Source organism: Aspergillus versicolor (assembly GCF_001890125.1).
Source record: "Aspergillus versicolor CBS 583.65 unplaced genomic scaffold ASPVEscaffold_10, whole genome shotgun sequence".
Taxonomy (NCBI): Eukaryota; Fungi; Ascomycota; class Eurotiomycetes; order Eurotiales; family Aspergillaceae; genus Aspergillus; species Aspergillus versicolor.
In genome coordinates, this window is record NW_024467533.1 from 1 (window position 1) to 50,774 (window position 50,774).

General features: G+C 45.1%; 15 protein-coding genes across 15 annotated transcripts; 7 read left to right on the forward strand and 8 right to left on the reverse strand.

Annotated features, from left to right (window-relative positions):
- Positions 1 to 47: 47 nt before the first annotated feature.
- On the reverse strand, positions 48 to 1,492 carry ASPVEDRAFT_154024 (DUF3176 domain-containing protein; the record flags this gene model as incomplete). Its single annotated transcript, XM_040808388.1, has 2 exons — positions 1,080 to 1,492; positions 48 to 1,015 (listed from the first exon to the last, which is right to left on the reverse strand). Exons 1-2 carry the CDS (start codon positions 1,483 to 1,485, stop codon positions 48 to 50), a joined length of 1,374 nt encoding a protein of 457 aa, XP_040671658.1. The 5' UTR covers positions 1,486 to 1,492.
- A 961-nt stretch (positions 1,493 to 2,453) lies between these two features.
- Positions 2,454 to 2,816, reverse strand: ASPVEDRAFT_45344 (uncharacterized protein). The gene has a single exon (XM_040813264.1). It carries the CDS (start codon positions 2,741 to 2,743, stop codon positions 2,585 to 2,587), a length of 159 nt encoding a protein of 52 aa, XP_040671659.1. The 5' UTR covers positions 2,744 to 2,816; the 3' UTR covers positions 2,454 to 2,584.
- Positions 2,817 to 4,449: 1,633 nt separating this feature from the next.
- Positions 4,450 to 5,115, forward strand: ASPVEDRAFT_32241 (uncharacterized protein; the record flags this gene model as incomplete). Its single annotated transcript, XM_040810583.1, has 1 exon — positions 4,450 to 5,115. The coding sequence occupies one exon, from the start codon at positions 4,450 to 4,452 to the stop codon at positions 5,113 to 5,115; it is 666 nt and encodes a 221-aa protein (XP_040671660.1).
- An 807-nt stretch (positions 5,116 to 5,922) lies between these two features.
- Positions 5,923 to 6,693, forward strand: ASPVEDRAFT_32242 (GNAT family N-acetyltransferase; the record flags this gene model as incomplete). The annotated part of the gene is made up of 2 exons (XM_040810584.1): positions 5,923 to 6,089; positions 6,162 to 6,693. The coding sequence occupies 2 exons, from the start codon at positions 5,923 to 5,925 to the stop codon at positions 6,691 to 6,693; spliced, it is 699 nt and encodes a 232-aa protein (XP_040671661.1).
- Positions 6,694 to 7,288: 595 nt separating this feature from the next.
- ASPVEDRAFT_75128 (uncharacterized protein) lies at positions 7,289 to 8,064 on the forward strand. The gene is made up of 3 exons (XM_040816287.1): positions 7,289 to 7,493; positions 7,558 to 7,674; positions 7,854 to 8,064. The coding sequence occupies exons 1-3, from the start codon at positions 7,305 to 7,307 to the stop codon at positions 7,947 to 7,949; spliced, it is 402 nt and encodes a 133-aa protein (XP_040671662.1). The 5' UTR covers positions 7,289 to 7,304; the 3' UTR covers positions 7,950 to 8,064.
- A 1,977-nt stretch (positions 8,065 to 10,041) lies between these two features.
- Positions 10,042 to 11,351, forward strand: ASPVEDRAFT_87227 (class I SAM-dependent methyltransferase; the record flags this gene model as incomplete). The annotated part of the gene is made up of 6 exons (XM_040818014.1): positions 10,042 to 10,097; positions 10,167 to 10,274; positions 10,344 to 10,591; positions 10,664 to 10,787; positions 10,898 to 11,142; positions 11,209 to 11,351. 6 exons carry the CDS (start codon positions 10,042 to 10,044, stop codon positions 11,349 to 11,351), a joined length of 924 nt encoding a protein of 307 aa, XP_040671663.1.
- Positions 11,352 to 12,410: 1,059 nt separating this feature from the next.
- Positions 12,411 to 12,959, reverse strand: ASPVEDRAFT_308049 (uncharacterized protein). The gene is made up of 2 exons (XM_040810389.1): positions 12,949 to 12,959; positions 12,411 to 12,875 (listed from the first exon to the last, which is right to left on the reverse strand). Exon 2 carries the CDS (start codon positions 12,775 to 12,777, stop codon positions 12,508 to 12,510), a length of 270 nt encoding a protein of 89 aa, XP_040671664.1. The 5' UTR covers positions 12,778 to 12,875; positions 12,949 to 12,959; the 3' UTR covers positions 12,411 to 12,507.
- A 1,188-nt stretch (positions 12,960 to 14,147) lies between these two features.
- On the reverse strand, positions 14,148 to 14,921 carry ASPVEDRAFT_139772 (uncharacterized protein; the record flags this gene model as incomplete). The annotated part of the gene is made up of 3 exons (XM_040807602.1): positions 14,148 to 14,396; positions 14,448 to 14,698; positions 14,744 to 14,921. Coding segments are annotated over 3 exons (678 nt in total), but the record flags the coding sequence as incomplete, so codon positions are not given.
- A 2,064-nt stretch (positions 14,922 to 16,985) lies between these two features.
- ASPVEDRAFT_87229 (uncharacterized protein) lies at positions 16,986 to 18,703 on the forward strand (the record flags this gene model as incomplete). Its single annotated transcript, XM_040818016.1, has 9 exons — positions 16,986 to 17,034; positions 17,100 to 17,168; positions 17,244 to 17,350; positions 17,409 to 17,582; positions 17,636 to 17,884; positions 18,088 to 18,129; positions 18,183 to 18,370; positions 18,434 to 18,549; positions 18,597 to 18,703. The coding sequence occupies 9 exons, from the start codon at positions 16,986 to 16,988 to the stop codon at positions 18,701 to 18,703; spliced, it is 1,101 nt and encodes a 366-aa protein (XP_040671666.1).
- A 1,238-nt stretch (positions 18,704 to 19,941) lies between these two features.
- Positions 19,942 to 20,833, reverse strand: ASPVEDRAFT_45353 (uncharacterized protein). The gene is made up of 2 exons (XM_040813265.1): positions 20,485 to 20,833; positions 19,942 to 20,436 (listed from the first exon to the last, which is right to left on the reverse strand). Exons 1-2 carry the CDS (start codon positions 20,654 to 20,656, stop codon positions 20,309 to 20,311), a joined length of 300 nt encoding a protein of 99 aa, XP_040671667.1. The 5' UTR covers positions 20,657 to 20,833; the 3' UTR covers positions 19,942 to 20,308.
- A 1,216-nt stretch (positions 20,834 to 22,049) lies between these two features.
- On the reverse strand, positions 22,050 to 31,512 carry ASPVEDRAFT_87231 (type I polyketide synthase; the record flags this gene model as incomplete). The annotated part of the gene is made up of 9 exons (XM_040818017.1): positions 22,050 to 22,916; positions 22,972 to 24,546; positions 24,604 to 24,924; positions 24,969 to 26,135; positions 26,196 to 30,136; positions 30,219 to 31,010; positions 31,061 to 31,133; positions 31,196 to 31,282; positions 31,339 to 31,512. The coding sequence occupies 9 exons, from the start codon at positions 31,510 to 31,512 to the stop codon at positions 22,050 to 22,052; spliced, it is 8,997 nt and encodes a 2,998-aa protein (XP_040671668.1).
- Positions 31,513 to 32,138: 626 nt separating this feature from the next.
- On the reverse strand, positions 32,139 to 33,790 carry ASPVEDRAFT_140023 (uncharacterized protein; the record flags this gene model as incomplete). The annotated part of the gene is made up of 3 exons (XM_040807620.1): positions 32,139 to 32,928; positions 32,992 to 33,513; positions 33,558 to 33,790. The coding sequence occupies 3 exons, from the start codon at positions 33,788 to 33,790 to the stop codon at positions 32,139 to 32,141; spliced, it is 1,545 nt and encodes a 514-aa protein (XP_040671669.1).
- Positions 33,791 to 34,091: 301 nt separating this feature from the next.
- On the forward strand, positions 34,092 to 34,466 carry ASPVEDRAFT_32250 (uncharacterized protein; the record flags this gene model as incomplete). Its single annotated transcript, XM_040810585.1, has 1 exon — positions 34,092 to 34,466. The coding sequence occupies one exon, from the start codon at positions 34,092 to 34,094 to the stop codon at positions 34,464 to 34,466; it is 375 nt and encodes a 124-aa protein (XP_040671670.1).
- Positions 34,467 to 39,300: 4,834 nt separating this feature from the next.
- Positions 39,301 to 40,504, reverse strand: ASPVEDRAFT_139166 (4-hydroxyphenylpyruvate dioxygenase family protein; the record flags this gene model as incomplete). Its single annotated transcript, XM_040807554.1, has 2 exons — positions 39,301 to 39,685; positions 39,732 to 40,504. The coding sequence occupies 2 exons, from the start codon at positions 40,502 to 40,504 to the stop codon at positions 39,301 to 39,303; spliced, it is 1,158 nt and encodes a 385-aa protein (XP_040671671.1).
- A 1,466-nt stretch (positions 40,505 to 41,970) lies between these two features.
- On the forward strand, positions 41,971 to 43,114 carry ASPVEDRAFT_139045 (uncharacterized protein; the record flags this gene model as incomplete). Its single annotated transcript, XM_040807544.1, has 3 exons — positions 41,971 to 42,615; positions 42,662 to 42,949; positions 42,995 to 43,114. 3 exons carry the CDS (start codon positions 41,971 to 41,973, stop codon positions 43,112 to 43,114), a joined length of 1,053 nt encoding a protein of 350 aa, XP_040671672.1.
- Positions 43,115 to 50,774: the final 7,660 nt, after the last annotated feature.

Consider the following 50,774-nt stretch of genomic DNA (forward strand, 5'->3'; position numbering starts at 1 on the left):
AACCCTAACCCTAACCCTAACCCTAACCCTAACCCTAACCCTAACCCCTAAGTAACCCTAACCCTAACAAAATCCGAAGTATTCATGACAATCGATTCATTGCCGATTGTACTTGTATAGATCCTCACGTCAGATGGAGTTCCACTAGGCGCCCAGCACAAAGTAGTGATTCCGGTTAGGGGATTATTTAGCGACAACTCCTGACCAAAGTCACTCGATCCCCTTTGAAAGGTAGTATAACCGTTGTGGACCGAGATATCAAAATCCTGAATGCAGTATGATATGGCGCATTCAGTCACGTGCTCTATGTAAATTCCTGGTACCATATTAGACTGATTTGCGATCTTGTCATCATCGAGACCAAGAGAGGCTTCAGCCAACACCATTTGAGGCCTATTAATGTTTAGATAAGTCTTATTATCGTACTTATCGTCCTCATTGTAAACTTCCCAAATCATAGCTGTTTGAAGATCTGTATTCGAAATAGTTCCGTCTGCAACATTGAGGGTGACAGTAGTTGCGGATGAATGCCCTTGTGGAAGCACGACCTCACATTTACCCGAGTAACTACCGCTCGCGTTACCCGTACTATTCCATTCTGGAGTAGGGCAGTTGAGGGTTGCAACAGACGTCAGATCAGCACATTTATTGCACATTGCGAGAGACTTGTAGATTGGCCAGGTACAGTTGCCCGAAGGGCATTGAGGTTGGATGCCAAAATCAGAGGACCAGACCCCAAGATAGGATGCACCATTCCAGTCGGTTTTGGATACGTTGGCTGAATCGAAGTACTTGATTTGAGGTGCAAAGGCAAGATTTTCAGAACCCGTTGTGCTTGTCGTTTGAGGCTGATCTGCGATCGATTCGGTCGGGTAACTCAAGATCTGCTGAATAAATGGGTCGAATGCTAACATGAGGACCAGAATGATGGCACCGAGAGAGACTACCGATCGGCCTTTGTGATGCCCCAAGAGGGTGATGGAACCTAATGGCCCCCGACTGGAATCCTCAAACACTACTCATATTATTAGAAAATGTCTCTCATCTTACGTTATTCATAAAGAGGGTTATCTGCGTACCTTGCATTGCAACAAGTTCCTTACGGTCTTGGAACCAAACCCATTTTAGTTGGCTGATTGCCTCACCTACCGCAAATACCAAGGATGACTTGGACGCGGTCGCCAACATGGAAACTATTGTATTGAGGGATAGGTCGTAGGAGATATTCGGTCGCTTTTTTCCGTTAAACGCGATGAGAACTGCGACGATAGCGATGAAGCACGCGGTAGAGAATATCATCGATACAATCTCTAGAACCCAAGAATCCAACATGAATGATTTCCACGAGCTCCAAGCGCATCGCTTCCGGGACGGCTTCGCTCGCGAGCTCTCTGACGAACACTCACCCTCTAAGAGCACCTGGTTATTTACATCCTGGCCCTCTTCGTTGTTGGTTGCTGAAGATAAACCTTCTCCGACTGACATTGCTATGTCGAGGATTTGGATGCGGGTTATGTAGAAAAAGCTATAGGTGCAACCATGGGTTATTCCAGTGAGATAAAGGCGCTTCAGTACTCGAGAGTCTACTGCAAACAGCCTGGTAAGCCGAGCCATCCTATCGGGCGAACACGAAATCCCCCTTTGCATAGACTGAGCCTCACGGAATACTTGGCTCCGCACGAATGACTTGGCAACGCCGGACACCCATTTCTAATCAACGCTAACCAAATGAGGTTAGTTGTGCGAGGGTGTCTGAACCATAATCTTGACATGAACTTTGATTGGTTGGCAACTTCCTTCGAACCCCATACAATGTATGTATCTGATAGAAAAAGATTTTCGGTGTCTAGCACTGGAGTAGAGGGTTCTAAGAGGATTTAAGGGTCCAGGGGTTCATAAAGGTCTCACACCACCTTTGGTGTTGCATACGAATCCGGTGCCATCGATAGATACCGAAGTCATTCCCCTTATCCTATCAAATAATGGTCCAGAGAAATCGGATAATAGAGCTGTTTGTCCTTATACTACATCTTCATACCTTGCAGACGGCAGCAGCATGCTATACATCCGATGGAACAAAGGTTACGAATCCCAAATACCAACCCTGAATTTCAGCTGAGAATGAGTTCTCCATGTGCTGCAGACTGAACGACACGGACCCGGACCAGTGTCTTCAGAACGGACTATGCTACTGGACAAGTCGAAATGAATATTGGAGGGACTATTGCACTGATAAAACCTGGGATAGTCCAAATTGTCTGTCCCACACAACGTGCGATTCTGCAGTAAGTAATCAACATTCCAAATATTACTCGCCGCCTGTCACTAGCAGTGCGGTTAAGAAGTTGTGGGCCCGGAAAAAATACGATATACTTATTATTGCTCAACTACAGAACGGAGGGTCTTCAAATGGAACCGCGCGGCTTTCCAAATGCAACGACGGGACATATTGCTGTGGCTTGACAGACAGCTGTTGCACAGCGGTTGGGGAATTTTCACTTGCAGAGACGATAGTCACCATAGGAAACGAGTCCAGCGTGGCTACCGTCACTGCAGCAACCACAGGGGGCTCAGCAGGGGACAATCACGAAATTGTTGCAGTCGGAGTAGGTGTAGGCGTTTCTCTGGGGGTTCTCTCTGTCGTATTGCTAGGCGCAGGTTTCTTGTGGGGGAGGAGGAAATCAAGGGCAAAATACGAGGGCTTGCCAGTGCAAAAGCCTGTGACAGCTCCTGAGTGACACATTTATGTTCGTTGCTCCCGAACCTCATGGCTCAAATCCTATTTACGAGGCCAACAATTCCCAGATAGAAATCCCTTCTGAGCTGCCAGTGCCAGGGGGCAAGTAACGCCCCACCCTCTACTGGTAGTATCTCAGACTGAAGAGGGACTCAAATGAGCTTGGGTATGGTACAAGGACTGGCAATAATATATGTACGATGTTTGGAGAAGATTGAATGTATGTTCAGGAAATGAATTATTTACATAGTACATAATTGTTGTTGCCGTGGAAAGTGACCAGTGGCAGGGAGCAAGAAATATCAATAAAATAGCTTCAGAGAAGGAAAAATGGATGTGATTCGAAGTGAAAAGAGGAAGTGGGGTCTACGGACGAAGTAAACCAGGTCAGAGGTGCCTGGAATGCAGCCATATTGATGGAGGCCGTAAAGATCTACCAGGAGTGCAAAGTGCACGCGAGACAGGGTGAGCCACTCATCCTGCACCCGCCTGCCTCGCCCGACTGGCTCAGCCTCCCACTCAGCTGTGGACTATAATCTCCGCTAGCTCGCCATTTTGTATGGACATTGGCTACATAGTCAATCATTCCAAATACCGGCCCGCTTGGCAGAACAAAGCCGGAAGCCTTGCACAAAATGTTGCTGCCTGGAAAGTCTATCAATTTGACCAATAAGCGGTACTTGATTGAGCATTTCGGCATCCTCTTGTGTCTGGTTTTACCGGACCAAGCTCTTTGGTCCTAGACATAGCATCCCAGGGTGCCGAATAAGCGGCCATTAAAGGCTTCCTTTGGCCTTATACGGCTGGTATCGATCACCTGGTTGACATGTTTCGGTACTGACCAAATACGTCCCGTATGCTGAGCCCCATTTCTATACCGTATAGCTCTCGGGTGGGAGTTTGAGGTTGATATCTATCTGGCTAATTGTAATAAATGAGAGAATCATTGTCTAACGTAAATCAACCGCTGGGAATTATTTCTTCGGATACTAATCACTCTGTGAGAACACCGCTAGAATAAAGACCTATGGTATTTGCGATAGTAGATAACCATACAGGATAAGGTCCATAGTCTGTGCTCGGTACGGCCATAGCCTGGACTACTAACACAAAAGATGTAGAAATGCCGGGCCATAATATATAATTAAGTAAGAATAGGTTATTAATGCTTGATGAAGTTTGACAAGCGGGGTGATACTAGGGGGCCAACGTCCAAGAGCTATGGCGAGACGCAGGTATATGCGACAAAATAGCGGATATAAAAGTCTATATATCTTTATTTAGCACCCTGAAGCCTGTTATTTACGATTAGTATTTTGACTATAAGGAACTTAAACATTGTGCTTGGACACTTCCAGTCAACATACACAGGGATAGGAGATATTCAGAGACAAACTTATATTTTAAATATATTAGCTAAATTACTAATATTTTAGGTATTAGGAAGGTGTCCTGTATACTTTCAGCTCGTAATAATAGTATAATATTAACTTAGATATAAATATCTTATCTTCTATAGGCTTGAGGAAGCATAAATTTACTAAATGTTACAGTCATACTTTGATTTTCTTGCATCTCCCGGGTTGTTATATATATCCTGATTAATTTATTACTAGATTATACAGCTCTCTTTCTCTATACTTTATATTTCTATCTTATCTTATCTAAAGCTGCGAGTGGATTTCCCGCACCGTCTGGCCCATGGGATCGGGATGGCCGCCCTGCTGCAGTTGCTGGCGGTGGTGGTGGATGCACCAGGCGGCGGGCGACGCGATGTTGAACACCATCTGCATCAGCCGGTCCGCCCCAGCCCAACCCAGCGGCGCCTTGTCACCCTAGCAACCTCCAAATATCAAGAGCTTATAGCTCAAATCCGGCAGAATTTCAATGCTCGTGGCCCAGCCACGGGCCGAATCAAGGTCCCACGGGACACCCATGCCGATATGGATCCATTGGTAGCACATATTCCTTTGTACCGCCCAGAGCCGCGAAGTACCTTTAGACGCTTAGAAACCCTTCGACCCTCATGCTTGTTCATTGTAGGCGAGGCCACATTTTTGAACATCGATGAGATCCATGAAGGTGTCAGGATATGTGGATCGGGTATCGGTGGGAGTGGAGGAGTGTCTGAGGGGAGGGTTAAAGAGGTGATTCTAACTGGACTGGGGCACTTGATGCCGTTCCAGGAAGTCAAGACTGTGGCAGAGACATGTGTGACTTGGCTGCAGCAGGAAATGCATCGATTCCAGCGAATGGAAAGAAAGTGGGAAGATGGAAGAAAAGGGATTAGTCATTTGATAGTAGAAAAGAACTGGTACAAGGTCCTGAAACCCATATCTAGTGGACGTGGTAAAGGCCAGAGAAAGGAGAAGCTCTAGAATTGACCGGTTGTATACACGTTACGGGAAGTACTTGACATTATCACTTAGATGAGCACAGGAATTTTTACTTATTCTTCAGATCCACGACGCAAGCAGTTTGATTTTTTTCCCGCCCAGGCTATACATGAAAACAGATTTTCTCAGAGGAGCTTCTAATACCGAGGCCATCGTAAACTGGTAAATGAAAATTTGCCACGGGGGACGTGGGAACACAAGCTATTGGCAGATCTACCGAGTCAGAACTTATGGTCCCACAGACCCAGACGATGTACACGTGTGCTCGGTGAACGATAATTGAGTACTCCACTCTAATGCAACGAACGATATGTATGTGGAAAACTTACGATTTGACGTGTTAGTCATGTAATATTTGCGACTTTCTCTATCTATTTTCAACCCGATCGGAAAAGGCTATGTCTGTGAGTAGGCCAACGAGAGTCTCCTACATTAAGCACAAGTGGGCCAAATGCGCACAACTAACCTCTTTCAGACTAGTGATACCGGCATATCAACCATCGAAATTGCTCGGCCCCCGGCAGCCGAACACTTCTTAAGTCCGTGTCTTGATTAGGTCAATAGCAAGTTATCGTGACTGAGATTAAACTAAATCCGTGTCCAATAACCGTTGAAGAATCTATTAATGAATAAGACCCTAGGATAGTAAAATCTACACCAGTCCAGGTTTCACGTGCGAGCAATACGCTGTCGTATATAGAGGCGCACAGTTCTCACAGCCCAGAACAGATCATTTCAGCCTTCCACTATCATTTGTGAAAGACCTAGATCCGACAGTGCATTTGAAAAATGGTGTCCTCAGAGGACCTATCTTTTCCAGAACAAGTCAACAGGGTAGTGATACCCCATACCGCAAAAACAATCTTTACGAAACGTCTTATCCTACGCCCACTGTCAGTGCTGGATGCGGAAGCCCTCTTTCAGCATAGAAGCAGACAAGATGTTGCGGAATGGCTGTAAGTGTCATCAATAATTGTCTGCTTTGGACTGGGAAAGGAGATAGCTAAAAACCTGATTTGAAAACCTAGCTGGCCTCAAATTGCACATAGAGATGTTCAAGAAACAAGAGACTCCATTGCCCAGAAGACATTTCAGACGCCCGACGCAAACGGGACTATTGGACTGCAATTTTCGTTCGCCATTGTCATTGCAAATGATCCAAATCAACCTGTAATAGGAGCACTTGGAATCAATGCCCTTCATCCAGCCCCTTCTATAGGGTACTGTACTCACCCTGATACGTGGGGAAAAGGCTATGCGAGCGAAGCTGTCGCTGGGCTTGTTGAAGCGTGGTGGAGCCTTCCAAGGAAAGAATCCCTTCAATCGGAGCGACTATTCTCTGGTTGCAAGAAGTCCAACTTGAGAAGCTGCAAAGTTCTCTTTAACAATGGATTCAAGGTATTCAGAGAGGTAGCGATTGGAGAAGATACTGCTTTATTATTTGACTTGGAAAAGCCAGCTAAGGAGAGGGAACTTGCCAGTTTGGATAATGGTAGAGGTTTGGAGGAAACTCAAGATCCGTATACTTCAAATCTAAGTTCGATACAGTATAATCAATGAACTCCCTATATCTGCTTCTGGGTCAGTTATTGTCTAATTCGAGGATCAATGGCTGGTCTTCAATTTTAAGCCGTTGATAGATCAGACAGTATACCTACATAGGGATATGTATCTAAAGGAGCCATATGATGCTATTCCCGGTTTTATAATGTACTACCGCATCGCCACCCACTTAGCATGACACGTCCATCAGAATCATAATATTATAACTTGACATGTAGATTCTTAGCCACTATTTGTATTCCATAATTTGCCAAGTGCTCTTCAAGATCCACGTGATTTATACAATGAAACAGTAGGTAGGGTTGATTTCCTTCTGTGGCTGCATCGTAGCGGCCGTCGCTGTTTTTGTGGAATTTTCCACTAACGGGCCCTAGGGTTGCTTTTATAAACACTAGAAGAACGCCTTGAACGAATTAGCCCGTTCCCCTGCAGCAAATTTAATATCATGCTTTCAACGTTGTGCGATGAACGCTCCTTCCCAAATCAATGAGCCCTTCCCAGAGAAGACTAGAGAAGATTTGTATTTATTCCCACCTTTGGTATCTAGAGCTGCACCATCTGTAGTGAACTTCTTCAACTAAAGCTTCCGAGTTGATTGAACATTGCAGATGGCCACTTCCATGAGTCGATCAAAGAAAGAGCAGCTTCAAAAACGCCTCAGAAACATTTTACGTCGCCACAATGATTTCTGGCGCCTCTACTCGATCAAAAGCTGGTTGGTAATGGAACTGCCAAATGGCCAACAAATGACTTACTACTCTCATCCCAATGCTCCCCCTCCCACCGAAAAGGATATGGTAAGAACTTCGATCGACCAGTCGTTGCTAAATATTCTATGGTGCTAATACGTTACATGTACAGAAAAGTCGCCTCCAGCACAACGTCCATATGACCCCTGCCGACTATCCGGCAGAGGAATCAGATAAGCCGATGACAAATAAACAGCCGGAGACCCGTTTGGTCGCCCATGCAAATGGTGTATGGCATTCTCTGTCTCGCATTTTAAGAAGTTACCCCAATAAAAAGGTCGGCACAACGCGCAGTAAATAGCATTCCCATAGCTCATACTATTGGTGATTTGATATGAAAACTTTGTCATGCCCCTCAATATACCAAAGAAAGTCTAAAGTGATCTGCGTATTCTGCGTATTCTGTAGGTTTGGTTTTCTGACCTTTTTCCTGTCTACAGATCAAATAGCCATCTCACCAGCGGTGTTGCCGATAACAGCGACTGTGAATTCTTCCGTGAATAGAATAATCCTGCGAATAGTCTGCCCCTTGTGTTAACGAGCTTTCGAAGACAATAAAACGTTAATATCAGGGTGGTGGCAGGGTAAGTTACCTGATGGCTGTGGGATTGACATCTTGACCGTATCAGTATTATACATGTACTGGCTTAGGATATACATCAACTTACTTTCTGTTTGTCTTCTGTGAGAAACATTTTAGGCAAGGTGCCACCAAGCTGTCGATTTTTCTTAGCCGCGCAAACCCCCCGTAGCAAATACATTTTCTATCTTACCGCCATAACCATGAGCGTCAAGAATACGCCAATGAACCTGTGACGCATTATTGTCTTGCCTTCAGACAATACACACTACCTCTAAACCGAGAATGGATCATGATTCTTATATAATGGGCTTCAAGTCCTTTTACCGCGCTCTGGGGGCGCATTCAATTTTCTGATTAACAACTCGTAGGTGCATTTGGCCAATTCTATACCACAATGAGCTCCTCGAATGATCAGATTAGCACTCATAATGGTAAGACCGAGAACTACTGATGATACGATTGCATCCTAATGAGCTTTGCAGAATTGCTACACAGACTGAATTCCACTCCTGTGCTTTCACCAACGATAAGATGGGGCTTCAATGGCATTCGAGCAATGGTACGGGGTCAAATCAATTTAAATCGGCGCTCTGGCATGGAAATGATCTCCGAACGACCAGACACTAGTCCATAAAAGGCGATTTGTGCGAAAGGCTTGTTGCGCCTCCACCTTAGGAGCCACCTATTTAAAGATTTCTACTGGTAGAATCCTCCAGAATTATCTATCAGTCACCTGGACGTAATACGGACCGGTGTGCCATTCTGGTAAAGAATGGCGCCGAGTGCGGTTTCCGGACCTGGCCGACCAGCGGACCGCCAACTTATATTATTTACGATTCCTAGTTTGATGATGTTTCAAGTTCTAGTTTCCATGACATATTATGCCCTGTGATACAGTTAAATTCGCCACAAAGGCAGCAGGTTCACTCAAGTCTTCATCGGATTTACCTAACAGTCACGGGAAGAGATCATCTGACCCAGATGACTATTTGAGGGATTTGGATCGCTTGCATTCGAAAGAGATGCATTTCCCCCTAGAACACAACCAGCTCCAATGAACCAACTGATGGACAATGAATACGAGCAAGACCAAGGCCAAAGTATCCGATATTAAATTGCCAACTCCAAACAGCATAATTCTCTATGACATAGCTAGGTATAATATTGATTGCGAAGCAAGTCGGTGTAAAGCAGCCGCCCCGAGGCGTGGGTCCATTCAGTCGAGACCGAGCCCTGTATAGAGGCGCCGGGGTCTTGGATAGTGAGAATAAACCAAGATGGCAAGGGTAGTAGGCCGGGGAATCCTGATTTTTTGGGTTACAGTCGAAGCCGTCCCTCATCCGGTCAGTTGCAAAAAAAAAAAAAAAAAAAAAAAAAAAAAAAAAAAATTGTCAATGTCTGCCGACAACCCAATATAGGAATATGTCTTATGTCTTGTCGGCCTAGGATCGATGGTATTTTGTGTCAATCATAAGGCTGGCGGCTAGCATGGCGCGCCCAGTAGCTCGAGATTTACAAGACTTTTGCTCCTCCGAAGTTGTCTGAAGTTAAAGATGAGGGGTTATGTTATTTGGAGGCCAATCCATAGATTTATCCAATTGATTTCTTAGGAGAACCCAACACTTCTGACGCAACGCAATTAATACTAAACTGGGCCGATGGTTAAAACGGCCCCCAAGGTTGACGCGTCTTTTAAATGTACATGCACGTATTAAGCTCCAGCACCGAGAGGCTGAGTGTGGATTAGAGAGATTTTCTCCTCCGTTCCCATTCATTCAGAATTCACATTAATTGTACCCTCATCTGCTGTATGTAGTTAGAGCTCGGGTCTATACGTAAGTACTAGGGCTACGTATTTAATCCACTAGGCGCAGTTCTTTTACTTCTTAAAGCGTATCACTTCCCTTGGTATTTTTGTGTCAGAGTAGTTATTATGCCTGCTTATGCCTTCTTATAGACATATTCTTGCTAATATCTATTTCAATTGCTTCCTTCGAGCCCGCCTGTGCCACTATGGCTGGCCCTCCTACCACTTATCTACTAAGGCGCGATCGAGTCGAAGCCATCAGGTACGCAAATTGACGCTGAGCCCCTTCACATTAGCGAGATATACTAACTGGTATTCGCCGCATATAAAGACTTGGATCCCAGCATCTAGCGTGGCAACAGTATTTGAATCATCTTCTTCACCCTGATATACCCATCAAGGATAACACGACGATTGCGGACATTGGGGCAGGCACAGGGTAATCATGGCGAACTCAAATCTATTGGAAGGCCAGTGCCAAGGCTAATGTAGAATATTCTGTTCACAGAATCTGGGCCATCGAGGTAGCCAATCAGTTGCCCTCGTCGCAGGTAACAGCATTTGATGTCGCTGACACACACTTCCCGAGTCCAGAATACTGGCCTTCCAACGCAAAGTTCGATTTGCTTGATTCACTGCACGATGTTTCCTCAGAGCTAGAAGGAAAGTTTGATGTGGTTCATCTACGCATGTGGGCGTTTGTTGTCCGTAATGATGATCCTAATCCACTGATCCAGCATGCCGCAAAATTGCTAAGTAAGTCTTCTCTATACGTGAAAAGGAAAGAAAAAAGACCTCGTGTTGCTGATTCCATTTTCTACTTCTCAGAGCCTGGGGGCTATGTCCAATGGGAAGATGCTCGGTTCGAGAGCATTGTGGTCAAAGGCGAACCCGCAGTTCAGTTCCGGCAACTGATGAGACAGATGAGCAAAGCCGCAAGGCTCAATTTTCAGTATGATAAACCATTACCACGCATTTCCGCCAGCCCTCTTCAATGAAGGTATACTGCCATCACAAAATGACATATAACTGACTTGTTGGCTCTTTCTGGGCTGAATTTAGGTGGCTTGAGGAGCTCGATCAGCGCGTGAAGTGCGCGGGTGCTCAGCTGGAAGTAGTCGACTTCCAGAAGCAACCGTGGAAGTCAAATCATATTCCGCTGGTTATGGATACATTTTTAGTAGCTCTGGAGAATAGCGGTGCAAGTCTAGGCAACTTAAAGGGGGTTGATCCGTCTGTACCAAGCTCGGAGGAATGGATGGAGGCCCTAGAGGCCTTGCACAAAGACACCTGCAAGCCTAGTGGCAGTCAGCTTTGCTGGCTTCCAGTTACTTTGTTAGCCAGAAAAAGTGGCTAATTATTACAATTGTTAGTTATGGAAACAGGGCTATACTTTGCAACGCCCTTCCGTCTGTCACTCAGCGTTTTCATAGAAGACAACAATGTCCAAAATAATGCTGCTAAATTAAGCCTAATACTTGCCCCGTCAATTAGGGTCGCTGCTGGGCTGGAGTGACCTCAGCTCGGACGGCCCTCGCGCTAGGAAGTAATACACCAGGTGATGCGTTCCTTCCGGCAGTCATCACACCCTTTCTTCGGCTTTTTTTCGCCTTATTAAATTTTGGTACAGCGATCGGCAAATATGCGGTCATTTTTGATAACGACAGGGTTTAAATATACATGGCTTGAATCGGATAAATAAACCAGGATGTTTACTCAAGAGAGGACACTACTCATCATCATCTCTACAACTGCATAAAAGAGGGGTACCGACCAAGCTTCGCCTTAATCGCTAGTGTATTGTGGGGCCAGTATATATAGCTCATGTGGAATTTTAGAAAACATGCCCCCTCTGGCCAATATTTTGAACTTTCCACTTCCAAAGCTTAGCCGTTTTGGGCCTTAGCGGGAGAAATGTATAAATTGGACGAAGATATGGCAAACAAGCTAGACCAGGATATGAGTGTGAGTTTCGGACCCTGGAAAGAGGGGTCATGTCCCGCACTGACGTCGGTAAGGGAGGGGACTTACCGGCGATAGTACCAACATTCAACTCCACACACGTCCAGATCAATTAGGGAACAAAGTTCCAGGTAATATCTTCGGAGCTCAAATCAATGCGGAGCAAGCAGACCACTTGAATAATGGAGATGATCGTAACACTAGTTAGTGATCATGGTCAGCGCACTAAAACGTCCCCACCCGGGAGCCAAAACACGTACAGGCTACCTATTAGATGGTCTCCCAGAGATGTCTGTACCTCATCACGTTCGACAGTGCATCGAGTTGTTACGCCAGACACTGATATGTCAACCAGGTTTGACTGTAGAGCTGAAGAACGAGACTTTAGGTGGTGTAACGGGATTCGGTACTAAGCACCAGTGCAAAAGTTGGCATGATCTAACCGAATGGATGGCACATTGGGAAGTACATAGACTTGATCCAAGCTCAGTTAAAGCGAGCTCCCATGCATACTACCATAGCTAGCACCATGTGCTCAAGCACTAAATTTTTAACCATTCGGCGAAATATGCATCAGCGCACGTCCACACAAATCAACTCTACAATTAACTTTAGATTACATTTTTCAAAATTGACGATTCACCTTCTTTAATTTATATCCCTAATTCACTGTCGATGTACATGGCATTCATAAGATAATTGTATAAAGATTAGAACCCCTTATTCAACAGCGGATTCTTCAGTGCGTGAATTTCACCCATCCCCACATTCCGCGGCTTTAGTGGTTCTCGCAAGAGGTCGAAATCGACACAGCTTCTTACAGGGATCTTTGGATTGAACACAGGCTTGTCCTCGGTCTCTATCCAACGGAATATCATCAAATAGGTATCGGCATTGTATTGAATTGCCTGGCGCAGCATATCAAGGCAATGGCCTGGTATGTCCGGTATTAGCAAATCGATAATTACACAGTGGACCATTCGTTACACTTACTCGTATGTGATTGGAACTTGTTCCATTCATGCTCGGTGAGATTTGGATAGTAGTGGTCTTTGTGGGTCTATCGGAGGAGAGTATTCTGTGTAGATACTACATCAGCATCCCGGAATTACCTCAAAGCCCAGCTAAGCGAGGATGAAGTGGAGACGAACTGGGGCCAGATAGGAGGAGCAGGGGGCGATCAAGAACTTGTGGAGAGTAAGTGATGGGGACTCAAGATCTATTGCGTGTTCGTATTCGGGTTTGGCTGACGATATACGGGTGTAAACAGAATGAGGACGTGCCAAAGTCGGAGGTGGAAGGAAGAGCTCGGCGATATGGCCGTCAGAAGAGTTCTGGGTCTTACCGAACACGAGGATACCATGAGACTCGTGTCTTCATCGACCAGATACCGTTCGCGACCAGGGGGGACTCCTCGGGTCACACAACATGTGAAGGGCTTCTATCTTCGTAAAGTCAAGTGATTTGCGAAGGAGGTGAATAAAGATAGGATCATACAGCAGAAAGGTGGAGAGAGTGTGACAGACGGCGAAATCCTCGACTTCCCTGCGGAAGAATCTACATAAGTGGATTTTCCAATGATATCAGATATAGTATGAGATGCCAGTGACAATCATGACTTAGTACTCTTTTTAGCACCTGATCAGTAGCGGTATTCAGCTAGATACATGGCGGTAGCGCGATAAAGGGATCTCGTTCTTACCTCGCTTCTCGCCCTTTATCACGCACTACTTACCCTACCTACCTATATGCGCGAAGATCCAGAGTCAGAGGTTGTAGAGGAAGGGGAGGACTGGGGTTGTTAGTGAGGGGGCATTTGGGTGGTTGAAAATGGGAGGAGAGATATGGTGGATGTGGAGTGATGTGGCTTGATATACTCCGTAGTGGGAGAGAATCAGGATCCTTGCAGCTGCATGCATGCTCCGTACAGCATGTCAGTATCTTGGTGGCTTCCCCCCTGGCTGCATCATCTATATCCAAATATTATCATCGATTATGGCTAATATACACGCCGAAACCCCCATAGCCCACAATACTGAACAGCAAGAGGTATACACAAGCAACCAACAACACCTAAATGCAACCAACCCATCATATAAGCACCAACCTAAAACCCAAAACTATCCAGCAACGAATTCGGATCCGGTTCTTGGAAAACCGTCGGCGGCGGCTTCGGTTTCAGCGATACAGAACTTGCCGAGTCTTGGGAAACGACCGGGTGAATGGGCATATCCGCCACGACAAGACTGCTGCGACGCTGAAGCATTTTGCGATAATCGACGCCATTCTCCTGTAGCTCTTCCGAAATGTCGGTGACGGATTTCGGGGACGGGGCGCTGCCGAGAAATTCCTAGTGACGCACGAGATCGAGAGAGAGAAGATCGCAGCCCATGCGATCGTAGAGGCGCGCGTTCCGCAGGATAAAGGCCCACTCTGCTTGCGCGGGGACTTGTGAGGCACCTTTAAGGGTTTGGGGGGTCTTCTCGCGGAGTTGTTTGTACAGGACTATGAGGGCGGGGTCGTTGGAGAGGTATGATTTTGCTTGGAGGGTACTGCCGGGTGAGGACGGCGTTGAGGGGATCAGTGACTCGACTGGTGGCTGTTATTATGGTTGGTTGGTGTATAAGTTAATTTGATGGCTAGGACTCACGATGAGTGAGCGGACAGCCATGTCACCTCGCCCGAGCATCCAGAATGCCCAGGATGCCATCCATCTGTTGCTATCTGTTGCTACTTGGGGGAGGATCCGTTCTTTAAGGATCTCCTTTAACACCGGTCCATTGTCTCCTTCGTATGCTCGTGTAATGGCAATCGCGAGCTGGAGATCTCCAACCTGGTTTATCAAGATATGGGCACAATCGCGCAGCCGGTCTGCGAGAAGGAAGAATGTTGCAGCGTATTCTATTCGGGTCAGCAAACATACGTATAGGTGATCAGAAGTCTTACCGAATCTTCGCCTCCCAAGCAAGGCATACGCATTTTTAAGCGCCGTTATCTTCCATCGTGGCTCTCTTAAATCATTTGCAAGGAGTCGTGAAGTGGCGGCTTGCTCATGATGCCAATGAGCTATTCGCCAGAGGTCCTGCAGTATATTTTTCTTTTTCAATGCAAGATAGTATAGGGAGCAATCAATCGGATTCTTTTCCTCCGCTTTTGTATACTTATTTCAGGCGATAATTTCTAATTGCGCTTGCTATTGCCTATTAGCATAACAAATTTTAAAACAGGAGGACACTCACAATGGCAGCAGGATCCGGTAACCACATAAATATACCGCTTTCCCGAGCTGATTTCCAAAGCATATTGCCGCCAAACTGTTTCAATACGAGATCGGATAGAATATCTTAACTGCCGCTATGACAGGCCCAGATAATCTCTCGCCAGGAAACCGTATTCTTGTTCGCAACGCCCTGGGTCCTTCGCAGCATATGCTGCCGGAAAAACAGAAGATAGCGCGCAGCGTTATCGTCCATCGACCGCCTATGCTTTTCAATGGTTGCCACGCATTCAATAGTATCAGCGAGGCGGAATTGCTCCTGGCTAGACAGTTGGGGAAGGGTAATCCTAGCCAAGTTCTCGTTGAGAATCGCGGCGGTGTTTTTATCTATAACCGATGGCTCCTCTACTGAAAAATCGGCATACGATGACTGCATTTCTTTCGACGTCGCTTTTTGCGGTGTCTACGAGTGTCAGCTCAATAGAAATAATCAGCGGTCTTACTCATATCATGTTCGACACAAAAATCTTCCAGAGGCATCTCTAAGAAAGTATCAATACTGTCTCCCTCTGTGTAGAACTTGAGTTTTCGGTGTAGCGCCATCAGGACAGCATGGACCAAATTGGCTTTCCCGCTAAGAATGCATTATACCAAAAATTAAGGATGGTAAACCGGTAGCGTACCATTCAGGCGATTAACGACTTCGAAAAGATCGACCGAAGATTGCCCGGGAGACGATATACGAAGCACTGGGACAAGCGGGTTGTCGACCTCAATCACCTTATCATACACGAAGAGAAAGCGTGATAGTAAGTGATGACTAGGGGTAGAACCACTAGGGTTGTCTAGCTTAATATATTCAAACTGCCCTGGTGGAGTAGCTCGCCGCTGGATAAGGGCCTTCTCCGGCACTCGGCCTGAAGCTGACAGGAAACACTCTTCCTCCCCCCCACAGCCGAGTTAATGTAAATCTCCACTGTGCCATAAGCCGGAGGAGGTCGAAAATCTTAATAACACTTTGATGGTGGAAGGAAGGTGAGGTGGAATATTCTGAGGGTAGTCTCTCGTAGTAAGAACCCGACATCGAGGAAATGCAATAGCCTCTCCTGCCGCTGAAGAAAATTTGGCGAAGCTTATCGAGGACCTCAAGGCTGCTGCTCGCATCATCAGTCACTCACATTGGCATTCCAACAAGACCAGGGGATGCCCGAGTTGCCCGTATCGGTGATCAGTCACAGCCATGGCTGATGAAATCCTCGGGTATTGAAACCGGTTTCTTCGCCCTTGGAGGATTCCCCATCACACCAATTTAGAACAAGGACAGGCCAAGAGAGACGAAAGTCAGCCAACCCTGTTGCTCCCACAACAAGACCTCGGACGCTCGCTGTCTCCGACAAGGGAAAGGAGTGCGCCATTTTTGGGGGTGCTTGGCAAGAGCCTACCAGTGGGACGAAAGACGGAATGGCCAGGGGAGCCGTGTGTCTCTTGGCCGTCTCTTGGTCTCTTGGTATTTTGGTATTTTGGTCCTGTCTCTTGGCCTCCCCCTGCGTCTTGGCTGATCGATGCCAGGCGGTCCGCCTTACTGGGCGTGATAGGCTGAGGGCCCATTCGGCGGAGCTATGTATCTGCCTGCTCAGGCGCTTCCAAGCCATTCCTGAAAGCTGCGAACTGATCAGACGTCCGCTGATTTTGCTCAATGGCTGCGAAGCAAGTTATGGGAGGTTTACTCGCCTGGTATCTCGGCGCCATTACTTAGGGAGCTCCTACGACGCAACACAAGGCTGAGCCCCTATTCTGAGCATTGTCTCCGTCATACAACTCACTAAAAATAATCAATACAGCCCAGCTCGTTCTTTACTTTTTTCTTCATCTCTCTCACACTCAAAAAACCTCAACAACCAGTACGCCTGCGGCTTTCAGGTCTCTGTTTCGAAGCACACTCTCGGCTCCTAAAACCGCCCACAACTTACCATGCCCACACTGAACGTCAGTGAGCTGAATCTAGTGATCTCTGTTCTGGGTATTTACCCTTCCCCTGGGACTCTCCCGGTCTCTTGGAGCTCAACAATCTAATATGGCCAATAGTCGCCTTCATTATTCTCTTTGCGTTGATCTCGGTGAAGGTGAAAACGCAGTGGTATCTTGGTGAAGCGTGTACAAATTCCTCCATCCCAGTGGTTCTGAATGCTGCTCTGGACGCTGGCTGTTAAATCTTTATTTATTATCCAGTACCGGCTGTGGTCGTTGGCATCATTCTGGGCCCATATGCGGCGAAATTCCTCGAGGCTACCGAATTGGGCTCCGCAGTCCAGGGCCAACAGGATGCGATTACCTTAGTACGCGAACATTAGCAAAGTCTGCTCATCCTGACGGCCAGACTAACAATTGACACAGGGACTGTGTCGCGTGGTGATCGGTGTTCAGTTGGTGATCGTGGGGTTCCAGCTCCCAGCCAAGTATCAGCTTCATCGCTGGAAGGAGATACTGCTATATCTGATCCCTAACATAACTCTCATGTGGCTCTGTACCTCCGGCTGCGTTCTGTTAGCGATCCCCAAGCTTAACTTTGTAAGTCTCAGGCGGGGCTGTCAGGACTGAAAGCTAACATAGTCCACGCGCAGCTCTCTGCACTTGTAATAGGCTCCTGCGTCACTTCAACCAACCCAATCCTCTCCCAGGCTATTGCCAAAGGCCCTTTCGCCGACCGATACGTCGCCCGCGATATGCGCGAAATCATATCTTCTGAAGCCGGTGCCAACGATGGATTTGGATTTCCCTTCCTGATGTTAGCGACCTACCTGTTACGGTACACACAGGGGGGTCCGGATCAGGACCACTGGGCCCATGCTCATGTCGCGCGCTCAGGCGATGTAGGGCATATACACGGCGGGCCTGGAAAGGCGATAGAGATGTAGATTACCGAGACGTGGGCCTACTACATCATCCTAGGCATAGTATATGGCGCCACTATAGGCTATACTAGCATGTATCTGCTACGATACACCCTCCAAAAGTAAGACAGGCTCGTCCCCGATACCATTATTTAAAGATGCTAACAAGTTCCAGGAAATAGATAGACGGCGAATGCTACATGCTATTCCCGGCTGCGTTAAGAGTAAGTCCTTGTCATACATCTTATCTCGTGTTCATTGCTAATCCCATCATCAGTTGTTCCTCCTTGGAACCTGCGGTTGCATTGGAACTAACGATCTGCTCGCCTGTTTCTCCGCCGGCAGTGCCCTAAACTGGGATAGGGGCTATCTGGCGGAGGCTGAAGCCTGTCATGATGAAGTTAATTCATGTATTGATAGTCTCCTTAACTTTGGGGGATTCATGTATATTGGAGCTGTTATTCCGTGGGATGACTTCTACTAGCTAGACACTACAGGAATCACCTATCCCCGGCTCATCCTCCTCAGCATTATCATTCTTCTCTTCCAGCATATACCCAGCACGCTTGCTCTATACAAGTTTATGCCCAAGGTCTACAAGAACTGGAAGGAGGCCTTGTTCATGGGCTACTTTGGACCCATCAGTAGGTCAATGCTTGGTTTATCAGGACTGTTATTAATGCGTTGTCAGGAATTGGCGCTGTGTTCTACGCCGAGCATGCCGCTCACCTGTTCCCTGTTATCGGGGGGGGGCAGTTCCATCGAGGCCCGCTTGATGCGCGCCCTCAAACCAAGTAAGTCCAAGCCACCCAGTCTTAATACTCTTCTAACCTATACCTCAGTAATATACTGGCTCGTGATATTCTCTATCTTTATTCATGGCCTCTCCATCCCCCTCCTAAGCATTCTATACAAACTTTTCAATGTCCCGCCGGAGGTCGACCCCCTCGGACCAGCCGAAGTGCGCCCTCTATCTTATAACCAGACCCTGCCCCCCAACAGTTTTCTATATTCTAAACGCCGCTCAATCCTCCTTTACAACCGCTTCTCCCGGACACAATTCCCCTCCAATCTCGGGTGGAATCTGCCACACTTTCGCAGCAACAACAGCTCGCGCACAACGGATAGCAATCCACTGGTGGAAGAGTTCCAGCTCCAGCCCGTTAATGAAAGACACAGGCCGGAGACAAGTAATGCGGTCTGATTCGTTTCTTCCTACTCATGATGAATCTCGCTTCTTTGTTTTATATTGTTAGCGCGCTGCGTTCTTTTCTTTATCCGTTAGATTAGCTGTTTTCCTTACTCAAGATGGTCGAGCGGCCTGGCTTTCTCATGCCATTTCATTGTACCATTAATAGAGACCTAATAGAAAATAAGAGTATCCGGAAAATGGCCTCTAGCAGCAGTAATCTCCACTCTATATATTAAGCCATATAATCTTAGCAGTCGTCCAGTACGCCCCCATCTGCTGTCAATCTGTGCCAGCCAAAACGACAGGCTGGTGTCATGGGAAACCCTTGGATCATATTCTCTCTGGAGGGTTTGCCGCTCGGGATACCACGTTGGGAATCGGCTCCGCGGGGCGAGTTGTTGGGCGCTCTGGATGCAATGGGAACATGTATCTGCCTCTTGATGCTATTCCTGCGGCGTGCCGGCCCGACTCGTGCAAACACGTCTGAACAGCGGGTATTCAGTCAGTCTCCCCCATAGCTACGGCCTCTCCAACGAACAGATTTAGGAAGACGTGTCTGAAAGTCGGAGATATTACCGTCCGGCGGCTGCTCAATCATCTGGTCCATCATCGGTTTCTTAATACAACATAGCAGCGCTGTATTCCCCATGCTGATCTAGAGGTGCTGGGCGCGACAAGTCCGGTTCAGACAGATTATAGGCATGGGCATGTGGATGTATATAGAGCCTACAATCGCATCTGGCGAGGGTGACACCAAGCCTGAACCCTGCTTTTGGTTATCATCGTCGTCCGGCTTACTACTCAAAGCAGAAGAGATAGAGAGTCGTGCTTCGCTGCTATGTGCGGCCAAAGTAAAGATAGATCGCCTCATCATAGCACTGCCCTTTCTTGCAACTTCAATGAGACGGATCCCTGGATTATTTGGAAGCTATCGAGGTCCGATCGGACCGTAGCTACGGAAACGTTTCGCGTCAAGCGTAAAAGTAAGCATGCCAGGTTGGTAATCACTCGCCCAAGCCGGGAAAGGAAAGAGACTAATTACAAGGGCTATTACAGTACAGAAGATCAATATCTGAGTTTTGTGGTCCATGTTGTCCGAAGTGGTGTGATAATATGCATTATCTGCACAACACTCCCGTCATATCCCAATGCTGGCCTCCAAAAACCCCGACGCCAGCTCACTGGCCACTCAGTCAAGCATTATTATACTCCTAAGAGCCCATAACCCAGTCAGTATTGTCTGTTTGTTGCTGACTAGGTTGCTGTTTTGCCTCGATTTTGTTTGCCTGGCGGTGTCCCCAGCCCCAACGGTGGTGTTGCTTCGGATGGGCAACATTATCTGTATTACCGTGTTAGTACATACAGACAATAAAAAGTGGAATTATACCAGTTGCTGCACCGTGTGGATCAGGCTGAGCAGACTCGGGGCTTTGATCCAGCGGCTCTTGCTCGGGAAGCTTTGCTGCGTCGGGGGATTTGGGTGCGGCCGTCGAGTCGGTTGACTCTTGACGCTGGCGATGGTGGAACGCGTCAGAAGCTCTGCGGAGGATGTCCGACATGGTGGAATATAACTGCTTCCAATAGTAGTTTGGAGGTGTTTGGTGATGTTCTCAGACTAACTTCGATATTAACCTTTATATGTAGGTGACCTACTACAAGGCGACTGACATCATATGGCCCGATTGGTACAATGTTCTCGTGATCACCGTCTGATTCCCATGGTACGGGATAAATACGATAGTTGGGAATGGCCACTATGATTAGAAAATCATCGATAACTTTGGGAGCAGTAGGATGAGCGCATCATGTGCGGGGAACGTGGAAGAGTCCAAGACGAGTAGCTATTCTCGGTCACATCAGATGATATAAACCCATTTTAGATGGAACCTTAGAAGTACCTCATCCAAACTTTCCTGTCGAATATTTTAGTTATGTTTGCTTGTAATTAAAACTACACCCACTACGAGTACTCCAGTGAGTCCAGGTCTCGGTGGTCAACTGGCGAGGCAAGCTCGCAGGCAGCGCAATATTTAAATCATGAAAAGGGGTATTGATTTTAAATTTTGTTACTGTGTCCTTTAAGAGTGAGGAAAGCTGTGGTTCTAGGACTGAATGTTTTCGGGAAGCTGAATGTGGTTTTATCCGAGCTTGATGCCTGTATGACTTCGCAGGTTGAGCTGGTCAAGTATGCATACGACCCCCTATCGCTTAAAGATTGGCTGAGACACCAGCCCAGCAATGAATTTACCTTTGCCATTGCTATATCTAAGACGATGGGCATTTTGCTGTCGGACTTTGGGTGGAGGCTGAGAAACCTGGACGAGGACAGGGAGGAATATACTACACCGCTGTCACTGGTAAAGGTGGCTGCTGTGAGACGTCCGTTCCAGTTGTTCTAACAGGTTGTTAGGAGAGTGGATTGGGTTGTTTTTTAAGTTGCGCATGTAGAATTGAATTGTATTGAGCAGGCTTTCCCTTCTATGATGATTGTTTGGAAACTTGGGCACGGATACTAGAGTCTATAACCCTAATCTAAGCAGATGTCTATCTAGAGAGGGCCTGTGGAATAGGGTCGTCTGAAATATATATATCAAATATCACCCTACAACCACTACTGCTGTCAAGTGTGATAAATTCTGAATCCTCCCTAGAAGCACGGGCCCATTTCCGGCAGAGAATACATGACGGCTAATGGCAGGGTCGGTATCATCAGGCGGCGCTTCGTGCGTGCAACAAAGACACAACATCCTGCGAGGCCTGTTGGAGCAATCTGCAGAGCTCTGCATGCCGGGGGTTATGGCTGATGACGACAAATCGGGCGCTGATAATTGAATTAGTTTGCGGCTTATAATATCAGAACCCCAAGAGACGCAAGACTTACCTTGTCTCCTGCAATATAAAGGCAACACGCCATCCATCCTGCTTGATAGGATGCGTTCCAATCTCACAGACCTACGCGGGCAAGGTCGCCATGCTGATCATGCCACTGCGGCTATACTCAAACACTGAATCTGCGAAGAGGCTGGGGACCTCCTGACACTCACGGGCCACATCCTTCAGTGCCAGGAAATGCATATCAATTCCTTCTCCCTTTACAGCGGCAGCAACCTGGCTGACATGCTTCCTCACTGCGCCTTGGAACAACGACTGGCATTTCTCCGGATCGCGGGGGTGCTGCTCCATGGCTTGACAGAAGGCGACCACCTCGTCGGTTACAACCCGGCAGAAATCGAGGCTACCCTGAAAGTAAGTGCTCATGGTGACCGGCTCAACAGTTGGTACGGCTTTATTGTATAGTTTATAGAAGGCCAGCTGGACAACCATATTGGCAAAGGCGTTAGGCTTGAGGCGGTGGTAGCGGCTAAGCTGCGTGCCGAACTGATCAAGATCCAGAACCTTGACTCGGAGGTTCTGGAGCCGGGTGCGCAGCGCTTTGGGAATCGTTTCCATCTGTGCGTCGAGCTCCTCGTTGGTACAGATCAGGACAGGTGTTGGATCCGGAAAGCTCGATGCTACATCCGGCTGACGGCGCGGGGGGTCTTGGATTGCGTGAATGACATGAGTATGTAGATGTCGAGTGGCGATGCCGTCCACTTTGGAGTGTTCGAGAATAGAACCAGAGACGCCGTTGTCGAAGACAATGAACTGCATTGGCTTGTCGTGCCAGCGGTTTGACTCGGTGGCGGTCCAGAGATGGGACACACGCTCATCCGCTGTCTGCGGCCTGGCTCGGTCCAGACAGACGACGAAGTCAGCGCTCTCGATATCCTGGAGAGAGGATGCATTATTGTCGCTGAGCCCGCGCAAGGTATCCCGATTCTATGCAATCCCGTCAGTATCATGCGCAAAGGTCGAGTAGCAATGAGTGACTTACCCTGCTCCAGACATCACGATCGCCGTTAGTCAAGACACCAACGCGAGAGACGCGTTTTGAGTCGGCCATTCGGATGACTTGGTTGAATGCCCCGGCGAGCTGCTCGATCGTGGCAGGCTTTCCGTCCACTGAAAGGGGGATCTTGTACATATGCCCGTTTCTCATTGCGATCAAAACCCCCTGAGACGGCCACTTGGCGGGAACATCCTCCTTGAGACCAGGCACTCGGCACACGTTGAAGAGCCATCGGTAGCTGTCCATGCAGATGGGTTGATCGTTGATAGTATCGCAAGGCACATCGCCATGTTCATACTGCGTTTTGAACCGAAACGCTGACCAGGAAATGATAGCAGCGCGCACTGCAGGCGAGCCCTGATCTGATGAATCCAAGCCGTGGATCTTGTGGCTGCCGAAGTAGCTGCTGAATGGGACGAGTGGTCGCCGGTCACGCAAATAACGCACTTCTGCGTAGATTCCATCAAGCCAGTTAGGGATCTTCGGGTTATCCTTCTTGTCTTGGAGCTTCCTCTGTAACCTCCAGGCCGGACCGGTGGGATGCAGGAAATCCTTTGCTTTCTGGGAGGTCGCTGCAAACTCCGAGGCTGAGACAAGCGGACGAACAGTCTGAAGATAGCGCTGAACGGTTTCCTCAAGCGTTGGCAGGGGCAAAGGAGGCAGCGCGGCAGACGGAGCTTGCTTGACCAAACGCTCACTCTGGAGAGATATATCCATGTTGCTGGCCGGCGATATTTGGCGCGTAATAGCTTTCGTCGGTTGCTCCCTGACGCAGTCCACGGCCATCTCTGCCAGTTCTCGGAGAGGAAGCTGTCCCAGGTCTTTGTTCATTAGCATAGGAGCACCGACGCCTTTCTGAAGCCAGTTCCTGAATTCAGCCAGCACCAGGGAATCCCCACCATGGCGGGACATGGACTGGAGCGGATCCACGTCTTCGATGGGGACTCCCAGCACTCTGGAAACATACTGGCAGATGGTAGTCACAAGTCGAGATACCACCTCGTTCCGTGGTCTAGTGGAATGTAGTGCCGCTTCCAGCAACTGATCAGGACTACCCTGCAAGCCACTGTTGTCGGGCGAGCCTGCCTTGGAAGATATCAGCTGCGAGAACAGCGAATTGTCGATATTTTCTGCCATCTCAGGGCTCCAACCGATGGCAATCTGGCTTGAAGAGGAATCTCGAGGAGGAGAATACACGCAATGCTCGAATAGAGCTAGAAGGGTATCTAGCGGGACAGCCTTGATCCCCGACTTGCGGAGATGTTCTGTCGATGCTGGATTCTCGAACACATATCCGGCGTCCTGAATGATACCGAGATCAATGGACCTAGTTGGGAATCCTTGGGCCGTTCTCCAGCGAGCGAAGGCATCTTGGTATGTGGAAGCTGCTGCATAGTTGGACTGTCCAGGGTTTCCAACCAAGCCAGTATAAGAGGAGAGGATCACGAAGAAGTCCAGTGGCTGCTGCTGAAGCGCTACATGGAGCAGCTGAAGGCCCGTCATTTTGGAGCCCAAGACATGCAGATAGTCCTGCCGCGTCATACGTTCAAAGGCCATGTCCTATATCATGTCAGACTACATCAGACTACAGCTGAGCCGGCGGGCTAAGGATCTTACTCTCAGAGAAACCGCGGCGTAGACGACGCCTTGTATAGGAGGGAGTTCATTCTGGCAATCAGACAGCGCAGAGTGAAGCTGCTCCGTGTTTCCAACGTCACAGGCAATTGCACGAAGCTCGGTGCCAACAGCGGCGAGGTCGTTAATGAGCCTTTGAATCGCCGGCTTTGTGGCGCCTGACGGAGAAAGAACGACGAGATGCTTTGCTCCATTGTTGGCCATCCAGCGACATATTTCACGGCCCAGGCCACCCTTACCTCCAATGAGCAGGTAGCTTGCATTCGCCTTCAGATGTCTATGTCGTGATACAGGTGGTGCAACCTGCTTGGGGTCAGCAATTCACTTATAACTAGAGAGGGCCGTACCTTGACCACCGAGTCATTGCTAAACGAGAGAACCAACTTGCCCATATGCTTGCCGGCTTGGATCTGTCGGAAGGTGTCCTCTATTTGGGAAACGGGGTATACGGCTATAGGAGGAGGGACGAAAACACCCGCCTGGACCAGTTTGCGCACTCGCGAGTGCAGTGCGGCGGCCTCCTGGGGCTTGCGGTCCCTGAGGGCAACCAAGTCCACGGACGTGATTGAGACGTGCCGATTGAAGACTGACATGTCCAATCGTGCATGAGAGAGGGCGTCTATCTTGCCCAACTCCACGAAGCGACCGAACGTGGCGAGGACATCCATCGAGGCCTGGAGCAATGGGCCTGTCAAGGAATTCAAGACTACATCCACGCCTGCATTCTTGGTGACCCTGTGAATCCCATGGACAAACTCGGTATTCCGGCTGGAGAATATATGGCTGGCAGGAATCCCATAACGGTCAATCAGATGCTGCCTCTTTGCTTCTGTTCCGACTGTTGTGAAGACCACGGCTCCAATGTGCTGGGCCAGAGTGATTGCAGCGCCCCCGACACCACCGGCACCTCCATGAACCAGCACAGACTCCCCTGGCTTCAGACGGGCAACCTCGACCAGGGAGTGGTACGCCGTCCCATAAATGATGGGTATCGCGGCAGCTTCCTCAAAGGAGAGGGCCTCAGGAAGCAAATGCGTGAAGGACCCTTGAGCTCTGACTCTGTTTGCATGTGCAGCGACATAACAGGTGTATACTCGGTCACCGCGCTGGAAACGAGATCGACACAGGGCTCCAATATCGACAACGAACCCGCTACTTTCTCCTACTAGTGGTGCATCCATGGCCCCAAGCACAATGAGCGGGTCACGGAAATTGACCCCGGTGGCCTTGACGACGATTTCAACCTCGTCATCAGCGAGGGGACAATTGAAAGAAGTGTTCTCCGCAAAGTGCATGTCTTGGATTGTTCTGAAAGGACTGGCAACGAGACGCAATGAACGGTTCGCCTCTTTGAATGACTGGTTTCGCAGAGTGACAGAGGATGCAGTGTCGCCGCACAGGACATTGGTCGTGGCGTCGTCCTCGATGATGCGAGGCACAAGCCACCGGCCATCACGCTCGAGCCATTCATTGTTCTCCGGTGAGAAGTGCTGACGGCTGATGAAGTGCCGGAGCTAGGCGGCCAGTTCGTGGAGAGTCCGGTGGCCAGGTCCAGGGTCGAGGTCGACACTCACAGCACGCACTCCTTGGTTCTCGCGCCGGAGAACACGCAGTAAACCCACAGCCAGGGCGGACGCCGGGTGGGTGCAGCTATCCATGGCACCTTGCGTGACCCAGAAGATCTCCTTTGCACGCTTGAAGGTGTTCTGAATGCCAGTGAAATCCGCCTCGCTGCATGCAGCCAGGATCTGCTCTTCCAGGCCCGCCAGGCAGATGCACGTCCTGCCATGGACTCGGGGATCGCCCAGCTGGACAATGGAGCCTGTCGGAATTGAGAGAGCGTGTGCCATCTTCTCGGCCAATTCCAGTCCCAAGTCTCCCTTAATCCCGTGCAACTGTTGTTCGGAAAGTACCAAGAGAGGCGGATCTTGCTCGTCCGGCAGAGCGTGGGAGACCATGAAGCTGTCTATATGCTCACCCGGTGTCTTGTAAGCGTGTGTGCATGCCTGCACTCCTTCAAATCCGGTATCCATTAATAGTGAATCCCATTCATCCACCGTCAAGAGCGGGTGGTCTTGACGGTGGTCTCTTTGTCGCTCCAGCGATCCCAGCCACCAGCCAGGGAGTGTGCCGAAGATGAATGACCGATAAGCTGTGGGTTGAGTACTTTCAATCAGCAAAAGACTGCCGCCTGGCCGCAGGAGGCTCCGCACGTGTCTCATCGTGCGATCGATGTTAGATGTCGCATGAAGGACGTTGGCAGCGATGACCAGGTCGTACATTCCGAGCTCAAACCCCTGGTCCCCAGGATGCTTCTCGATATTGAGGGTTTGGAAGGCCAGGCGCTGTCTCCACTGGGCAAACTTCTCCGTCGCTTTTGGGAAGAAGCCGCCAGAGATATCAGTGAAATCGTAATGGTGGAAAAGGCTTTTCTTCGCGGTGGTGAGGGCTTCAAGAATGGGCAATGTGGCGGCCCCGGTTCCAGCACCGATTTCCAAAACGCGAATATTCGGTTTCTTCAGGCCCAGGAGGCCAGCATACTGCCCTGCTTGTATCGCACATCGCTGGATTCCTTTATCTTCACTGTAGAGTGTATGCAGCAAACCGCCTTCTGTCATCAACGAAATCGCCTGCTGTTCTCCCTTCAGAATCTGTGGAAGGCGTTTGCCAATCCGGCAAATCATCTTGCCCACACATCCATCCTTTTCCACAGTTTCGAGCAATTGGGTGACATTGTCTTGGTCTTCAGACTCTTTGCAAATTCTCTGAGCTGCTATTTTGCGTAGCCACCCCATGTACTCGACCTGGTAAGGTTCTAGTTTCGCCACATCCCTTTCGTGGAGCTGCTCCAGAGAAGCTTTGGCCAGGATGCGACAGGCGCGAGCATATCGTGAGAGTTGGCCAGTAACCGAGGCGTCGTCTGTTGTAGCATAGCAGATATCCTCAATCTCGGGGGTGCTGAGGAACAGAGGGTCCACATACTTGACGATTTTCTGGCAAGTGGTGCCAGTCTGCGAGGACGTCGACTGGACTCTCGCCTGTATTTTAGTGAAGATGAGGGACGAAATCGAGATGCTCTGTACATCCTGGTTGCTTGGAGATATAGCAAAGCAGCTGCTGTGGGAGGAGGCCTGCGCGCTTGTTGATGCCCGACAATTCACGTTATATGTTTGTTGCGTAGTTGGTTGCGCGCTTGAGGACGGAGACCATAGGGTGATCTCCCCCACCGAGGACAGGAGGAATGGGCCTCCCCAGGTAGGATCCGCCATGATCGCAGGGAATGCACTCTGGAGACAAGCATCCAGCGTGGCCGGATGGGGGCATTCTATTCCTCGCCGGCTGATCGGATACTGTTGTGCCTTCGAGGCATCAACCGCAGTTTGAGATGACCCAAGCCCGGCACGGACCGTGGAGAGACCGGCAAAGCATCCAGAGTAATCGATTCCCTGACTCCTCAGGTCGTCATACAGCTTGCTGACCTGAATGTCAGACAACATACTATCCCGTTCTTCGATCTCCCAACTCGAGGGCGGAGGCCCCGAATTCGACCCTTTCGGCGATATAGCGAGAAAGCCACGGCAGTGGTCCACAACATTGGTGCCGTCTGGACATGAATAAACCAAGAATTCGTGACGATGAGCCAGGTCCCTGCCTCGATAGGCTCCAGATGGCCGTATGGTAAAGATTGTTTCTACCGCGTCGTCAGACTCCGGAACAATGAGCGGCTGGATGTATGAAATGTTCGAAAGCTTGATCGACGCAATGCCATCGATCTTGAGTCCAGTCTGCGCGGAAAGCCATGCCCCAGCTTCGAATGCCATGCAAAGGTAACCGGCTCCTGGAAATATTATGCGGCCCTGGACTCTATGGCCCGCCAGCCAAGGCATTTCAGCCAGCCGGATATACTTCCTCCACCGAGGCTCCAGGATGCTCGAGTCAGGGGCCACGACCCCGAGCAGATCATGTGGAGGATCACGCCGGCTTCTGTAGTTACGGCTTAGGCGGCTCTCATGCCAATATGACACGGAGTGGTCCCAGGGATATGGTGGTAAATCGGCGACGGCTGTCAGTCTGGTTGGGGACCGGTCGAAGTTGACCATATCGAGATCAAGGTCAAAGCCGTGGGCAAAGAGCTCACCTGCTAGTTCAAGAGTTGTCTTCCTGGCTGACCTGTTTCTGGACAACGCAGAACTATAAGCAAAGCTCGTGTACGCAGGCTGCAGCGCCGCCAGGTTTTGCCTGATTGGCCCTTTCAAGCCGGCGTGAGGGCCGATCTCAATGATCATACTCTGGTCTGTGCCGTTTGAGAGTGCGCCACAGAACTGTTTGAATGCCTGAGAAAACAGCACGGGCGATACCAAGTTCTTCACCCAGTAGTCCGCATCCAGAGATCCTGCATCAACCCGACGACCCTCAACGGTGGAGAACATCAAGGCAGACGCAGAGGTGTCTGGTCGGCCAATGCTTTGCAGGGTATTCCGATAGTCGTGAGCGACTCGAGCCATATGGTGGGAGTGGTATGCAACATCAACCGGTAACCGTCGGACAAACACCTCGTCGCATTGAAGGAGCTTGTTTAGCTGCACGATGGCGTTTTCGTCCCCCGACAGAGTAACTGACTGGGGGCTGTTGACGCAAGCAACCTTCGCCGACCCGTATCGCTGGTCAACCTGCTTGAGGTATCCTTCTGCTGCTGTCCGGCTGAGACCTGCGGCCAGCATCGCACCGCGTATCCCTCTGTCTCCCGCGAGCCCTGCAGTACATACTCCTCGAGAGTATGCGATATGCAAAGCATCACTAAACGAAATCGCGCTGCAAGCATAAGCGGCCGCAATTTCGCCGCTAGAATGTCCGACAACAGCGTAGGGTTCGATGTGCCAAGCGGCCAGGAGATTGACGAGACCCAGCTGGATCGCTGTGCACGCTGGCTGTGCGACTTGTGCCTTGTCTAATGAAGACATCTCGGGGGTATTGAGCAGCTCCTCCGTCAGTTTCCATTGTGCCCCGAGACGAACAAGGTGACGCTCAGCAGCGAGGATAGATTCTCTAAACACCGTGCTTGTTTGGAGCAGTTCTTTGCCCATTCCATACCATTGTGATCCCTGCCTTGTAAAGACGAAGCCTAGGCGAGATGCTGTTGAAGAGTGACTGAAAGGCAGACTGCTCGTAGAGCAGCCTTGTAACTCAGATATGCTCTCTGCGACAATCGCCCCTCTCCATTGGAATCGCGATCTTCCGTGGCAGAGGGTATGGGCCAGCGAGCTCAGGAAATCGCACTCGGACGAATGGCCTTTTCTATCGACATATTTTTGGAGCTGAGCAACCATGAGGCTGCTGGAGGTTTTTGATCGTGCAGACAAAGGGAATAGGTAACACGGCGATTCGCTTGGGGTTTTAGGGCTTCTTTGAGGTGCAACTGGTGGAGCTTTGTCCAGGATAATATGGCAGTTTGTGCCTCCGTAGCCAAAGCTGCTCACCGAAACCTGCCGGGACTCGGTGTATTTCAGAGGCTGCGCTTCGGTGGCCACCGTCAGGTTCCATCGGTTGAAGTCGATGTTGGGACTCGGCCTTTCAAAATTCATGCTGGGGGGGGATACAGCCGTTTTCAATGACGAGTACGGCCTTGACGAGTGCAGCAACGCCGCTGGCGTTCTCGAGGTGACCGATATTCGTTTTCACAGAGCCCATCACAAGAGGATCAAACCGAGGGCGTTGAGACCCCAGAGTCTCTCCCAGGGCCATGCTCTCGATCCGATCGCCCGCTGCAGTCCCAGAGCCATGGGCTTCAACATACACCGTGTCTCTCGGGTCGACTCCGGCCGCGGCATATGCTTTCTGAATAAGGGCCTTTTGCGCGTCGAAATCTGGCATTGTGATGCCTGGCGTGCGCCCATCTTGGTTTGCGACGCAGCTTCGGACAATGGACCTTATATTGTCGCCGTCTCTCAAGGCATCTGAGAGCGGCTTCAATATCAAGCACGCCGCTCCTTCTCCTCTCCCATAGCCACAAGCTCGTGAATCAGAGGAGTAGCTGCGGCCATCGTCCGAGTAGAACTGCATGAAGCTGGGCCCAACCATCGTTACTGGATCTAGGATCAGATTTGTGGCCGCCACAACAGACTGCTGGCTTTCGCCAGCCCAGATACTGGCGCAGGCATTGTGCAGCGCAATCATGCTGCCACTGCACCCAGTGTCCAAAGTAAAGGAGGGCCCCTTCAAGTCAAAGAAATATGATAAACTATTGGAAAACATTGCTTCGCCATTTCCGAGGGCTGCATAGAACTGGAGGTTTTCGGGGTCTCGGAGGAGCATCTTCTCGTAGTCCCTGTTGTAATGGGCTGTGTATACAGACGTGTCGCTTCCCCTTAATCGATCCAGGGTATACCCGGCTATTAACGTCCATGATTAGCTTTCCGCCTCCATGAATGTATGTACATACATCCGGTGAGCATACCGTTTTCAAAGGCCTCGTAAGAGACTTCCAGAAGAATCCGCAACTGGGGGTCCATCCCCTAGGTACCGAAGTATCTGGTCAGCATCGCACGACTTGAACGGGGACACGCAGCAACTCCACCTTTGCTTCGGCCGGACTGATATTAAAAAATGCAGCATCGAACCGGGATATATCTTCGGCAAGAAAATGGCCCTCTTTAGCATAGAACTGCAACACGCGTCAGAGAAACTCCTGCGGACATTAGAGATGAGCATGGTTCTCACCGTCCCATTGTTCTTACTCTCCGGGTGGTAGAAAGCATTCTGATCGAACCGAGCTGCAGGTACCTCCGAATGGACGCTCCGAGCTTCCATCATGAGCTCCCAAAGCTTGTTTGTGTCTGTGACGTCTCCAGGGAACCGGCAGGCCATGCCCACGATGGCGATCGGCTCCTTCATGGTGGATGGGCGACCGTGTGTGGTTCTTGACACTTGCAAACCACGGCGTTGGTATCAGTCTGCTGAAGAATTGAAGGTTGAATGCAGTAGGTCTGGAACTAGGAAATACGCATTTCATATGGGTTTACCCCGCGCAATTCGGCTGGCGACGTGGTCTTTTGTTGTCCACCGCAGCTGCAGATCCTGTCCAGTGGGCACTCTCAGCGAGGATAATGACAGTCACAGAGGTTAATATGAACCCTTTGGTTCGGTCCCTTGCATTGCAGTCTCTGCGGTGATCCCAGCCCCTTGATTTCTCGGCCAGGGTCATGCATCAACTGCAAGGGCTCAACCGCCACATTAACAAATGCCGATGTAGCAGTGGCTTCATGAGTTTGTGACCTGTGGAGGCTGTGTTGATGCAGTGACTGTCTATCAAATCTTAAGCCCTGTCGTACCCACCTACATAGGGTCTGATTTGAGCAATGTTCGGTTGATCTGCAGGGAGTGTTCAGGCCGATAAGACAATCATGGCTCTAAATAATAGTTCATTCATTTCCCAGGACTTTGGTCTGGGCCCTGCACAAGTGGACGAGCGGCCAGTACTTGATAATATAGCAGCACTATTTCCTCTTGTATACTAAACTCTACTGAGACTTCTTCTTCCCGATATTGCCGACCTTTCGCAGCCCAATGGCCCCAACTGCCAGGCTTATAATATTCGCCGCGAACAAGAACCAGAACGACGCCCGGTAACCCACCATCAGCCCATCTGGCTGGTGTCTCTCCAAGTCGCTGGCCTTGTTATCGCTGACAACATTGGCGATCAACTCGACAAAGGTCAGCCCGAAACTCTTGCCAATTTGCGATATTGTGTTGAAGACGCCCCCCGCCAGGCCCTGTGTCTCGGGCGGGAACATATCGGCAATGAGGATGTTGGACACGGTGAAGAGAGAGTCTGCAGCAATAGAGTTGAGGCAGATGGCAATGAAGGCGCAGCGCCAGTAGCTCCAGGATGGGTGTACGAGGGCCATGATAAGCGAAGAAACGGTGGAAATGGCAGTCGTAATGTTTATGATTCCATCGGCACGGACGCGATGCAGGACCATTCCAGTGACAAGAGCGCTGAGGAGGCCTGTGACAGGAGTGGGAATAAAGCGGATCGCAGTCTGGATGACAGACAGTTCTTGTATGTTCTGGAAGAAGAAGTTGATTATCTGTTCAAATCCATTGAAGGCACCCCAGATGAGGAAGACATTGATGCAGATGGAGGTGAAGGAGGCGTTCTTCCAGAGCGAGTTACGGATCAGTGTTGGTTTATTGTGCCGTTCTTGGTACTCCTGCCAGAGCACGAAGCAGACGAAGAGAACGCCCGAGACGCTGAAATAGGCGACTGTAGAGGGTTTGCGGGCGTTTTCGATGTCGCCAGTTATAATTCTGGAGACGGTCAGCTAGTGCGAAGGTTGTATATAGCAGGCCGAGGGAACAGAGGGAACAGACGCCAGTGCCAGAGAAAGGAGGGCCAGGGCCGTGCTGACCACAATGGCACCGAGCCAGTCGATGCCAAACAAGAGGTGATTCCACCTGATGCCGGTTTGCCTGCCCTGTGGCAGCTGCCACCACGACAGAAGAAAGGCGACTGTGTTGGCGATCGCGGCGCTATGGAAGCCCCAGCGCCAGCCGATCGTGTCAGCGCAGACACCTCCCATGAGAATTCCCAGTCCAAACCCGATGGGCTGGCCGCCTCCCATAAATGAGAAGGCGAGGTTGCGCAGCCTACCGGCCGAGAAGTTCTCAGATATGATGCTCACCGCAGTTGGGAGACACATGGCGGTTGCCAGGCCGGAGATGACTCGGAACACGATCAGCTGGGTGCCACTGGCAGCGAGGCCACAGGCCATGCAGAAGACGCTCTGGAAGAAACAGCCTAGCAGGAAGACGGGCCTACTGCCGACTGCATCGGAGACGGCGCCAAAGATGAGGAGCGTGCAGCCGGTAGCCAATGCATACATGGACACGGGCCTGTACAGTTAGCCTAAGCAGCCATGGGGGCTAAGGATGAGTACCATAGTTCCATGCCCGGGTCCAGCTGCAGGTCCTTGGAGATCTGAGGCACAGAGACAGTCACCAGGCCGCCCAGGTAGCAGCTTATGAAGGTGATGCACGAGATGCAGAAAATCACTAGGGGTGCGTGCTTTGGCCTGCGATCCTCCTCGACCTCGTCCTGGACATGGAGAGGCCTGATGGGGAAATTGCTTCGTGGGGGGGCAGACTCCAGAACCGTCGTGGATAGAGACATTGTGGGCGAAGGAAATGGATAATGTGAAATATTGTGGGATTGACGTGGAATAAAAGAAGGCCATGAGTCACTCATTGCTAGCAGCGCATGATTAATCCTGTTGGGGAACGATTGGCTTACGATGATTCGGCCAATAGCCATAACATGGTAAATACTGAGATGGGAGATGGTTATATCCTTATACTAAGTAGCAACGAGTGTCACATTCCTACATCAGGGCATCTTCGACAAATAGACAGGGATGCTTACTATGTTGCGTATTCACTTAGGGTTTGAGGGTCTGGTTCCCATCTGGCACGCAATGCCCTTCTATGCCCGAACAGCAGGTCGGAGCGAGCAGTCAGCGTGCATGATTCATGCAGTCTCCAACTCGTACTCGTCATCTTCAGAGTTAAATATGTCTGCTGCAGCCCCCAACTCTTTATCTTGCAGCATGAGTGCTAGGATCCACCGAGTAAATGACTCAATGTCTCCCTCCATACTTATTCTCGGAGCAGGCTGCTTTGGTGTCTTGACGGCCCACCACCTGGCCTCTTATGGATATTCAAATATTACTGTCCTTAATAAGGATAGCCAAGTTCCCAGTTGCTTTTCTGCTGCCAACGATCTCAACAAGGTGATTCGTGCCGAGTATGCTGACCCTTTCTACACTAATCTGGCCCTGGTTTGTTCTTAATATATGATTCTATGTAATATACCGTATCTGATTATTACAGGAAGCAATTCGTAAATGGCAGAGTGATCTGCTGTATACCCCCTATTATTACTAGATGGGCTTCCTTAACATCATATCTAATGCTGCAACGCTCGAGATAAAATAAGTGATTAATAAGTACTTTATATCTATCTAACAGCACCCTGCTTTCTATGGACAGGTTCAGAAGATTAATGGTTAAGCTAAGGTTAAGCAGATTATTCCTGTATTTAGTAGTCTAGTTGATGGCTGGTCTGGTTACTATAATAAGCTTGCAGGCTATAGTTATTCTACGAATATATTAGAGGCTCTTTATAAAGCCTGTGTATCTTTAGGTGTTAAGTTTTATACTAGACTTACTAATGGTAATGTCGAGTCTCTACTATATATATTAGCTTGAACTGGCACTGTCTGTGACAGGGCCAGAACTCGTGGAGGCTAAGTTTATCTTATAGACAAGACTATCTTGGCTCTTGGTGCTAATATCTCTAATCTTATTCCTAATATTAGAAAGTAAATAATAAGCTATTATTAAGGTATTATATATCTCCAGCTCGCGCCTAAGGAAGCTTATAAGCTATAAAATATCTCTATTACTAATATCTATAATCTTGTATTTTTCTTTAAACTAGATAGGGAAACTAACAAGCTCAAGTTCTACTATATAAATGGTATATATACTAATTACTTGTTATTAAAGGACGGGCTGTTTTTACTATTTTCTATAGTAGCTGAATTATAGTTTCTCCCAGGCAATAATAAATAGTATATTTAATAATTACTAAAGGAAGTTTTCCTGAAGCTTATAGACTAATTACTAATTAATACTTATCTCTACTAGATTACTAATACTAATAACTTAGATTATATTATTAACTTTATACCTGGAATAGGCTTGTCGCTGGTTATTCTCTCTAATAATTCAGGCTATAGGTTTAAGATAATACCTATCTTTAGAGAATTTATTTAAATACTATTAGAAAATAGGGGGTAATCTCAGTCTAAGTAGAAGTAGAAGGACTCTAAGCCCAAGTCTGGGTTAGTCTGGTATAGTGGTGAAAGCCAGGAGCTCTCTGATACTATTTACTTGAAACTATAGTCTTCTTGCTCCTTGTACTAATAGCCAATATTATCCATGACTAAACACTTGAAAGGAATACCATGAAACCAGCTTACCGAGAATGGCAGTCCTATACTAGTAAGAATCCCCAGCATCAAGCACTACGGGGCATCACGACAGTAGCCTCGCATGGCCATTCAATGCCTGGTTTCCAGCTCTCCAAGTCACTCTCACCCAGAACATTGGGGAAATGGCTGCTGTGCAACCGGGTTTGTCAGTAAGCTGATATTTCGAATTTCAGGAAGTATGTCACTGACGGCATCCTAATGGGCATTTTTGAGGCCGTTGTCTTCCCTGTCTGTACCCTGGCCACGGCGATGTGGTGGATGGCCTTGTAAGATTGCTGTGATAAGGAGAAGTTGAACTTTGATACACTTATTAGGGGAGTACATATCTTCTACATCTACGGTGAACACACTTTGGATATACTACTTCATTGTCAATCCAACAATATTCCAATACCAAGCTAGCAGCTATCTCTCTTCTGTCTGTATACAGACGTTGACTACCGGCAAAATGAACAAGAATAAGGAAAGAAAAAAGAAGTCGGGACAACACCATGCATATAAAACTCCGATCAGCATCCTCGTCGCCCATCACTACTACAAGTAATATAACCCGTCTTGTCCTCTGGCCAGCCCAGATGTCGCAAGATAAAGTTACTGATGTTTATAACTTTTTTATACTACCAGGGGATATAGTAGGTTCTCTTGAACTTTTAAACTTTCCTCTACAAGCAGGTGGTGGTGAGTTGTTGAGTAAGGGTCTCTAGTATTATTATATTATATTTAGCTATAAAGTATATTACTGGTATTTTAATCCGGGGATAGTAGAATAATCTATAATCAGGGTACTGTAGTATGAAGCTACTAAAATAGACTATAAACTAGAAAGGAGAATATTATAGCTATATATTATTTCTTATTAAAAATATTCCTAGTAGTAGATTAGAATTCAACTTACCTATATTATATCCAGTCTTGGTCTCTAATTATCTTCTAGTAGAGATATTACTATAGCTATAATAATAGCACCAGTTAAGAATCTAATAACCCTGTTAAAGGGACTATGTTTTTTAAGAATATCTATAATTTTATTAATTAAGATATTAAGTCTTTAGATATATATTTTAGTCTTGAAGTTACTCTATTTCTAAGTCTATATATCTGACTCTAGACCCTGGCTAGTTAATAGAGAACTATTAATATAGAAGAGCTTAATATACTCTAAACAGTATCTCGCGTCTCTCTTAAGAGTGATTTTATATAAAGCTTCTACTAGGCGTGTTATCTTATGGTAAAAGAATTAGCCTGACTGACCATGTCCTGGTATACTAATTAGCGAAGTGTTTTAGGGTTAGAAGCATGCTTTACGAACTGTAGAGCATCAGAATTCAAGTTAGTCTCTTGCTGGATCCAGAGCTATTACAGCCAGCACTCCCTGGACCAAAAGGCTCAAAGTACGACCGGATAGAAGCCATCTCTAGAAGAGGGTGTTCAAAACTTGGTACACTACCCTTTGGGGGATTCATGGTGTCGACTGATATAGAAATTTAGTCCAGTCAATTTAAAGGAACAGCCAGCAGACAAACGGCTTTATGTGCTGGACAATGCAGTCGATGCCCTATCAATATATTTAAGTGACTCCGCGCTAAAGTCACATCCTCTGATACAAGAAAAAGAAGGGACAAGTCTTTTTAATAAAGGAATCTCCTCTGGCCAAGAGCAAGTTGGTTATATGAGAGCTTGGCCAGTGCATATATCAAAGGGACCAAGGCAGCATTATGTATATTACACCCAGTGCCCTTAGTGAATTATTATAATCCAGCCATTCATGAGACTGCATAGCCATAGAAGAGTCAGATGTGGCAGTTGGTGTGAAAGAACACATTGACTGTGAATGTCCTTCCTGCACTCTCTCCCTAATCTTTTAAGACAGAAGCCAAGCACAGTCAGTGTCACTCTGCTCTTAAGGATACGAGTATGACAACTGTTGCGAGAATAGGGCTGTTGGGTCGCAAGTTGTACTCCGAATTGTTATCAAGCTCAAGGTGGATATAGCTGTTTAGACCAACATTCCTAAGCATTTCCAAGCAATGGCTTGTGACCCTTGAGCTGACGTATTCTGACTTGTACACTGCAGTATTCACTAGAGTGAGTCTTTAGACAGTCTAGTCCTACTGCATCTCATCCAGGTCCCCGAGGGAGCTCAGTGATATCTATAAGTCAGACACCGATACGGGGACCATTGGCAGAAGTATAGCAAGCTGTACAATGAAGGCTACAGGGACTGCCAAACATTCTAATATATAATTGTAGCCACCACTTCTTCAACCCTTTCCCTAGAAACCTCGTGATGTAGAAGCCATTCAAAATACTATATAGTATTCTCCTGTAACTTTATTGACTACCTCAGCCGCGGCTATAGATTAAAATAGCCATAGGGTATTCCAGGATAAGTATCTAGCTTTATATTAATATTATTATCTCTTAATACCTTTACATATATAATACTATTATTATATAGAGGGTCTAGACCAGTAACCTGTATATATATCTATAGGATAGCAGAAAACAGTACAGTTAAATTAAACAGTAAAAAATCTTTAGATAGAAAGTCCTACTTATAAAGAATCTTATATCTAAGGCCTTTTAAGTCCTATAAAAAATTTCTAGAGGCTTCTATATTCTACTAATAAAAAATCTACAGGTCCTTATATTTCTCAGGTATAATCTCTTTACTAGTATATACTAGAATACTAGCTAGTACTCTAGTAATTAGTAGTAACAGACTCTTCTTTACTGACTAATATACTATAATAATTAAGAGATTTTTACTGGCTAATCCTTCCCTAATAATAAACCCTTTAGTCAGGTCTATATCAAGTACTAACTAATTCTCGGTTATCTACTTTACTATATTCCAGATATTGTTCAGGATAGTTAAGAATTTATACTCTAGTACTCTATAATATAAAAGCTAGACCACAGTGGTACTATATAGATATATAACTATACAAGCCTAGGCAGTATATTAGATATTAGTATCTATTATAAATACTCCCCTAAAAATAAGAATAACTATAAGATTTATAGAGTCTAAGTTTACTAGTTTAATAATATACAGTTCGCTCTAATATCTATTATATATAGAGATATCCATGAAGCTCTCCTACATGTTAAATATTAGGCAGGACTCGGATGCTTTCTTCTTAATTACTAACACCGTTTTATGCAGCTACTTAACAGGCAGTGATATACCTATTAACAGGGCTGGGGTGTGTTTAAGGACCTAACTTCACATCAGATAATCTTTTTTTTTTAAAAAAAAACATGTTTGGCGTCTTATCTCTTCAAGCTCTGGGTTGATAACAGCAAGCTTGAGGAGATCCTCCTTGGTGGTATATCGGTCCATTGCTGCAGTTGAGCAGGTGGCTGTGGTGTAAGTGGTGTCTATTTCGTCGCACATTGAGCTTTGTTGGCTGTTCTGGCTGCTCTGTCTGTTCTGTCTGGTATTCTGATATTCGACAAGTTGTTAGGGCTATATATACTGCAGTTCCGGATTAGGCAACCCGTCAGCATCATACAGAATCACCGTGACTCATAATTGATCATTCTGTTATTACAGCCAAGATTGCTGGCTTACGGGGACACCAATTACAGCTCGCTTTATCATAGTCCATCTCAACTGCATCTACTACAGGTTCCCCCGTAGCGCCTGCTCGCGCTCAAACGCCTCGAACAGACTCTTGAAGTTTCCAGCCCCAAAGCCGTCAAAGTTCTCGCGCTGGATGATTTCCAGGAGCACTGTTGGCCGGTCGCCGACGTGCTTGGTGAATATCTGCAGCAGATAGCCTCCCTCGTCGAAGTCGATCAGGATGTTGTACCGCTGCAGCGTATCGATGTCCTCCGCAACCTGCGTGCCCACGCGCTCCAGGCGCTTGCGCACATCGGCGTAATAAGTGTCTGGCACGGAAAGAAAGTCGACTCCGCGTTTCTGGAGGCTATCCACTGCTTCGATGATGTTGTTGGTGCGGAATGCGATGTGTTGGCAGCCGGCGCCGTTGTAGTAGTCGCAGAATCTGCCTGGTCAGCCTCTCTATATAACAATGTGCTTGAAGTACTGACTCTTCAATCTGCGACTTCTTTTTCCCTTCTGCAGGCTCGTTCATCGGCATCTTAATCACCTCGTTCGGCGACGCCACCACCACCGAGTTCATGGCCGAGAAATCAGAGCACATCTCCTTGTCGTCAACATTCCAGAACCGGTGGAAGTTGAGTGCCTTCTCGTAGTAGTTGACAGCCCCTTCCAGTCCACCCCAGGGATGGTTGCCAACACAGTGGTCGATCTCAAGTATGTCTATCTTGGGCAGATACTCCTGCAGACTGTCGCTGCGCTCAACCGCCTTGAACCCCGGCAGGAATGTCCCCGAGTACGCAGACCGGTTGACGAACGTATGAACGGTGTCGCCAAACGTCTGGATAGAAGCAACGAAGACTTCTCCGTCGTCGCTCTTCAGCAACTCGGGCTCACGAACGGGCTCGGCGCCGTTCGCGACGGCATGCTCCCAGACACCGCGAACGTCGTCCACCTGGAAGGAAATGTCCTTGACACCATCACCATGCTTCGTCAAGTGCGCGTGGACCTCTGCGCACAGTTTGCGCTCATCCTCGCTGGCTCGCGCGTCCCACGAGCTGTCCGGGGAGCTGAGTGGCGCCGTGAATACAAACCGCGCTGTACCGTTGCCGACGACATACGCCGTGGTCGCGTACGATCCTGTCTCGGGTCCACGATATGCCAGGGCGGAGAAGCCGTAGTGGTTGACGAAATAAGATACTGTTTGTCGCGCATTGCCGACATACAAGCCGATATAGTCGAATCCGATATAGTTGGGATTCATGCTGCGAATAACCCTGCGGTTGGGGGGAGTTCCTGCGTCGCCCATTATGGAATGATTCTTACCGAATAGGTAAACTGAATAGGCTGAAAAGACAATCCTGGTTGTCGAGACCGGTCCAGGTCTGGCCTGTCTGGCGGGCTTTATACCTGCTCTTACAGGACTGGTCTTCCTCCTTCATACCGAGATGTCGGTCAAATCCACCAATGTCCGAGCCTGTATTGATTCCGATGGCAATGCATTTACCACTAGTCGCCATGTGGGCTGTGATGCTCTGCTTACACTCCTCGTTATGCTGCTTACATGTAAGATCCTGATTCCGGCAGAGAATATGCACATTCGCTGTCAGCCCTGTGGTTGTCTCCCACCGCCAGTATTCTGAATATACTGCATGACACGGTTTCCTTGGGCCAGATTCAGTCACTCTTCGAAGGATGACGCGTTGAATTATGCATTGGTTGGTACGGTTGGACTTGCAGCATTGGGTCCACTATCTGGCTGGTCAGATATTGGTGGCCCCTTACTTCGACGTCTCTCGATTCTCTCCCCCTTACAGTACTTTTGCCTGTGGTAATGCTGTTTTATCCCACTCAGTCCGGTTCTCATTCTTGAATCTTGATCCTGCTTCTCCTGCTTACATTCCACGCGCAACAACATCCACACCAGGACGTAACTAAGCATCTTCATATAATGGCGTATCCAGCCACACCTCGAATCTCATGGTTTTGCTTTCATGCATCTCGATGTCAGCATTCAGATGCAATGTTGAAATATCGGTGCATCTCGATCCCTGCAGCGGCGAATCATGACTACGGCCTCTCCACAGCTGCGAGAAAATGACTTCGATCCTTGCAGCCCTCTTCCTCGCTTTTCCTTCGGCCCTGTCTGATATGGTCTTTAGATATCCAATGTTCTACCCTCCTTTGTTGTTCCTGCCCTAAGTCTCGCCGCCGGCCACATATGTCTGTACACCGCTACAACCACCCAGCGCACTCTTTTCTCCATCAATCATTACTCATTGCAGGCTCAGGCTCATATCTTCCTCTCTGTGACTGGGCCGATGTACTTGGTCTCTGATGCCATGCGCCAGGCCCAATCCACGCCTCCTAACTACAGCAACGATACTGAATGGAGAACAATAAATACCGAAGAACCACCCCTTCATTCCAGTCATCATCAGCTACCAGATCCACTAGAACAGCAAATAGTAATACAGAAACATGCAGGGTGGGTATCATCCGGTACAGCAAGGACAAGCCAGAGATCTCGGTCACACAGCGTCAAGCTCGTTCAAAACGGGCAAATCCCATTGGAGCTTGTGCTGCATTGGACATGTCCAATCGGATCTAATCGGGGCTCAACAAGCGTTGGAACTGTTTCGTGCCATTTTTCGGTGGGTAAAAAAAGGCAGGCCCTGTCGTCTCTCCTCGTCCAGTCCCCCTCCAGCCAGTTAGTCCAGAGCAACCAATATGCCCGACAACTACGACGTCGTCGTTATCGGTGCTGGCCCTGTAGGCCTCATGCTCTCCGCCTGCTTGACGCGCCTGGGGCCCTACAAAATCAAGCACATCGACAAGGCCGTGGAGCCAACGCGCGCCGGCCGCGCAAGTGGTATCCAACCGCGGACCCTGGACGTGCTCAGCACTATGGGCCTTAAGAGACCTATCTGGGCGTATTATCCGGGTCTCATTCAAGAAGTTGCCTTCTGGGCTACAACTACCGATGGAAAGGGCATTCAGCGTACCGGCACCAGCAAGAGCTACCCCGATCACGTCGACACACGGTACCCTTTCACCACCATCCTGCACCAGGGCCGTGTCGAGCGCATTTTCTTGGATGATGTGCGGTCTCGGGGCGTCCAGGTCGAGCGATCACGGGTTATTCGCAGCGTGAGATACCTTGGACCAGACGTTGAGTACCCCGTTGAGGCAGAACTGGTCAATGTTGATGGATCAGCCACCGAGACGGTGCGGACCAAGTATCTCTTCGGTGCGGATGGGGCACGCAGTGCGGTGCGTGCAATGCTCGGTATTCCTATGGTTTATAAAGATCCAACAGTTCACGTATGGGGAGTGATTGACGGGGTGGTGAAGACCGATTTCCCCGATATCCAAGTAGGGCTTCGATCCATTCCAGTCAGAACTGTAACTGATCATCCAGATCAAATGCACCGTTCGTACGCCCCGTGGTGCCTGTATGGTCATACCCCATGGCAACAACCGCGTGCGTGTGTACGTCCAGATGTCGCGCGAGGAGGTCGAGGTCCTCTCCGCGTCTGGCTCTCAGCAAACGATCCAGCGCACAGCGAACAATATCTTGAGTCCGTACAAGGTCGAATGGGAGTGCGTCGACTGGCACTCCGTCTATCCCATCGGTCAAGGCATCGCACAGCAATACTCCATGTATAACCGGATCTTCATTGGCGGCGACGCCTGCCACACCCACAGCGTAAGCCCCCCGTGCGTCTCGAAGCGAAATACCTAACAGGTCCAGCCCAAAGCCGGTCAGGGCATGAATTACGGTATCTTGGACGCCCACAACCTCGCCTGGAAGCTGGTGGCCGGTAGCATGGTCATCCGCGATAGGAAACTCATGGTCACGCGGTATTGGTAAAGGGGAAAGATTTAGATAGTATATAGCTAAGTCTGGTCTAGATATAAGGGCCTCTAAAGGCTATTTAGAGTTATAAATAGATATTTATTTATTAAGATAAAAATTAGGTAAGGTTATATATATATCTTTATTAACAGGTACTAGTCTACTATTAAATAAAAGAGACTATATATTTTAATAAGATAAGAATAGAACTAATTTACTAACTTCTAGAGATCTAGTACTAGTACTTAGATTAGTTCTAAGAAAAAGACTGTATAGTAATTTAATATTATTTATATTATAATTATTAAAATTACTATTATCTTTATTTAGCTGTTAGATACTTCTAAGAGTTACTATAGAATAAGCTATAGTATCTAATATTAATAAATCTCTAAGATAACTAAGATTCTATTTTAATATACTATATTCTATAGATTACAAGTTAAAGTAATTATAAATACTAGACTAGATAGGAGGTATAAAAGAAATAGATCTATAATTTACTTAGAAATAGAGCTCTAAGTTAAATATAGAGTATTCTATACTAAGTAAAACTAATTACTATTTACTAAAATATATCTTTTAGGAGTAACAAGAAGGGTTTAACTTTAGATTATAAAAAAGAAAGATACTTATTTTAAGTTACTACTATAAATACAGGTAGGTGAGTATAGGGCTAGATAAAAGTTAAAATAGAATAGTAAATAGATTCTATATAGATAGTCTTTTATATTATAGAACCCAGGATTTATAAGACTATAATATCTAGGTATATATCTACTATTTAATTTAGACAGGCTTCTACTATCTATATTATTCTATAATATTATAGCTAGACTTATAATAAATAGTCTATTACTAAATTTAAAATAAGAATTATTACTATAGAATAAGGTAATTTAGCTCTCCAGGCCTACTAGTATTTCTAGATATTTTAAAATAATAAAGAAATAATATACTCTAATAAGATAGATTCTAGTAGAGTATTCTATCTATATAAAAATAGAAAATAATCTAGAAGTAATTATAGGGATATAAATCCTATTTTAAAATATAATATAGAGCTAACTAGATCTTATCTAGTTAGATAATCTCTTACTCTAGATATATAAATATAATACTTATATTCTCCTGAGAAATAACTATTTTTAGTAATTTTTTAGTATAAAATATACTAGAAAACAGTATTTAATTTTTATAATATAAATACTTAGCCGGGCGAGCTGAAAGTAACTAGTTATATATAAATAATCTAGGGCTAATAACTAGAGAGAAATTTACTTAAATAAAAATATTTTTCTATAGTTTTTACTATATATAGAAAGTACTTAAAGATTACAGGGCCCTTAAATTATCTAGAAAAATTAAAAAAATATAGAGCTTACTATAAAGCTTATAGGCTAGTTTTATATAATACTTAAAGATTATAAAACTATTCTAGAGTAGAGTAATATATCTCTAGTACTATATTCTGGAAGGGATTTATTCTTTTTTTTTTCTTAGTCTAAAATTAAGTTAGCCTGTATAAAACCTAATTATATTATTATTTAATTTTTAGATACTAGAGGACTATCTAGCTAAAAATAGAAATATTAATTTATTTTTACTATAATAGATAGGGTATCCTGATCCTAGCAAGTCTAGTTAAATAGAATATAAGATACTACTATAATCTAGAAAATACTCTTTAATTAATAGTAGCTAGTAAAATAGCTATTCCAGGGATATTAGAATAAATAAATAATAGTTATTTAAATAAATTAGCTTAAGTATATCTAGCTAGTAAAGAATACTAGAATATTTAAGATTCTATCTAGCTAATAAATTAGGAATTATATAAATAGATTTAAAGAGGTACTAACTAGTTAATAAATAGTAAATAAATAAAGAAGATAAAAAGATAGAAATATTTAAGATAAACTAGAAATTCTATTCTAATAAATAGTAGTAAAACTAATCCTAAAAATATTATAGTATAATAAGGGTTATATTACTAGAGTCTCCCTAGTAAGAGATAAGATTACTGTAAAATTAAGAAAAAAAACTAAATAATATTATTATAGTACTAGGAGCTCGCGGCCTTTATAGCAGCGCGGGATTAGGTAGTAACAGGCGGCATTTCCAGGTTAGGCGTCACTATTTCTGGATACAGCGGCCCCTAAAGGCAAATTACTTAAAATATAACCAGCTAAAGAATAGTTATGTATAAAATAGAATAATAGATAAAATAGAGAATTAGAATTAAAAATACTAATTAAAAATAAATATAGATTATTAATTCTTAAAAGTAAGGTAACTTATATAATTAGATCTAGCCGGTTTAGGTTATGATCAATCCTAGTTAATAAGTTACTAAAACTATGGCTGTAACTATAGAACATGCATGGAAATATATATCTATATTCAGGCGAGCTTTAATATATATATATATATTATAATAACTTAATATTAGTTCTTAATCCCCTAGTTAGTAGAAAAGTGTATATATTCTTTTTATAATAGTATTTAAGTCTAATAAGTTTAATTTCTACTATATATATATATATAATAAAATGTTTAAACTTAAATATTGTATTAATTATACTATTTTCTATATAAGACTGTACTCATGACTTTTACTAAATTATAGGGTTAATAATAGAGCTACTAATAAAAAGGCTATAAAAAGTTAATCCCTTAGAGATAGTATCTGATAATATAACCTTACCTAATTAGTTCTAATTATAGTTAGAACTAATTAGGGAGACCACTACTACTATCTAACTATTTAGTACCTGCTCTATCCTTATCTGCAGGAGCTGACTCCTCCCTATCTACCCTATTCTTGTCTACAGGGGCTGACTCCTCTACTAGATCTTCTATATTATTAGTAGGTATCAGGATCTTATACTTAGTATATAGATCTATTAGCTTGATCTATTTTATAGTACTATTAGCTAATTAAGTTATATTATCTATATTAATATATTTATTATACTTCTATTTTATTCTATTTAAAGTGGCTAGATATATCTTGGGTATTATATAATTTCTATTAGTCTATATTATAGAAATTAGGATCAGTATCTCTAAGATTATATATATAATTATAAGGGTAGGATCTATTATAGTCTTATTAGTAACTCTAGTAATTTCTAACTATAGTTAGAAACTTATAATTACTCTACTTATATTTTTATATACCTGACTTCTTTACTATTATATTTATTCTTACCTGCCAGATGTATCTGAACTTATTAAGATATTACTCCTCTAGACTCTGGTACTTTAGTGGCTGTGTATCTATAAAACCTGGCTTGGGTTGTTTAATAGTTACAGGCTGCTTAATATTTTTATGAATATTAAGTATACTAAGATTCTTATTAAAATTATTAGTTTCTAGAGAATATCTAATCTTATATAGTATTATTCTAAGTTCTATAATAACTTTAATACTAGCCTTATACTCTTGCTGCTAATAAGATTAATAAATAATTCTAACTATTATTAGAAAGAGAGTTAGTATTAACTATAGATATAATTAAATACTTTAGTCTAAGGGAATTCTTTTTAAGTAATATAATATAGCTTTATTATAGAGTTAGGAGTATTCTTTATTTTAATTTATAATAATAAATAAGAGTACTAAATATATCTCTCTTATTTATAAACTTAGCTTGAGTAAACAGGTTATCTAAAGCAGGGGTCTTATATAATATTATATTTACTTAGAAGTTAGTATTAATAATAGCGTTTCCCTATATTACTATAGATATAAGTTAATCTTGCTATTATAATATTAGTATTTCTAACTATTATTAGAAACTTTACCTACTAATATATTATAGTTATTAAATTACTTTATATCTCTCTGTAGACTATTTACTTTTCTCTAGATTATAAAATATATAATATTCACCCAGTAGGTCTTGCTAAACTGTTATAAATACTCTTTATTATTTTCTTTATTTAATAGGTCTTTAGGTAACTGCTTAAGCTAGTATTATAATTAGCTAGATGATTCTAATATTAGTTAGAATTATTATACCTCTTCTTTAACTATAGAGTTATACTATATTATCTTCTCTAAAATTACTGAAAGGAGGTCTAGGATAAATTAGTATCTAATCTCTAAATCTATATCCTTAGTATAAATAAACTATATAACTTTCTTTAGAAACTAAAAATCCTTTAAATAGCTGTTTACTCTCTTAGGAAACTTCTAAGTAGGCTCTATCTATATTAGAATATATTTAAGAACTGGAACCAGGGGTTTTATTCTATTCTTATTAAGCTTTATCTAATCTAATCTTTATACTAATTAGTATAAAGTAATTTTTAACTTTAATTAAAAATTAATCTACTAGCTTAGATACTCTAAATTATAATTATTCTATAAAGTATAAAAGATCTTAATATACTTCTTCTTTTTTAATATTTCTATAAATTTAGGCTGATGGTTTTTAAAATTAGATCTATTAATATAGACTAGTTTTAATAATTTAGATAGGGCCTTATTTAATTAATACTTAGTTAGGAGTAGAAATAGAGCTTTATATTTAACCTGATTATCCTAATAATCACTGATATTTAGGAAGAATAGAATATATAAGTTATAGTCTAGTCTTCTAATAGAAAGAGTGAAGATCTTTAGAAAATTATCTTTATTAAGTAGATTTTGTAACCTGTTAAGGACCTTGCTTATAAAATAGAAATATTTTTTAAATTCTACCAGCTAGATCTAATAATAGTTAGAAAGATAATAAGTTAGTATTTAAAAGGACCTTAACTTATAAAGTCTAATCTTGAGCTAAGTACTCTTAAAATTAGTATCTAATTAAATATTACTTCTCTATATTAAGTTAAAATATATTAAAAACATGTATTATACTATAGGTTGTTCTGAAGGATTAGCTTAATCTAGTTAGTAGTTAAGGACTATATCCTAAAGATCTATTAAAGCTAATTATTAAAGATACTTTTATTTCTAGCTATTTTTTATTATTCTGCTGCAGGTAATATGTTCTATTTAGATATAATATAAAATATAGAATAGCTGTCTGAGTTAGAGAGGCCTACTAGCTTTCTATTTATATATAGCACAGCTAATATATTAGATATAAGATTATTAATTATATATAGATCTACTGCCCACTAATAGTCCTATAAAAGATTAAATTAAATCTAACTATTATTAGAAAATATATATTTTAGATTTAGGTGGTTTAATCAGTCTATTATACTAGTCTACTATATTCTATTAGGCTAGCTTAGCCTGGTCAGCTAATAAGGTAAGAAGTACTTTAATCTAATATTATCTATTATATAGTACAGGCATAATGTCCCTGCTATATAGGGGAAATAAATCCTATTTTTATTAGCCTAAGTATATCTAATAAAACTAATTATTATTAGAATTATATCTTAGTATTATCCCTGACTTGTACCCGGCTCTTTACCTTATTTAAAATCAAGATATTATTTCTAGTATATAACTGCAGGATTTCCGCGAAATGTGGTTCCAGGTCACCCGGGGTCTCAAAATCGGTCGCTCGAGCCGAAACCGCTGATGTAATCAAAAATTGGGTCACCTGACTCATAACTAAGCTTAGGAAAAGTTTTATCTTAAGTCACCTCTTTCATAACACTTACCATCGCTAACTTTTTAAAGATGGCCTCTCTTTCAACTAACATGAGTTTAAATTAATTTAAAATTATTTATAAATCATTATTATTAGTTCTAGATTAATAATAATCACTTTTTTATTAATTTTAAGATATTAATTAAGTATTTAGAAATAGTACCTGTAGTATCTTCATAATACTGAAGCTGCCTGCCTTAAACTACCTAAATATAAACTAGTAAGTTATTTTCCTGGTATTATAACTGGTATCTAACCACTTACTAACTGATTAGGACAAGGATAATAATATCTACCTATACTATAGTGAAGTTTTTTGCTGCATACCTAACTACTTAAAAGCTAATATAAATATTTTCTAACTATTTAGATACTGCTTGCTAACTACTTAGTAACTACTTAGTATAATTACAAGATTATAAATAATCTGCGAACCTATATTAAAACTTATGATAATATTATACTTCCTGAAGGAACTGCTAGAGGATATATACCCTAGAAAATTATTAATAAAGGCCTGAGTAAGTATTTCCTAACTATTTATTAGCCACTTATTAACTGGTTATAGAGTTCTATAAAGATCTATATAGAGGAGTTGAGCCTGGTGTCTCCTGCATCTCTAAATCTATCTCTAGTACCTCTCCCTCTGCTAGAGATACTCTCTTTACTATCTAATATAACCCTATCTTGCCTAGCAAGAGTGATTCTTTATCTATTCTTCCAGCCTTACCTGTAAAGAAAGATAGCAGTATAAGTAGTAGCTAAGTACTTGCTAAGTGATTACTAACTGGTTAGACCCAGGTACATGTTACTAATATATAAGCTATAGTTATTAAGATAGGGTACAAGGTTCCCTATAACTCTTGTAATACCCGTAATAATTGCTATAAAGATATTAATCACTATGATTTTTTTGTCTTCTTTAATTATGGTAATATGTATCCTGTGTCTATAGCAGTATTAGAGAAATAGTAGTTAGGAACTGCTTAGTAGCTAGTTAACAAGTAGTTAGCTTGATCACGATCTTACAAAGCTATGAGAATAATGATTTAATAGATAAGACTCTAGCTAGTCATTAGGTAGTTAATAAACAGTTATTAACTGATTAAGATAAAGTTCATATTCCCGATATATATATTTTTATATAGTAACTTTAGGTTCGGTTTTATATATATTACCCTTAACCACTTCCTAAGTACTTGTTAAGTAGCTACTAACTGCTTTCTATCTATTTATTTAATAGGACCTGTAAGTTTATTTTATAGTAAAGAAGCCAGAAATTCTAAGTTTTATTCTTAAGTAGTTGCTAACTGCTTAGTAAGTACTTACTACTTAGTGAATTAAGTATTTTGGATCCTTATTCTTTGCTCTGCAAGATCTAGCTCTTGTTTATTATTCTTAAGTTACTTTGCGCGTGCCTCCTCTTCTTGATTCCTAAGATTTATCTCTAGCTAATATAGCTCAAGCTCTGCATGACAATTCTTAATTAAAAGACTATTAGTTGAAGCAACCTGACGGAGAGTAGGTACAGAAACAAGTGACCTAATAACTTGTTAGCTAATTATTAAGCAGTTACAGATTAGTTAATATACTCAGTTTCTCCATGTTGGGAGGATTGTCTGGATATAGACTGTCTACTACACTGGCTAGGGCTGGAACGACTTCCTAATCTACCTTATATAGATGATCTTGCCCGCTTGCAGTTCCCTAAGTAGTGAATAATTAGTCTAAGTACTTAATAACTGCTTAGAAATCACTAACATTCTCGCTGTTGATGTCAAGCATAATTAGCCTCTATATTCGCTGTCTGCTGGGAGTGATGTATATTGAAATTTTAAAACGCTTGGTATTATTGGATATTATCCTTATTAAGCTTTGCAGAACTATATATTATTAGTATATACTACTTAATGATCGGTTGGTAAGTACTTTTTAACCGCTTCTACCAGAGTAAGGTACTTCCCAGTAGTATATGACTTCTGGTAGGACTGTTCGACAGTATTTATATAATTTCGGAGCTTATTAAAATAAAATGGCCTGATTTTAGAGCATGT

What these genes read in the sequence shown, in the direction of transcription:
- ASPVEDRAFT_45344 (XM_040813264.1), bottom strand. Translation starts at nt 2,743, where the DNA reads ATGTGTCACTCAGGAGCTGTCACAGGCTTTTGCACTGGCAAGCCCTCG.
- ASPVEDRAFT_75128 (XM_040816287.1), top strand. Translation starts at nt 7,305, where the DNA reads ATGGCCACTTCCATGAGTCGATCAAAGAAAGAGCAGCTTCAAAAACGC. An exon ending in CTCCCACCGAAAAGGATATG is followed by an intron (nt 7,494 to 7,557) that starts GTAAGAACTTCG and finishes TTACATGTACAG; the next exon opens with AAAAGTCGCCTCCAGCACAA. An exon ending in TGGTCGCCCATGCAAATGGT is followed by an intron (nt 7,675 to 7,853) that starts GTATGGCATTCT and finishes CGTATTCTGTAG; the next exon opens with GTTTGGTTTTCTGACCTTTT.
- ASPVEDRAFT_308049 (XM_040810389.1), bottom strand. Translation starts at nt 12,777, where the DNA reads ATGGTCCACTGTGTAATTATCGATTTGCTAATACCGGACATACCAGGC.
- ASPVEDRAFT_45353 (XM_040813265.1), bottom strand. Translation starts at nt 20,656, where the DNA reads ATGTCGGACATCCTCCGCAGAGCTTCTGACGCGTTCCACCATCGCCAG. An exon ending in TCCACACGGTGCAGCAACTG is followed by an intron (nt 20,437 to 20,484) that starts GTATAATTCCAC and finishes ACGGTAATACAG; the next exon opens with ATAATGTTGCCCATCCGAAG.